Below are 72,089 nucleotides of genomic sequence, written 5' to 3'. Positions count from 1 at the left end.
GTAGTGACAGACGCAAAAGGATGGTAAATCCTATTCCGGTACGACTGAGAACCTGCAGATGATTAGCCGTGCGGTGACAGCGCACCTGGACCCTTTTCACTGGAAGGATGGATGGTAGCCATTGACAACGGTGATCCACCTACACACAGCTTGCCATAGGAGGACGTGCATGCGTGAATCAGAAACAGAGGAAAGTAGAATTTCAGAAGACAAAGCATCTCCAAAACTCCAACATACTCTCCATTACTGCATAACAAGTAACTTTTAATTTATGCTCCCTTGTTCATTTGCAAGTCAATTGATGATAACCACCAATCAATATCCTGACTGAGAATTGCAAGATAACCATAGCTTGCTTCAAACCGACAATCTCCGTGGGATCGACCCTTACTCACGTAAGGTATTACTTGGACGACCCAGTGCACTTGCTGGTTAGTGGTACGAGTTGTGAAACGTGTTATTCATAATTCGTGCACCAAGTTTTTGGCGCCGTTGCCGGGGGTTGTTCGTGTTTGAACAACTGACGGTTTATTTTGTTGCTTAGATTAGGAAAAATTTTTCTTTTTGGTTTAGAGTCTCTTATTATTGTTTTTGGTTAAAATTTTAGAATCCTTATTTTCTCTTTCAAAAATTTATACTTCTTCAAAACAAGTGTTACATTTACTGCCCAATTGGCTAGAGCGTTGGTCTAAGTCCGTGGCAGTTTGGTATACTCTTTTTTTTTTAAAATCTTTTTCAAAAAAATAATAATTTCTCTATTAAATTTTGTGCCAAACTTTAAGTTTGGTGTTTTCTTGTTGATTTCCCTTTGGTTTTCAAAAATTTTAAGTTTGGTGTTCTTTCTTCATGTTCTTGTGTTCTTGTGAGTCTTCAAAGTGTTCTTGAGTTTTCCTTGTGTCTTGATCTTAAAATTTTTAAGTTTGGTGTTCCTTGGTGTTTTCCCTCCAAAATTTTCAAAAACAAGGAGCATTAGATCTAAAAATTTTAAATCTTATGCTATCTTATTGTTTTTCTCTCTCCTCTTTAAATTCAAAAATATCTTTTCTCTCTATTTTAAAGCAAATTTTCGAAACTTACCTTTAAAATTCAGATTTTTTTTTAATTTAAAACTTTTTTTCAAAGAATCATCATATCCTTTTCAAAACTTCCTAACCACTTTCTCTCTCCTCATTTTTTTGAAAATTTTCAACCATTTTTGTTTATTTTATTTTAATTTATTTCATTTTCGAAATAAATAAATAAATAAATAAATAAATAAATAAAAATAAATTTTTTATTTGACATCATCTCCCTTTCTCCATCATGGAGCTAAGTGGAAATGAACAGTCCAGGAGGACTCTGGGGTCATATGCTAACCCCTCTACTGCTTCATATGGGAGTAGTATCTGCATACCCTCCATTGGAGTCAGTAGCTTCGAGTTGAATCCTCAGCTCATTATCATGGTACAGCAAAGTTGCCAGTATTCCGGTCTTCCACAGGAAGAACCTACAGAGTTTTTGGCACAATTTTTACAAATTGCTGACACAGTACATGATAAGGAAATAGATCAGGATGTCTACAGACTATTACTGTTTCCATTTGCTGTAAAAGATCAAGCTAAGAGGTGGTTAAATAACCAACCTAAGGCCAGCATAAGGACATGGAAACAGCTGACAGAAAAATTTCTGAATCAATACTTTCCCCCAAAACGGATGACACAGCTAAGGCTGGACATCCAAGGCTCTAAACAAGGAGATAAGGAATCTCTTTATGATGCCTGGGAGAGATACAGAGAGATGCTACGAAAATGCCCCTCTGAAATGTTTTCAGAGTGGGTTCAGTTAGACATCTTCTATTATGGGCTTACAGAAGGAGCTCAGATGTCTCTAGATTACTCAGCTGGTGGATCTATCCACATGAGAAAGACAATTGAAGAGGCTCAAGAGCTCATTGATACAGTTGCCAGGAATCAGCATCTGTACCTAAGCAGTGACCCTTCCATGAAAGAAGAGGTTAAAACAGTAACTGCTGAACTCAGCCCTGTAAAATAAGCTGCTGAATTCAATCAGCAATTGGACTTTCTAACAAAGCAGTTAGCCGAATTCAAGGATAAACAACAAGAAACAAGGATGGCTAATATAAATATGGAAGAACAATTGAAGCAAACAAAACAGCAGCTGTCAAGACAAATAACAGAAGAATGCCAAGCAGTTCAATTGAGAAGTGGGAAAACATTAAATACTCCACCTCAAGGCAGCAAAGAGCCAAGAAATGAGCAAACCACCCAAAATTCACCTGAGGACAGTAAGAGCCCAAGGAAAAGTAATTTTGGCGTTAAAACGCCAGAAATCTGGTGGAAGGCTGGCGCTGAACGCCCAGACCATGCCCAAGACTGGCGTTCAACGCCAGTAACAAGCAAGAACTGGCGTTCAACGCCAGAAACAGACAAGAAGTTGGCGTCTAACGTCACTCTAGCTTCTAACTCTGGCACTCAATTGCCAGTGAGGGATCAGACACACACAAGTGCTGATGACAACCCCTCTAAAAGGGCTTCTTCAACCACTTCTGTAGGCAATAAACTTACAGCAACTAAGGTTGAGGAATATAAAGCCAAGATACCTTATCCTCAAAAACTCCGGAAAGAGGAGCAGGATAAGCAATTTGCTCGCTTTGCAGATTATCTCAGGACTCTTGAAATAAAGATTCCATTTGCAGAGGCACTTGAGCAAATACCTTCTTATGCCAAGTTCATGAAAGAGATATTGAGTCATAAAAAGGATTGGAGAGAAACAGAAAGAGTTCTCCTCACTGAAGAATGCAGTGCAGTCATTCTAAAAAGCTTTCCTGAAAAGCTTAAAGACCCTGGGAGTTTTCTAATACCATGCATATTAGGAGGTAATTGCACCAAGACAGCTTTATGCGATCTTGGGGCAAGCATCAACCTAATACCTGTATCCACTATCAGAAAGCTTGGCTTAACTGAAGAAGTTAAACCAACCCGGATCTGTCTCCAATTTGCTGATGGCTCCATTAAATACCCATCAGGCGTGATTGAAGACATGATTGTCAGAGTTGGGCCATTCGCCTTTCCCACTGACTTTGTAGTGCTGGAAATGGAGGAGCACAAGAGTGCTACTCTCATTCTAGGAAGACCCTTCCTAGCAACTGGACGAACCCTCATTGATGTCCAACAAGGGGAAATAACCCTGAGAGTCAATGATGATGAGTTTAAGTTGAATGCTGTCAAAGCCATGCAGCATCCAGACACACCAAAAGACTGCATGAAAGTTGATCTTATCGACTCTTTGGTAGAAGAGATCAACATGGCTGAGAGTCTCGAATCAGAGTTGGAAGACATCTTTAAAGATGTTCAGCATGATTTGGAGGATTCAGAGGAGATTAAAGAGCCTCTGAAATTTTCTCTGGAAGAGGAAAAACCTCCTAAACCCGAGCTCAAACCATTACCACCATCCCTGAAATATGTATTTCTGGGAGAAGGTGACACTTTTCTAGTGATCATAAGCTCTGCTTTAAACCCACAGGAAGAGGAAGCACTTATTCAAGTGCTAAGGACACACAAGACAGCTCTTGGGTGGTCCATAGGTGACCTTAAGGGCATAAGCCCAGCTAGATGCATGCACAAAATCTTATTGGAGGATAATGCTAAACCAGTGGTTCAACCACAGAGGCGGCTAAATCCAGCCATGAAGGAAGTGGTGCAGAAAGAGGTCACCAAATTACTAGAGGCTGGGATTATTTATCCTATTTCTGACAGTCCCTGGGTGAGCCCTGTCCAAGTCGTCCCAAAAAAGGGAGGCATGACAGTGATTCATAATGAAAAAAATGAACTGGTCCCTACAAGAACAGTTACAGGGTGACGCATGTGTATTGACTACAGAAGGCTCAATACAGCCACCAGAAATGATCATTTTCCTTTACCATTCATAGACCAGATGCTAGAAAGACTGGCAGGTCATGATTATTACTGCTTTCTGGATGGCTACTCAGGCTATAACCAGATTGCAGTAGATCCCCAGGATCAAGAGAAAACAACATTCACATGTCCATCTGGAGTGTTTGCTTATAGAAGGATGCCATTTGGGCTGTGTAATGCGCCTGCAACCTTCCAGAGATGCATGCTCTCTATTTTCTCTGATATGGTGGAAAAATTTCTGGAAGTCTTCATGGATGACTTCTCAGTATATGGAGACTCATTTAGCTCCTTTCTTGATCACCTGAAACTTGTTCTGAAGAGATGCCAAGAGGCCAACCTAGTTTTAAACTGGAAAAAATGTCACTTCATGGTGACTGAAGGGATTGTCCTTGGGCATAAAATCTCAAACAAGGGGATAGAGGTGGATCAAGCAAAAATAGAGGTAATTGAAAAATTACCACCACCTACCAATGTTAAGGCAATCAGAAGCTTTCTGGGGCATGCAGGATTCTATAGGAGGTTTATAAAGGATTTTTCAAAAATCGCAAAACCTCTAAGCAATCTGCTAGCTGTTGACACGCCATTTATGTTTGACACAGAGTGTCTGTAGGCGTTTGAAACGCTGAAAGCTAAGCTGGTCACAGCACCAGTTATTTCTGTACCAGACTGGACATTACCATTTGAGCTAATGTGTGATGCCAGTGATCACGCCATTGGTGCAGTATTGGGACAGAGGCATGACAAGCTTCTGCACGTCATTTATTATGCTAGTCGCGTTTTAAATGATGCCCAGAAAAATTACACAACCACAGAAAAAAGAATTACTTGCAGTGGTTTATGCCATTGACAAGTTCAGATCATACTTAGTAGGATCAAAAGTGATTGTGTATACTGACCATGCTGCTCTTAAATATCTACTCACAAAGCAGGATTCAAAACCCAGGCTCATCAGATGGGTGTTGCTTCTGCAAGAGTTTGATATAGAAATAAGAGACAGAAAAGGGATAGAGAACCAAGTGGCTGATCAACTGTCCCGGATAGAGCCAGTAGAAGGGACGTCCCTCCCCTTTCTTGAGATCTCTGAGACTTTTCCGAATGAGCATTTATTTGCCATTCAGGAAACACCATGGTTTGCCGATATTGCAAACTATAAAACTGCAAGGTTTATACCCAAAGAGTACAACAGGAAAAAAAAGAAAAAATTAATCACTGATGCAAAGTACTACCTGTGGGATGAACCCTATCTCTTTAAGAGATGTCAGACGGAATAATCCGTAGATGTGTTCCTAGAGAAGAAGCACAGAGGATCCTATGGCATTGCCATGGATCTCAATATGGAGGCCATTTCGGAGGTGAGCGAACAGCCACCAAGGTCCTCCAATGTGGCTTCTATTGGCCCACACTCTATAAAGATTCCCGAGAGTTTGTACGTAACTGTGACAGTTGCCAAAGAGCTGGTAATCTGCCTCATGGTTACGCCATGCCTCAACAAGGAATCTTGGAGATTGAGTTGTTTGACGTATGGGAAATTGACTTCATGGGACCTTTCCCACCATCATTCTCAAACACTTATATTCTGGTGGCAGTTGACTATGTATCAAAATGGGTTGAGGCCATTGCCATACCCACAAATAATACTAAAACAGTGCTGAAGTTCCTCCAGAAATATGTCTTCAGCAGGTTTGGGGTCCCTAGAGTACTAATCAGTGATGGGGGCACTCACTTATGCAACAAACAGCTTTACTCTACCATGGTCCGGTATGGGATTCGCCACAAGGTGGCGACTCCATATCATCCACAGACTAATGGACAAGCTGAAGTCTCTAACAGAGAGCTAAAAAGAATCCTAGAACGGACTGTAAATACCCGTAGAAAGGATTGGGCAAGAAGCTTGGATGATGCTCTGTGGGCATACAGAACAGCATTCAAGACTCCTATAGGGACCTCTCCATACCAACTGGTCTATGGTAAGGCATGTCACCTGCCCGTGGAACTGGAACATAAAGCCTACTGGGCAACCAGATTCCTGAACTTTGATGCCAAATTAGCTGGAGAAAAAAGATTGCTCCAGCTAAATGAGCTAGAGGAATTCAGATTCACTGCTTTCGAAAATGCCAAGCTTTATAAAGAAAAATAAAAAAAGTGGCATGATAGAAAGCTGTCATCTAGAATCTTTGAACCAGGACAAAAGGTTCTGTTGTTCAACTCCAGGCTCAGGCTATTCCCTGGGAAACTGAAGTCCCGGTGGAGGGGACCATATGTGATTACAAGTGTATCACCATATGGTTATGTGGAGCTTCAAGATATTGATTCTGATAAGAAGTTTATTGTCAATGGACAGAGAATCAAGCACTATCTTGAAGGCAATGTTGAGCAAGAGTACTCAAGGCTGAAGCTAGACTAAAAGCTCAGCAAGGTCCAGCTAAAGACAATAAAGAAGCGCTTGTTGGGAGGCAACCCAACCATGAGGCATCAATCCTCTAAGCATTTTGTCCTATTTTTATTTTTATTTGTTTATATAAAGTTCACTGATCCTAAGGTAAAGAGTCAATTGTATATGTTCACAGGATTACAGAAGGATTCTGCACACAAAACAGAGAAAAAGAGCTCACTCGCAAGAAAACGCCAGTAAAAGTCTATTTTGGGCATTCAACGCCCAACAGAAGCATCCACTGGGCGTTGAACGCCAGTGAGGATAGCCATCTGGGCGTTAAATGCCAGAAAGAAGCTCTTTCTAGGCGTTTAACGCCAGATTTACAGCATTCTGGGCGTTCAGAAAAATGCCCCGTAACAAAGGACTTCCTGGCGTTCAACGCCAGAAAGAAGCAGCAGCTGGGCGTTGAACGCCCAGGAGAGGCAGCATTTGGGCGTTGAACGCCCAAAACATGCAGCATTTGGGCGTTCAATCGCCAGGATGGTGGGGAGGAGGTAAATTCATTTTTTCTTCATATTTTTCATTTTAATCTTAATTTTCATGCTTCAATTCATGATTTCTTGCATAAACATGTTAAGAACCCTGATTTCTAAAATCCCTAATTTCTAAAAACCCTACCTTAAAAAAAATATCAAATGTATCTTAATCCATAAGCACAAACCCTCTTTTTCATTTCAATTCAACTCTTTTTCAAATTTTCAAAACAAATCTATCTTTTCAACTAATATCTTTTTCAAATCTCCACATTATCTTTTTCAAAATCTAGATTTATCTTTTTCAAAAAATTTTTTCATATCTTTTCAATTTTAAACTATATCCTCTCTTATCATATCTTCTATCTTATCTTTTCCAAATCAATCTTTTTTATCATATCTTTTCAAAATTTTCGAACCCACCCCCCTCCCTTTAAATATGGGTTCGGCCTCCACCCTCCTCCATCAACAATTGCACCTAGCTCTCCTTCTATCCCTCTCCTTTCTTTTCTTTTGCTTGAGGACAAGCAAACCTCTAAGTTTGGTGTGTTTATCCGTGATCACTAAGATCATGGCCCCTAAGGGAAAACAACCCACTTCAAGAGGCAAGAAAGAGAGCATTCCAAAACCACTTTGGAATCAAGGGAAGTTCTTATCTAAAGAACATTCAGACCATTATTACAAAATAATGGGTCTAAGATCAGTGATCCCGGAAGTTAGATTCGATCTGAAAGAAGACGAATATCCGGATATCCTGGAGTAAATTCGAATCAGGAACTGGGAGGTCCTAGCTAATCCTGAGACGAAAGTGGGAAGGAATATGGTCCAGGAGTTCTATGCTAATATGTGGCAGACAGACAAGCAAAAACTATCTGGAACTGCTTTCTATGAATATCGGACCGTGGTCAGAGGAAAGATTGTTCATACCATCCCTGACAAGATTAGAGAGATCTTAAAGCTACCTCAGCTGAAAGATGATCCAAACTCTTTCAACAGGAGAATGATGAAAACAGACAAGGGCCTGGATAAGATTCTAGAGGATATATGTATCCCTGGAGCAAGGTGGACCACTAGCACGAAGGGTGTCCCAAATCAACTCAAAAGGGAAGATCTCAAACCAGTCGCCAGAGGATGGCTGGACTTCATTGGGCATTCTCTGCTGCCCACTAGCAACCGTTCTGAAGTCACTGTTAAAAGAGCAGTGATGATCCATTGCATCATGATGGGAAAAGAAGTGGAAGTTCATCAACTAATTTCAACTGAATTCTACAAAATTGCTAATAAAAATTCTAAAGAGGCCAGGTTGTCTTACCCAAGCTTGATTTCTCTGCTCTGCAAGGACGCTGGAGTAAGGATGGGAATAACTGAGTATATTTCAATTGAGAAACCAATTACCAAAGCATCAATGGAAAAACAACAAGCACAGGATGACCCCATCAAGAAGAAAACACAGGAATTTCTCCCAGAAATCCCTCAATCTGAATACTGGGAGTATCTTGAAACATCAGTTACCAAGATGCAAGAAGCTATGGAACAAATAATAAAGGAACAGAAGGAACAAAATCAAATTCTTTGCTATTTGATTAAAGAACAGGAAGAGCAAGGGCGTGACTTGAGGGAATTGAAGCACCAGAAGTTATCTCTTGAAGGACCAAGCACCCCACAGATCCGAGGAACATCCACTTCCTAGAACAAAGGTTGTTAAATTCAAATTTTTGCTTTAACTCTGTGATATTTGTCGTTATAGGAGTTTACCTTAGGAGTCATATAGTAGTAATTAGTGTTTATTTTGATTTTACCTCCAATTAAGTTATAGTCTATTTTTCTCATCATCAGCAAACATGAATAAAATAGTAGATCTTTTGAATAAGAGGCAATAAAATTCGAGTTCTTAATAAGAAAAATTCTAATTAGTAACATGTGGTTGCAATGCTTTCTATCTTCTGAATGAATGCTTGAACAATGCATATGTCTTTTGAATTTGTTGTTTAAGACTGTTAAATATGTTGGCTCTTGAAAGAATGATGAACACGAGACATGTTATTGATAATCTGAAAAATCATAAAAATGATTCTTGAAGCAAGAAAAAGCAGCAAAGAACAAAGCTTGCAGAAAAAAAAGAGAAAAAAAAAGAGAGAGAAAGAAAAAGCAAGCAGAAAAAGCCAAAGCTCTTAAAACCAAAAGGCAAGGGTAATAGAAAGGATCCCAAGGCTTTGAGCATCATTGGATAGGAGGGCCTAAAGGAATAAAATCCTGGCCTAAGCGGCTAAACCAAGCTGTCCCTAGCCATGTGCTTGTGGCGTGAAGGTGTCAAGTGAAAACTTGAGACTGAGCGGTTAAAGTCAAGGTCCAAAGCAAAAAGAAGAGTGTGCTTAAGAACCCTGGACACCTCTAATTGGGGACTTTAGCAAAGCTGAGTCACAATCTAAAAGGGTTCACCCAATTATGTGTCTGTGGCATTTATGTATCCGGTGGTAATACTGGAAAACAAAGTGCTTAGGGCCACGGCCAAGACTCATAAAGTAGCTGTGTTCAAGAATCATCATACTAAAATAGGAGAATCAATAACACTATCTGAATTCTAAGTTCCTATAGATGCCAATCACTCTGAGCTTCAATGGATAAAGTGAGATGCCAAAATTGTTCGGAAGCAAAAAGCTACTAGTCCCGCTCATCTAATTAGAATCTGAGCTTCACTCAAAAACTCTGAGATATTATTGCTTCTTGACTTATTAGTCTTCTATTTTATTTGTCTAGTTGCTTGAGGACAAGCAACAGTTCAAGTTTGGTGTTGTGATGAGCGGATATTTTATACGCCTTTTGGGGTTAATTTCATATAGATTTTAGTATGTTTTAGTTGGTTTTTAGTTTATTTTCATTAGTTTCTAGGCAAAATCCACATTTCTAGACTTTACTATGAGTTTGTGTGTTTTTCTGTAATTTCAGGTATTTTCTGGCTGAAATTGAGGGAGCTGAGCAAAAATCTGATTCAGGCTGAAAAGGGACTGCTGATGCTGTTGGATTCTGACCTCCCTGCACTCAAAATGGATTTTCTGGAGTTACAAAACTCCCAATGGCGTGCTTCCAATTGCGTTGGAAAGTAGACATCCAGGGCTTTCCAGTAATATATAATAGTCCATATTTTGCTCAAGGATAGATGATGTAATCTGGCGTTCAACGCCAGCTCTCTGCCCAATTCTGGCATCCAGCGCCAGAAACAAGTTGCAAGTTGGTGTTCAACGCCAGAAAAGGATCCAAAGCTGGTGTTGAACGCCCAAAATAGCCCCAGGCACGTGAGAAGCTTTAGTCTCAGCCCCAGCACACACCAAGTGGGCCCCAAAAGTGGATTTCTGCACTATCTGTTATAGTTTACTCATTTTCTGTAACCTAGGCTACTAGTTTAGTATTTAAACAACTTTTAGAGATTCATTTTGGATCTCATGACATTTTAGATCTGAATTTTGTAACTTTTAACGGCATGAGTCTCTAAACTCCATTGTTGGAGGTGAGGAGCTCTGCTGTATCTCGATGAATTAATGCAAGTATTTCTGTTTTCCATTCAACATGCGTGTTCCTATCTAAGATATCCATTCGCGCTTAACTATGGAGAAGGTGATGATCAGTGACATTCATCACCTTCCTCAATCCATGAACGTGTGTCTGACAATCACCTCCGTTCTACATCAGTTTGAATGAATATCTCTTAGATTCCCTAATCAGAATCTCCGTGGTATAAGCTAGATTGATGGCGGCATTCATGAGAATCCGGAAAGTCTAAATCTTGTCTGTGGTATTCCGAGTAGGATTCTGGGATTGGATGGCTGTGACAAACTTCAAACTCGCGAGTGCTGGGCGTAGTGACAGACGCAAAAGGATGGTAAATCCTATTCCGGTACGACTGAGAACCTGCAGATGATTAGCCGTGCGGTGACAGCGCACCTGGACCCTTTTCACTGGAAGGATGGATGGTAGCCATTGACAACGGTGATCCACCTACACACAGCTTGCCATAGGAGGACGTGCATGCGTGAATCAGAAACAGAGGAAAGCAGAATTTCAGAAGACAAAGCATCTCCAAAACTCTAACATACTCTCCATTACTGCATAACAAGTAACTTTTAATTTATGCTCCCTTGTTCATTTGCAAGTCAATTGATAACCACCAATCAATATCCTGACTGAGAATTGCAAGATAACCATAGCTTGCTTCAAACCGACAATCTCCGTGGGATCGACCCTTACTCACGTAAGGTATTACTTGGATGACCCAGTGCACTTGCTGGTTAGTGGTACGAGTTGTGAAACGTGTTATTCATAATTCGTGCACCACTCACTAAGCTTGAAAAAAAAATTACAGGAGTGATATAGGGCAAGAAAAAGGGGGTCTATATTGAAGAATAGTCTTATTTACTTAAATGTGGTGGTATTTCCTGTGATTATGAATGCATGACATGAACAGTGCATATTTTTTATAGTGAAGTTTATGAATGTTAAAATTGTTGGTTCTTGAAAGAATGATGAAAAAGAGAAATGTTATTGATAATCTGAAAAATCATAAAATGGATTCTTGAAGCAAGAAAAAGCAGTGAAAAACACAAAGCTTGCGAAAAAAAAAAGAAAAAAAAAAGCAAGCAGAAAAAGCCAATAACCCTTTAAACTAAAAGGCAAACGGTAAAAAGGATCCAAGGCTTTGAGCATTAATGGATAGGAGGGCCTAAAGGAATAAAATTCTGGCTTAAGCGGCTAAATCAAGCTGTCCCTAACCATGTGCTTGTGGCGTAAAGGTGTCAAGTGAAAATCTTAAGACTGAGCGGTTAAAGTCGTGATCCAAAGCAAAAAGAGTGCGCTTAAGAATTATGGGCACCTCTAACTGGGGACTCTAGCAAAGATGAGTCATAATCTGAAAAGGTTCACCCAGTTATGTGTCTGTCGCATTTATCTATCCGGTGGTAATAATGGAAAACAAAATGCTTAGGGTCACAGCCAAGACTAATAAAGTAGCTGTGTTCAAGAATCAACATACTGAACTAGGAGAATCAATAACACTATCTCAATTCTGAGTTCCTATGGATACCAATCATTCTGAACTTCAAAGTATAAAGTGAGATGCCAAAACTATTCAGGATTGCAGTTGTAAACCCCACTATAAGAGAAGACATGGGCTTAATCGAACTCTCATTCTCAGGTAAATTCACATCCTAAGCTTATATTAGTTTTGGTTGCTTGAGGACAAGCAACAGTTTAAGTTTGGTGTTGTGATGCGTGAGCATCTTTCCTATCTTTTTCTAGTGAATTTGCATCTAATTTGTTGAGTTTAATTAAGAATTAATTATATTTTAGCCACTATGGATGCTATTTTGAGTTTTATGCAATTTTATTTAATTTAGGTAGCATTCGGATGGATTTGATGAAGTTTCTGCAGAGAAAGAGAAGAAGCCAAGGAGATGACCAACGAATACCGACGCGGACGCATGGCTCACGCGACCACGCGGAATGGAGGAAATCGCAATGACACGATCGCGTACCTGACGCGAATGCGTTGACTGGAATCTGCACAAATGACGTGAACACGTGGACGACATGGACGCGTCACATGAGCGATCTGCAGAATTGACAGAAAATGCTGGGGCAATTTTTGGGCTGTTTTTACTCAGTTTTCAGCTCAGAAAACACAGATTAGAAGCTGCAGAATGGACAAATCAAGTGGTCCCCACCCATCAGTTGAAGACTTGTTAATTAATTCGAATTTAAATTCAAATCTTAAATTAGGAAAAGATATTATTTTAAGTTTAATTTTAAATATTAGATTTTAAATTTATTAGGATTAGTTATAAAAAGGGATCTGATGCTATCAGATTGGAACTCGGTACATTTTACCAGAATCCTAGTTTTCTTCTCTGAGCTATGGATTAATTTTATTGCTTTTTCTATTTTAATTTATGTATGGATTTATAATTTATGAATTATTTTCGCTCTTTATTTTATGAATTTGGGTGGAACGGAAGTATGACCCTCTTTCTATTTGAGTTCTTGTAAAACTTGGAAAAGCTCTTTACTTGAACAACAGCTTGAAAACAATTTCTCCTAAATTTTAATTATCTGAATTTAACGGGATACGTGATATATAATCCTTTTATTTTTAGGTAATTAGAGTTTTTGTGGCATATAAACTGGAATTTAATCATCACCCTCTAATTGGAATTAATTGACCAAGGAATTGGCTGTTGATAAATTTTAGAGGAGACTAGAAAGGTCTAAGGAATTAGGGTTTAGTCACATATAGTTTGCCATAAATTAAATCCTACATGATTAAAATAGTTAGTAAGGAAAGTTAATCCGGAAAAATAGATAACTCTGAAACCTTAACTGTTTTCTCCCATATTTTATTTTCAATTTATTTACGTGCCTGCCTTTGATATTCTGAGTTACTGTTTAATGCTTTTTGAACATCAACACTCTTTTCTGTTTGTCTAACTAATCCTATCAAACGCTATTGTTGCTTAATCCATCAATCCTCGTGGGATCGACCCTTACTCATGTAAGGTATTACTTGGTACAACCCGGTGCACTTGTCGGTTAGTTTGTGGGTTATAAATTCCGCATCACTGGCGTTAGTGGCAAAGTTAGCCCACTAACGCCAGCAATAACGCTAGCTCAATGAAGAAGGTGCTGGCGTTAGTGGGCTAACTTTGGCCACTAACGCCAGTGCTAACGTTGCCAAGGAAGAAGAAGAAGCTGTCGTTAATGGCAAAGTTAGCTCACTAACGCCAGTACCAACGTGACTCAAGAAGAAGGCAACGTTAGTGGCCAAAGTTAGCTCACCAACACCATTACACAAGGAAGAAGCTGCTAACGTTAGTGTGCTAATGCCACCAACGTTAGCACACTAACATCTTCGATCAAGGCACGAGTTGGGACTGGAAGATTTGGCTAGTGTGCGTACACACGGAGCAGTGTGCGTACGCACCAGAGGAAAATTAGTCAGTGTGCGTACGCACAAGAGGCAAAATTTACATGGATATGCACGCACGAGTCAACATGCGTACGCACAACAGGCACTGGCATTAGTGGCAGCGTTAGCACCCTAACACCAGTATTAACGCCAGCTTGGAAGAGAATTGTGGTGTTAGCAATGCTGTTAATGCTAGTACCAATGCCAGTTCCAGGGGCACTCATGCAAGTATGAAAGCATTAAGGAGCTAACGCCAGTGTTAACGTCAGAAAGGGCCTGAGTAACTCCTAACTTGCTTCAACTAAGACCAAGGGCCCACATCCAAGTACTTGAAGACTCATTTGAAGATCAGAAAAGTAGTATATATAGGAGGAGTTTTGAACTTAGAAAAAAAAGAGGACGGACTCTTACACGAGAGGATCCGAATCGGGAAACTCTGACTACTTTTCTTTCTTCTTTGTACTTAGTTTTACTTTTCATGTACTTTATTTTTTCTTTCTGAGTTTTCCAGAGCAATGATCAACTAAACCCCACATCATTAGGGGGAAGAGCTTTATTGTAATTCAAATGAATTAATGCAATTCTCCTTCTTCTTCTCAATCCGCTTGTTATAGCTAAGGGAAAGCTTTTGTGCTTCATAGATCCATTCACTACCGGAAGGGGGTTTAGATCTATTTGAATCCCTATGTGAGCCTTGGAAAAGGGATCATAGGATTCAGTTTGAAGCTTCTCCCTCATAACTCTTTTGATCAACACATTCTTAGTTGGTACGTGACATATAACCTCTTTAAATTGAGATCCTAAGGGTTGTGTGGCTTATGGATTAGAAATTTGAACTTAACATCTTCTCATGAATAATTAGATCAAGGAATTGGCAATTGATTGTATTAAGAGAAATTGGGTTGCCAAGGAATTGGAACTCAATTATTTACAATCCGCCATAGATCTACTTCATATGATTGAGAATGAAGTTAAGCCCATTGATTCATGAAGGATTATAATATCTCCAATCCCTAATGAATCTCACCCATTATTGTTCTTCATTTCAATTTACCTTTCATTGCTATTTATATTCTTACTTTTACTTTCTTATCATTTAAGTTTCAGCTCTTTAATTTCTTGTCATTTAAGCTTCCGTCATTTACCTTTCACAATTTACTTTTAGCTCTTTATTCTTCAGCAATTTAAATTCAGTATAGTTACTTTCTTTGTCAATTACATTCTGTTCGTTCAATTATACCAAAATCATCAAATATCAGCTTGACTAGATAGATCACCTAACTAAAGTTGCTTAATTCATCAATCCCTGTGGGATCGACCTCACTCAACAGTGAGTTATTACTTGGCGATTCGGTACACTTGCCGAAGAAATTTGTGTTGTGCAAATTTCTAGTCATCAAAATCACACTCTTACACTTACCCAGGAAGCTTAAACCATCTCGATCTGGAGCAAGTGAGGCAAACCACACCCTTGCATCTACCCGAGGATCCTCAACTAACCAAGCTGGAGCAAGTGGGACGAACCACAACCCTTGCATCTACCCAGGAGGTACATTCTCATATGTCTAGGAGGAACAAAAGAGGGGATTCTAACCTCCCACCATCTTGCTGAAGGCGATTTTACAATATCAGGAGGAACAAAGAAGGGAATCCTCACCTTCCACCATCTCACTGGGGTCGCACTTTTGAGAAAGAGTGCTCAAGATTGAACAGTCACATTTATAATCAAATCACGGCCAACATTGTGTTTATAATTAGCATATAGTTCTTCAAACTTATCCCCACTATATTCCGATATCTCCTTTTTAATAAACTCAAACACTTCACGAAACTACATTAGTTAACCTACCCACGGCACTCTATAACCCTAAGTTTTTTGCTCTAAATACAAAATAAAAACTACCTCTTTTATCTTATCAGTACACTCTCGCTCACCCCAATACCCTAAACACTAGCTATTATACCTTTAACAGGTGTTACAGAGGTTTGGAAAGCTTGAGGAATGGTTAAAAACTAAAAAAAAATTGCAAATTTCAGGAAAACAGGGGTCATGCGTACGCGAACCACCTGCCGCAGACGCGAGAATTTGGAAAATACCATGCCGCGTATGTGAGACCATGTCCTCGTACGTGAGTTCATAAAACAGGGAACTGTCCTCACGTCACGTGGCACTGTCGCGTACGTGAGATTTCAGTTTTGACAGTGTTGCGTACGTGAGCATGTGTCTGCGTACGAAAGATATCTGGTAGAGATCAATTCTTGAGACGCATGGAGCATTCCGCATATGCATGCTGATGCATGCCAGAACGTTGGTTAGGAATTCTTTCACCTAATTGAAAAGAGTAGAATCCGTTGTGAGTATATTTCCAACCGATAAAATGGCACAGATCAAAGTTTAGAAGAAGAATATTACAATTCAAATCAATAAAACCTAGGAGTTTTAGTTTCCGGGTAATTTTCCCTCGGACTAGCAATCAAGTGTGCAAGTTTGGTTTTGAATTCGAGGTTTTCACGCATAAAATAGAAATTAAAGGAATTAAAAATTAAATGGACTAAAGCAATGAAATAACAAAGAGCCAAAAGTAGAAAACAAGCAAGACACTGAACTAAACAAGCATGAATAAGAACAATTACTAAGCTATTATTAGATCAAAAGACAATTAATGCAAATTAAAGAGGATTGGAGCAATAAGTCTAATTCAATGAATGAAAGAGCCTTGACTTGGAGTGAAAATCTACTCCATATTCATAATGGACATTTTCACAAACACTTGGTGGGTATAATAACAAAACATAGTAAATTGCAAAAGATATTTGAAACTATGACCAATCAGTGTAAACAATCAACAATAGCAACTCAATCAAGCATATATAAACTTTAAAACATCAAATTCATCAACAAAAAACTTAAAAATTCAAAAATAATTAAACTAACAAGGTAATTTCAATTATAAGAAATAATGAGTAAATATAGTATAATTGAAGGGAAAATTAAAGATTACTTACAATAGAAACAAGTTAGAATCCAAGATTAAAATGTAAATTAAAAAATTCTACTAAGAACCCTAATAAAATCCTCATGAGAATTGAGAGTGTTTTCCTAAGAAAAACTAACTAAAAACCTGATAAAAACTTTTTAATATGATCTATGTGTGTATTGGTATATTGTCCCCCTTTGATAGAGCTTCAATACTTCAGATTTGGGGCAAAGAGGCCTCTAAAAATGCGAGGCACGTGGCATTTTAATTGAGGCATGTATTCGTACTTGTGTATACCACAGGCATGTGTGATTACGCACACTTGCTGAAACTCCTCTTGTGCGTACGCATAGGAAGGTGTGCGTACGCACACACCAGTGTGTTCTTCTCCTTTGTTTCTTCATGAAATCTCCCACTTTGCATGCTTTCCTTTCACTTCTCCATAGCCATCCTTGCCTATTGGTCCTAAAATCACTCAACAAAACATATCACGGTATTGAATGGAATAAAAGTGGAATTAAATTCACTATTTAAAACACAAAAAGCATATTTTCAACAATTAGATGTAATTTAGAGAGAATTCACAAAAGCATGCTATTCAAGTGAATAAATGCAAGTTTTTGTAACAAAATCTACACAATTCAAGCAAAAAATTATCATAAAATGTAGACTCATCAATTTCTCCACATTTAAACAATAGCATGTCCTCGTGCTAATCACAAAGGAGAAGGATCAAAGAAAAACAACTTATTGAATGAACCTACTTATATGCATGCAACTATTCTAATTGATACTATCTACCTCTATCTATTCTATAGGTTTCCAATGACTTGGTCAAAACAAACAAACAAATTCCCAATCAATACTATAGATATATAGGGCTAAAACAAAGTAATAATTTGATGCAATCACAATCCCATGAATAAATTTGAGTTTTCAAAAGAATGTAGTAACTTGCAGGATGATGCATAATAATAGATGAAAACATAGAATTGAGCAATCGAATCCCTCACAGGATGTGTATACACTCTAATCGCTCAGGTATATAGGGTTGATTCACTCAATTCTCCTCTAATCATGCTTTCTAAAATTTGTTCTTAATCTAACAATCAACAAAAAGTTGATACATGTATGCAAGTATCATGAGGACTTCTGAAGGTTGTAATGGGATTAGGGTCAAGGTAAGATGTTTATGGTTAAGTGGACTAAGAATTTGAATCTTTGGTTAGCCTAAACATCCACCTAATTTATAACAACCTAATCACTATAATGCAATCTAACTACCCATTATTTACTTTTCCACACATTTATGCATTCTTTCCCATTCACACCACATATGCATTCATTATTCACATTTTTTTTTCTTTTCTTTGGGGTAACCTTTGTCCCCTTTCTATTGTTTTTCTCCTTTTTTTTTATTTTTATTTCTTTTTTTTCTTTTTCTTTTCTTTTTGAAATATAATATATACAAAAATTTCCAAAATGCATATGGTTTAAGCAATTAACACATGAATATGTATCCATTTTTTAAAATTTCCAATGAACACCTAAAATACTTTTCTCCTCTATCGATGTTTTCCAAAACTCTTCCATACTTAAATGATACACACTCATTATCCTAGGCTAATCAAAGATGCAAATCAAGGACATTCATAATTTTTTACTTAGGATTATAATGTACTAATATCAAGAATAAGAGGGGTTGATAAGGCTCAAAAGTGGTTAACAACGGTATATACAAGGGTGAAGCTATATGGGTATGTGAGCTTTAATTGCAACAATGGCCTCAATCATTCTAAATCCATTCAAACATCAAAGATTGGACATAAAGAATTGAACAAAACCAATATTATAATCATAAAAGAGAATAGCACACAAGAATGAAAATTACGGTTAAAATGATGCAGCCACACATTAAAAGCTCAACAACTCACAAGATTGTTTGTTCTAGCTCTCTTCTATGTCTCACAAAATAGTTCAAGCAAGTTCAAAAAGAAATTTCAACTCAAATCAATGGGACACCCTAAAAAGAGATTTTTTTGAAAATTTTTCTTGTTTTCACCAAGTTTATTATCTATGTATGTATGATGTGTTAGATGAAATTCAAAAATCCTAGTTCCTTTTCCTGATTTTCACTATCTAAGAATCATCATGAACATTTACGAGAAAATGAACTAGGTACTATCTACTATTCACGTCATCCAATTACATCTAGAATATAAACAGACCAAAATGAAAATACAATAGCTAGAAATAAAACTAGGAATAAGCTAATATATATATATATATATATATAACCAAAATAGGAAAGTGCAAGTGCAATAGTTAAGAGTTACTAATAGATATCTACCAAAAAACATAATAATAGAAATCAAAATAGAGTGCAAGTGTTCAGAAAAAGGGATTTTACAGTGCAAAAATTTGAGAATCCTCCTCCACACTTAAGTTTTGCACGGTCTTCCGTACATGCATCCTAATCCAAATAGAGATAGGCTCTATGCATCGCCACCTTCAGCTGGTGGATGCGGGGGCTCGGGCTGCTGGTAGACCACCATATCCAGTGTCAGCTCAATATCTCCATCATCTGCATCATCCTCCTTCACTAGCTTAGGTGAATCTGCCGGGGCTAGTCTAGGATCTCCTCCCTCTAGCATTGCTGCTATCCAGTGGAATCGTCGTGCATTGCGACATTCATTTCGGCAGACCTCTTGAAGGAGCTATTGAACCATCCCAAATAGATGCCGTTTAGGAGGCACTGGTGCTGATGATGGTGGTGGTGTTGAGGATGATGGTGGGGCTGATGATGATGATGGCTCTGACTTTCTCCTCTTAGTTTTCCTCTTCGCTGACTCATCCTACTCACCAAAAGGAAGGAACCGGTGACTGCTTGGTATCTGAAACATAATGTCATTCGGCCTTCTTTCTACTCCGGCCGCTATGGCCAACCTCATAACAAGGGATGGAAAGAGAATATTGAATTTCTACTTTTAATTCACCTTTCACATAGATTCCCTGATGAATGGTAAGATGGCCATCTTCTTCCCCTAAAGAATAGCCGAAATCAGAACAGCAACACGCATGCAGATGTGGGTAGCGTGGGTGCTAGGCAACAAATAATCAGAAATTATTTGTTGCCATATCTTTACCTCGGGAGTCAAGTATGAGCATGCTATACTAATTGGGCCAGAATTCTCCACCGGACTATATTCCCACTGAGCATGAGGACGGCCAATCTTTTTCAGAACCGGATCCAATGGGAGCTAGCCTTTAATGATATCCGCCTTTATCTTCTTATAAGCATCTCGGCTTGGCGGTATGTGTGGAAGTTGCAGGAGAGCATCGAGTGCCGTAGTGGAAGTATCCACTTGCTTGCCTCGAAGGAACACCGTGTCCGCTTCCTAACTAAGGAAGTTCCCATAGAATTCCTTCACAGATTCATTGATCTCTACTGGATCAAGATCTAGAAACCCCCACTGGAAAAAGGCTATGCGGTTATAGATAGCCAAACCAACTTCTCTAGTATATTCAGTTTTTACTCCCAATGAGTAGCTCTTTTCTCAAGGCGCCGATGTTCAAGTTCGGCCTTTTCATTAGCAAAGGTATCTGGTTCACTGCTCTGGCAAAAGGAAGGACTGGATGGAACGGCTACAGGAGCAGATGATGATGTAGCCGGCTCCTTTCCTTTGCGGCGCATCCTGAAATAGGGTAAAAGGAAAGAATTCAGAAACTAAAGGCAAGTGTAGCAAAGAAGATATAAGAGAATGTAAACAACAATGTAAACATAGATGCGATAGAAAACAAATAAACACTAAATTGATGAAGAGTTTATAGTAATGTGGTATGATAAAAGACAATGTGTTCATTCTAAATGTGTGCGTGGTTACAACATACACATTGGCCGGTTAAAATGGCAAACCACACAATCAAGAATTAAGCATGAGTTCCTCAATTAAGCAGCCTTAGATGCAAGTCAAGAATAAGTAAAGATTAAGGCACAAGCAATTTCAGGCAAACACAACACAAGTGAATTAAATTTTGAAAGAAGGAATATTAAGTGATTGTGCAAGTGCAAGAAAGTTCAAGGTGATATTAAATCACACAACAAACAATATCCAATTCAATAGTGACTAAACTACTTATTCATCCCAAAACAATGAAATAAACACAAGAACGAAGTATCTATTACAAAGAAGGACAAGCTTGATGAGAATCAAGTGAAGTCAACTTAAACGATTCAAAACAATCAAGAACAAGTACCTTGTTATGTGATTATATTGGTTTAAAACCATGATGAATAAGCAATCCAACTCAATTCACTAACTTTAATGCACTTACTAAATAAAATTCACCCAATATGTCATAAAATGTGAATGTTCAAACCAATCAGGTGCTTGTGAAGCAAAACTTTGAACAAGTGCATTGAAGAATTACCACTTTAACTAGCACCTAAATTATCCAAAAGTGCACAATTTATGAATAATTTGTGAAACAAGAATGTAGTTTAATGCATATGGTAACTACAACACATGAATTAAACTCAAATTTTATTCAGGCATTTAATCGAACAGTTGGTGTGCAGTGCACACATTTAACAAATTCAAGCCAATTTTTAGCAATAATCAACCCAATCATCAACAACAAACACTTGAAAACCAAATAACAATCCAACAACTAATCCAAACCTAATAAAATTACTAAAATTAAAGACTAAAAATGCAATTAAAACTAATTAAAGGAACTAGGAAATATGGTGAAAAGAAAAGAACCTAAGTATAGAGAGATGAAGAATGGAGAAAGAGGTTGCAGTGGCACTATAAAGTTGCCACTGTCGGAGTCACGGCGGCAATGTGGTGTCGCCGGAAGAAGAGAAACACGATCTTGGCGCCGGCGCAGAGAATATAGTGCACAAAGCTAATGGTGGAAGAGAGAAGGGAAGAGAAAGAAGAAGAAGAAGAAGAAGAAAAAGAAGAAGAAGATGAAGAAGAAGAAGAAGAAAGAGAAAGAGTGGCGGTATTGGTGGTGAGCCAGCGGCAATGGGGTCGCCGAAAGAAGAGACGAAAAGTGGTGGGTGGTTTGGGTGGTGAGGTGTGGTGCGACGACGAAGAAATGAGAGAAGGGGGGAATGGCGTGTGTTAAGTGTTCTTTTTCAAATTCACACACTAAAAGGGACTTGTGCGTACACATACAGGTCCGTTGCATACGCACACAAGGAGAAAAAGAAGGGTGTGCAGACGCATAGTGGCGTGCGTGGGCACACGACAAAGGGTTCAGAAGTTGTGTTGCATACGCACATCTGGGTACATACACACACTAAGAGATTTTTTTTCAACATTTTCGCATCATGTGTGCATGCGCACTAATGGGTGCGTACGCACGCAACAGAGTAATGAAAAAGGGAGTTGCGTATCCAACTATGCATGCGTACACATAATTCAAGGGAAATGGGGGAAGTGTGCGTATGCTGTACGCACACACCAGGAGACTCAAAACTATCTGTGCACACGCACAGAACCCTAAAATTTTAAGACTCTAAAGTCGGCAAACATAATATTCAACATGGTTTTCAACCCCTAAAACCTATCCTACCATATAAACACAAGATATATACTAAAATTCTACCAAACTAAGATAACCAAAAAGGGCAAAAAACTCAATAAACAAATGCTAAAATAAGATAGGTGACGAACGGATGTAATATAGGTAAAGAATTTTTATAAAACTAATTGCGTTGTAAGTATAGTTTCTAAACCAACAGAGAATCCTTTCGTACAAAAACTTTGGTTGTCACAAGTAACAAAACCCAATAAATTTATAACCGAAGTATTTAAACCTCGGGTCGTCTCTCAAGGAATTGCAGGGAGGTATGATTTATTATTGGTTATGGAAAGGTATATCTTTTTGGGGTTTTTAATGTATAAGATAAAAAGCAACAATAGTAAATGGCAATGGAAACAAACTAATTATAAAAACTCTTGGCGAGGTATGAGAACTGGAAATCCTATCCCAGTTATCCTTATCAAGTGTGATGAGGAATGTTATTGCTCCCACTTAGTTAACCCTTACTAAATAAAGAAAAGTCAAGTGGACTAATCAATCTGATTCCTCAAATCCTAGTCAACTCCTATGGAAAGACTAGCTTTAGAGGGATCCAAATTAATCAACAATTTCCAATAATCAATCAACAGCTGAGTTTGATAACTCAAGTGTTACCAATTACTCAACCAAAGCCAAAAGGGGAAAATCTACTCAAATAAAAATGCCTTGAAGATAACAAAAGGGAACATGGTAATTAAAATTCAATTGGAAACAATTAAGAAAATAATAGATTTAAATGGAAAAGTACTATAGAATAAATGAAAATATAAGAATCATAAATTAAAGGAATATTGAACCTGGAACTTGAGAAGCAATCCTAAATTTAAGAGAAATCCTAATCCTAAAACCTAAGAGAGAGGAGAGAGCCTCTCTCTCTCTAAAACTACATCTAAAACCTAATAATTATGAATTATGAATGTTGTATGAGTTCACTCTCTATTGTTTGGATGTATTCCCCCACTTTATAGCCTCTAATCTGTATTTTTTGGGTCGAGAACTGGGCCAAAAACAGCCCAGAATTCGCTGGTTGCGAATTTAAACACGCTGATTTTCGTCACTGCGACGCATCCGCGTGGAGCACGCATTCGCGTCACCTAAATGTATGGCCACTATAAAATATTATATATCATTTCGAAGCCCCAGACGTTAGCTTTCCAACGCAATTAGAACCGCATCATTTGGACCTTTATAGCTCAAGTTATGATCGATTTAGTGCGAGAGGGTTAGGCTGACAGTTTTGCAGTTCCTTCAATTTCTTGTATTCCTTTCACTTTTGCATGCTTCCTTTCCATCCTCTAAGCCATTCCTGTCCTGTAACCTCTGAAAACACTTAACACACATATCACGGCATCGAATGGTAATAAGAGAGAATTAATATTAACAATTTAAAGGTCCAGGAAACATGTTTTCAATCATAGCACAAGATTAGGAAAGAAAATGTAAAACCATGCAATTCAATGAATAAGTGTGTAAAGAGTTGATAAAAACCACTCAATTGAGCACAAGATAAACCATAAAATAGTGGTTTATCAACCTCCCCACACTTAAACATTAGCATGTCCTCATGCAAAGCTCAAGAGAAGCTATAAGAGAGTGAAGAGGAATGGTAGAATGTATGAAACGCAACCTATCTATATGAATGCAACTACATGCAGAATGCTTTTTCCTACTTGGTTAAAAGTAAACAAATTCTCCAAGACAAACATAAATCAGATTCCAATAATTTAAATCATACAATAAAGTACAAGTAAACTTGTAAAAGAAAATAGCTCGTGAAAGCCGGGAACAAGGAATTGAGCATCGAACCCTCACTAGAAGTGTATGCACTCTAATTGCTCAGGTGTTTAAGGTTTGATCTCTCAATTCTCTACTAACCTTGCTTTCTAAGGCTTGCTCTTCATCTAACAATCAATAAAAATTTAATGCACAAATACACATATCAAGAGGTCTTTTAAGGGTTGTAATGGGGTTAGGTTCAAGGTAGGATTGTATTTGGCCAAGTGGACCAAAATCTGAATCCTTAATTAACTTAAACTTTCCACCTAACTTTAGAAAATCCATGTAATCATAATACCACATCTAACTATCCATTAACCATGTTTTCCACATATTCATGCATTCTAATTTCAAGTACAGGACATATGCATTGCTTTCACCACTTACTTTGGGGCATTTTGTCCCCTTTTATTTATTTGCTCTTTTTCTTTTCTTTTTCTCCTTTATTTTTCTTTTTTTTCATCATTTTTTTTAAATCATAATTTTTCTTTCTTTTGCTTTTCTCAAGGCATATGATTAAGGTATTGAATGCATGAACATATTCTCAACATTCTTTCACATTTTCAGAAAATTCTAACATACTCAATTCTCAAACCAAATGTTTCAAAATCCAACTTCCCCACACTTAATTCATGAGCACTCTCACTAGTCTAAGCTAACCAAGGATTCAAATTAAGGACATTATTATTTTTCACTTAGAGTTAGTGATGAGCTAAAGTAAAGAACAAAGGGGTATAATAGGCTCAAAATTGGTTTGCAAGGGATAATGAAGGGGTAAGGCCATATGGGTATGTAAGCTCAGTGAAACAAAGCCTCAATCACATAAGTGCATGCATACATCAAACAATGGAAATATAGAATTAAGCAAGACAAAGATCACAATTTTAGAGAGAACAACACACACCAAAAATAAAATATTGGTTGATAAAATGCAACCAATCAAGTAGGCTCAAAATCTCACTGGTTTTGTGTGTTCGAGCTCTAAATCATGTTCCAGTATAATATTTCCTCAAACAAGTTCAATAAAAATTTTAATTCAAATGAGTGAAATGCTATAAAAAAGTTTCTTGAAAAAGAAAATATTACTTTAACCAAGTGGTGGTAAAATATGCACAAAATCAAATAAATATGCAATCAAACATGCAAATGCAACAACTAACAAATTAAGAAAATAAAATATTGGTGTTGAGAAGGAAATAACTAACCCACGGAAGTCGGTATCGACCTCCCCACACTTAAAGATTGCACCGTCCTCGGTGCATGCTGAGATGTGCAAGTGGATGGGTGGTTCCAACTGATGCTTTTCTCTAAAGATTGTGCAGATGGACTTGTCTGTTGCCCCATATAGAAGTTTCTCTTTTTCTTTCTCGGTGGCCAGCCTGAAAGAAGAGGAAAAAGAAAAAAATGTAACCCAGAAATAAAGATAAGAAAATAAATAAAGTCTGGGTGGGTTAATGCCAAATAATAGGGGTCTCAATTACATGGTAGCTACAACATGCAAGTGAGAAAACAAAAGAAGCACATGGCATACCAGTGGTGCAAAAGTTGCAACAATGGGGAAGAGAGTGTGGGTAATGCAAGATAGTGTAAGTTCATGTCAATGTAAGTGGAATACAAGTATCATAAAAGAATAGCATTGACTTATGAATAATAATAGCCAATCAGAATAAAACAAGTCATGATGCACCAGAATAATTCAAGAAAAGATGTAACAGTTGAATAAGACAATTTAACACCAATGAAAAAATAATAAATTTAGAAAAGAAAATAAAAATATGCACAAAATTAAAATGCAATGAATGAAAGTATGCAAATAAATTAAGTAAAATAGAATGAAAAAGAATAGGGATGAGAAGTTGAAGAGATGAAGAAGTAGAAAGTGAGAAAGGATAAAGAAGGAAGAAGAGAGAAGAAAGAAATAAGAAGGGAAAAGAAAAATTATGATTTGGGGAAGAAAAGATAAGATATTTTGGCTGATGTGGATAATCTGTGCGCCGCATGTGACGCAGATGCGTGGGTCACGCTGACGCGTGGTGTGTGATTTTTGTCAAGCGACGCGGATGCGTGGGTCACACGGTCGCGTGACTTGATTTATGCAAATGGCGCGAGGGCAGCCATGCGTTCACGCAACTCTCTGTTTAAAACCCATTTTGCCAAATTTTTAGGGTGACGCGATCGTGTGGTCGACGCGATCGCGTGAATGGCCATGTTTTGAGGACGACGCAGATGCGTGGGGCACGCGTTCGCGTGATAGGGCTTGGGCTTCTAGTATCATTCCAGCCCCACTCCATCATAACTCTCTGCCATACACCTCTTTACGTCGATTTTGCAGGGGCACGCGTTCGCGTGGGTGACGCGGACGCGTGGGCATATTTGTGCCTAAGACACGCCTCCAGCGATGCTTTCGCGTGACTTTCTGTTCAATTCTCTTTTCTTCTTAATGCACCTATGACGCAAACGCGTCGCGTGCGGTTTTTTTTATATGCAGTATGCAAATGCAAATGCAGGATATATGCAGCTATATGCAGAGATTATGAGAAGAGTCATTAACAAAAATAAAAATAGAATAAAGTAAAATAAAACTAAGACTGAAACTGAATGATTATACCATGGTGGGTCGTCTCCCACCTAGCAGTTTTAGTTATAGTCCTTAAGTTGGACATTCGGTGAGCTCCTTGTCGTGGTAGCTTGTGTTTGAACTCGTCTTGAAACTTCCACCAATGCTTGGACTTCCAATAAGCTCTATCAATAACAAGTAAATTTCTCAAGCTTTGATGGAGTTCTTCACAAGCTTTGAGCTCCCAAATTTGATGCTCATCTATTCTTGGATCCCAAATCTTGATTCTACACCTGTCTTCAAGTTGATCATCATGATTCCATCCGGGTGGTAAGCAATCTGAATTCTCACTAAGGCATCCAAACAGCCTTCTAGACCCATTCAGTTGAGCTTTACACCAACCATGATAATTCAGCCGTGAGCTTCCTACCATAATGAACTTAGGATTGTGTTGCCAACCACTGACCATCTCCCTATTATCTTATAGCCACAAAGAGCTCTAAGTTGACCATCTGTCTCAAGTAGCCCATATTCAAGTGGGAAGGTAAAGGTTAAGGATAAGTGTTTTACCCACTTGAATGTTGTATTGGATGGTAATGGCTTTGGGAGAGGTATTTCTAATGATCTTGCAAGTTCCACTCCCTTGTGCTCTTCTTTGAATTCTTCCACCTCCTTGTAAGCTTTTTCAATTTCAACCTCTTTCTCTTGGTAGCTTTCTTCCAATTCAATCTCTTCTTCATTACTCACCAAGGGCATGGGAAGTTGTGCGTCTTCTTCTTTAATCTCCATCTCTTGATCAACCCCTTCAAAGTCTTTAGCCATGATATGCCTTGGAGGTTGTACACCCTCCTCAACATCAAATTTAAACTCTTTAGAAGGGGGCTCTATGACTGGGCTTTCCCATGGAGGTTCAACATCTCCTAAGTCTTCAACCACTTCTTCCTCTTCAATAATTACTGCTTTGTCCAGTTGTTTTAGTATAAAATCGTACTCATCCTTGATGATTTTCTTTCTATGATAACTCCTTTCAACTATTCCTTCATCTTCAAGGGTTTCTCCTATCTCCATATTTTGGGCCTTCTCTTGCTCTGAGACAAAATTAGACTCCTCCTTGATGTCTTCCTTCACTAATTCTTCAACCACTCCTTCGACTTCAAGGGTCTCCACTACCTTCATCTGTAGGGCCTCCTCTAGCTTCTTATGAAGTATGGATTCGCGAAGGTGATTCCTTCTTTTTTGTTCCATATCAATAGCATAACTGGTATCATCTTGCTCTTGGATTGATGGATATGGATGCTCTTCCATAGAGGGTGGTGATGGGATGGGAAGATTATTATATGGTTGAAAAGGAAGCGCACTGAAGCTTGATGGTTGAATATTGGAGGTAGATGGTTGGTCCGTGCGGGATATAAGATTTTGGAGTGTAGAGGTGAGACCAATGATATTAGAGATGAGTGTGTTGTTATCCAATGGAGGTTGGGGTGGATAGGAGGGTTCATTTGTTGAGAGAAAGGGCTCATAATACGGAGGTGGTTCTTTTTGATTAGGATATGGAGATGGTGGATATTGAGGTGGTAGTTCTGGGTGTGGTTCATGTGATGGTTGGTGTGGTGGATGTGGGTTAGGGTCATATGGGGGTGTTTGATGGTAAGGTGCTTGTGAATATGGTGGTTCAAAGGTATGTTGCGAAGGCAGTTTATAAGCATATGGCGGAGCTTGTTGGTAACTACAACGGGGTCCACCATATTCATCATCTTGGTACGCTCCCTGAAATGGCTCTTGACCATAGTAATTTGGTGGAGGTTGTTTGTCACGAAAGGGTCCACCATAACTATTGTCTTGGTATGCATCGCAGAATGGTTGTTGGTTATAGCGCACTGGAGGGGGTTGTTGCCAAGAGGGTTGATCAAATCCTTGTGACTCTTCCCATCTTTGATTCTTTCAACCTTGATGCCTATTTTCATTATAGTTTCCATTCTTTACAACAACATTAGAACCAAACTTAAAGCGACGGGGGTGAGAACTCATAGTAATTAATAAAAATTAAAAACAAAAACAAATAACAAGCAAAGGAAAATAAAATAAAATAAAATATATAAGAGAAAAGGTTTTAAAAAGATTTGATTTTAAGATTAGAAAAGATAAGATAAGTTAGGTAAGAGAAGAGAAGTTTTTAAATTAAAAGGTTTTGAAATTTAAATTTTTGAAATTTGAATTTTGAAAAAAGTCGACAATATAAAATAAAGATTTGAAGAAGATTGAAATTTTGAAAAGGTTTGATTTTTAAAATTTTAAATTTAAATTTTGAATTTTAAATTTCTAATTTTGAAATTCAATTGAAATTTGAAATTTGAATTTGAAATAAGATAAGATAAGATTTTGAAAAAGATATGATTTTTGAAAAATATTTGAATTTTGAAATTTAAAACTAACATAAGATAAGATAAAAATTTTAAAATAAAAATCAGAATTTTTTTTTTTCGAAACAATCAATTTAAAAGTATTATTTACAATAACCAATAATAAGGCACACGTTTGTAATTTCCCGGCAACGGCGCCATTTTGACGAACGGATTTAATGTCGGTAAAGAATTTTTATAAAACTAATCGCGTTGTAAGTATAGTTTCTAAACCAACAGAGAATCCTTTCGTACAAAAACATTGGTTGTCACAAGTAACAAAATCCAATAAATTTATAACCGAAGTATTTAAACCTCGGGTCGTCTCTCAAGAAATTGCAGGGAGGTATGATTTATTATTGGTTATGGAAAGGTATATTTTTTTGAGATTTTTAATGTATAAGATAAAAAGCAACAATAGTAAATGGCAATGGAAACAAACTAATTATAAAAACTCTTGGCAAGGTATGAGAACTGGAAATCCTATCCCAGTTATCCTTATCAAGTGTGATGAGGAATGTTATTGCTCCTACTTAGTTAACCCTTACTAAATAAAGAAAAGTCAAGTGGACTAATCAATCTGATTCCTCAAGTCCTAGTCAACTCCTATGGAAAGACTAGCTTTAGAGGGATCCAAATTAATCAGCAATTTCCAATAATCAATCAACAGCTGAGTTTGACAACTCAAGTGTTATCAATTACTCAACCAAAGCCAAAAGGGGAAAATCTACTCGAATAAAATGCCTTGAAGATAATAAAAGGGAACATGGTAATTAAAATTCAATTGGAAACAATTAAGCAAATAATAGATTTAAATAGAAAAGTACTATGGAATAAATGAAAATATAAGAATCATAAATTAAAGGAACATTGAACCTAGAACTTGAGAAGCAATCCTAAATTTAAGAGAAATCCTAATCCTAAAACCTAAGAGAGAGGAGAGAGCCTCTCTCTCTCTAAAACTACATCTAAAATCTAATAATTATGAATTATGAATGTTGTATGAGTTCACTCTCTGTTGTTTGGATGTATTTCCCCACTTTATAGCCTCTAATATGTGTTTTCTGGGTCGAGAACTGGGCCGAAAATAGCCCAGAATTTGCTGGTTGCGAATTTAAACACGCTGATTTTTGTCACTGCGACGCGAACGCATGCAGATGTACGGCCACTTTAAAATATTATATATCATTTCGAAGCCCCAGACGTTAGCTTTCCAACGCAATTAGAACCGCATCATTTGGACCTTTATAGCTCAAGTTATGATCGATTTAGTGCGAGATGGTCAGGCTGACAGCTTTGCAGTTCCTTCAATTTCTTGTATTCCTTCCACTTTTGTATGCTTCCTTTCCATCCTCTAAGCTATTCCTACCATGTAACCTCTGAAAATACTTAACACACATATCACGGCATCGAATGGTAATAAGAGAGGATTAAAATTAACAATTTAAAGGTCCAGGATACATGTTTTCAATCATAACACAAGATTAGGAAGGAAAATGTAAAACCATGCAATTCAATGAATAAGTGTGTAAAAAGTTGATAAAAACTACTCAATTGAGCACAAGATAAACCATAAAATAGTGGTTTATCAATAGGGTTAGAAGGATGTTACCATGGTGGGGTGTCTCCCACTTAGCACTTTTCTTTAACGTCTTTAAGTTGGACGGGCATGACTTCATTGGTTGTCTTTTGGGGCATCCCCAAGGAGGAACACCTCTAGCTCCTTGTTGTGCTTAACATGAGTGTCCTTCAATGGAAGAGTGGTATCCTTGTCTTTTTTATGGTTTGGAAATGGTGGAGTGCCTTCATCTTCCTTGCTAACTCCTTCCATGCTCAAGCTCTTGTTGACACTTGCCCCCTCATCATTTCCGGGATGAACTTCAACTATATCCTCCTCAATGATATTACATCCAAAAATGGAATACAACTCGGGTGAATGTCTCATGGTTCCCTCCAATTTGAACCTTACTACCTTTCCTTCGGCTTTAAAAGAATAGGCTCCAGAAAATGCATCTAGTTTGAACCGGGATGTCTTCAAGAATGGTCTTCCAAGTAGGATAGAAGACGGCCTATCAGAGTCAATTGAAAGTGTCTCTAAGATGTGAAAGTCCACCGAAAAAGTTAAATCTTGAATGTTTGCCAACACATTCTTGGTAATACCCACAATCAAAACTATGCTTTTATCGGCCAACATAAAGCTAGCTCCAGACCACTTCAACGGTAACAAATTCAACTTCTCCTAAATTGAGAGTGGCATGATGCTCACACACGCTCCCAAATCACACATACAATCTATAATTTGCATCCTATCAATCACACAAGGTACCAAAGAAGGACCAAGATCACTATATTTTTCTGGAATACCTTCTATGATAGAAGAAATAGAACTACCTGACATACTCATCCTTAGCTCACTAATTTTCTCCTTGTGAGTGCACACATCCTTAAGGAATTTAGCATATTTTTAAACTTGTTGGATGGTATCAAAAACTGGAACAGTTACATCAACCTTCTTGAAGATTTGCACCACATTGAGATCAAGCTCTTCATGCATCTTAGCCTTCTTGGCTACCGTTGGAAAAGGTATAGGGATGGGCTCTTCTAGGGGATTCTTCCATTGTGGTTCCTTAGACTTCAATTGATCCTCCTCTCCTCTTGCAATATCTCCCTTTTTGTTCTCTTCCATGTCCACCTCCTCATCAACTTCTTTATCATGGACATCCTCCGTCACAATTGTAGACTTAGGGTCAATCTCCTCAAGTGTTATACCATTCCTTAGGGTGATTGCATTGATGCTACCTTTGGGGTTTGGTTGAGGTTGAGAAGGTAGACCACTAGAGGTAGATAGTTGGGAGGTATTGTGATTATTGTTAGATGGTGGCAATGTCAAACGGGACAAGGACTCGGCTATGGTTGCTGACGTGAAGGCAAAAGTCGGCCAATTAAGAATTCAATATAGAGAATGCGTTGAGAGTATAGTTCTTAACCAGCTAAGATCCACCTTGTTAATTTAGAAAAGTTGTCACAAAATTTAGAAATAATAATACTGGGAGTATAAGTCCCAGGTCGTCTCCCAACGAGTTGCAGGAAAGGGTGCTAACTTATTAATCAGGAATTCTAAAGAGAGTTTGAGTTTGGATAATGAGCAATTAAATAATTATAAATTAAAGCAATAAAACTAAGAATGATTATTAATATTCTAATAAAAAGCCTTGACTGGGGGAATGATTAATTGGAAGTCCTATCCTTGTTGGGATCTCTTAAGTGTAGTATCAAAAAGGTTGTTGTTTTCACTTAGTTAACCCTTACTAAATAAAGGAAAGTCAAGTGATTGAGCTAATCCTTATTCGCAAATCCTAGTCCTCTCCCTTGGGAAGGTCTAGTGTTAGTAAATACAGAACTAGCCAACAACTTCCAGTTTAATCAGCACTTAAGCCTTCCAACTCAAGTGTCTCCTCTTAATCAATCCCCATGTCAAGTTTGGGAATTCTACTCCATTGACATGAATATAATACTCGGAAAATATAAGAAGAAGATATAATAAATTAATTAAAGATAAAATAATCCTTTTCACTAATAATCTATGAAAATAATCCAATTACCACTTTAAACAAGAATTAAGAATATGGAATAAATAAAAGAGTAAGTAAGAAAACAAACTAGAATAATGTCTTCAACGGAGGTAATGACTCTTCGATATCCAAAAGCAAAAGCAATAACTAGGAACGTAAAGAGAAACTAGAGGAAGAGTAATTCTCTCTCTAGATTCAGATCTAAAACTAAAAGTAATCCTAATATGAATGAATGTGTATCTCTCTCTATCTGTGTGTGTCGAGTCTCTGCTTGTTCCCTGGCTTTATTTTGTGTTTCTGGGCCGAAAATTGGGTTAAAACGCGGCCCAAAATTGCCCCCAGCATTTTCTGTTAATTTTGCCTGGCATAAGCCTCAGTCTGGAGATATATAGAAGAACTAACTCTCCTGGTCTGAATTCTCTCCTTTTTATGTGCTTGTCATGGACAGCCTTCATCTTTTCTTTGTATCGCCTGGAATTGTCATATGCTTCTAGGCGAAGATTCTCCAATTCTGCTAGTTGCAGCTTCCTTTCAGCACCAACTTCTTCAAAATTCATATTGCACTCCCTCACAGCCCAAAAAGCCTTGTGTTCCACTTTCACTGGAAGGTGGCAAGCCTTTCCATATACTAAGCGGAAGGGGCTCATCCCAATGGGTGTCTTGTACGCTGTTCTATATGCCCAGAGTGCATCTTGTAGCCTGGCACTCCAGTCCTTCCTATGAGGTTTTACTATCTTCTCCAGAATGCGTTTAATCTCCCTATTAGACACTTCTGCTTGTCCATTGGTTTGGGGATGATAAGGCTACTTTATGAACAATCCCATGCTTTTTCAGTAATCCTGTCAGTCTCCTGTTACAAAAGTGAGTGCCTTGATCACTCACGATTGCTCGTGGTGACCCAAAGCGACAAATAATATGGTTTCTAACAAAGGAAAAAACAGTGTTAGCATCATCAGTATGGGTAGGAATTGCTTCCACCCATTTAGAAACATAATCTACAGCTAACAGTATATAAAGGTGACCATTAGAGTTTGGAAAGGGTCCCATGAAGTCAATGCCCCAAACATAAAAAATTTCACAGAAAAGCATAATCTGTTGAGGCATCTCATCCCTCTTGGATATATTACCAAACCTTTGGCATGGGGAACACGATTTACAAAATTCAGAAGCATCTTTAAAAAGAGTAGGCCACCAGAATCCACAGTCTAGAATTTTTTTAGTTGTTCTTTGAGGGCCAAAATGTCCTCCACTCTTAGATGAGTGGCAGGCCTCTAAAATAGACTGAAATTTTGATTGTGGTACACATCGTCTAATTACCTGGTTAGCACCACACCTCCATAAATATGGATCATCCCATATATAATATTTAGACTCGCTTTTCAGCTTGTCCCTTTGATGCTTAGTGAAATTTGGAGGTAAAGTGTGGCTAACTAGATAATTAGCTACAGGTGCATACCAAGAAACTACTTCAGATACTGCATGCAAACTATCAAATGGGAAAGCATCATTTATAGGGGTGGAGTCATGCTTAATGTGCTCAAGGCGACTCAAGTGGTCTGCCACTAAATTCTGGTTACCACTCCTATCCTTAATTTTTAAATCAAATTCTTGCAGTAACAGTATCCAACGTATTAGCCTTGGTTTGGACTCCTTTTTAGCTAATAAATATTTTAGAGCTGCCTGGTCTGAGTACACTACCACCTTAGTACCAAGTAAATAGGCTCGGAATTTATCCAGAGTAAAAACAATAGCTAGAAGTTCTTTTTCAGTAGTAGTGTAATTAGACTGAGCAGCGTCTAAAGTCTTAGATGCATAAGCAATTACAAAAGAGCCTTTACCTTCGCGCTGATCCAGCGCCGCTCCTACTGCATGGTTGGAGGCATCACACATAATTTTAAATGGCTGGCTCCAGTCTGGTCCTCTCACAATCTAAGCTTGAGTTAGGGCGATCTTTAGCTTATCAAATGCTTGCATGCAATTTTCACTGAACTCGAACTCAATATCTTTCTGCAACAGTTTGGATAAAGGCAATGCTACCTTACTGAAGTCCTTAATGAATCTCCTATAAAAATCTGCGTGGCCAAGGAACGAATGGACTTCCTTCACAGAGGAGGGGTAAGGTAAACTAGAAATAACATCTACCTTTGCTGGATCTACAGAAATACCAGTATTAGACACAACATGTCCTAGTACAATTCCTTGTTTTACTATAAAGTGACATTTTTTAAAATTTAATACAAGGTTTGTACTAACACACCTGTCTAATACTCTAGACAAACTATCCAAGCAAAGGCTAAATGAATCACCATATACGCTAAAATCATCCATAAAAACTTCCATACAATTCTCAATAAGATCTGAAAAGATGCTCATCATGCATCTTTAGAAAGTAGCCGGTGCATTACATAAGCCAAAGGGCATCCTTTTGTATGCATACGTTCCAAAGGGACATGTAAAAGTAGTCTTCTCCTGATCTTTAGGAGCTATATGAACTTGAAAGTAGCCTGTATAGCCATCTAAAAAGCAGTAATGGGATTTACCTAACAGGCGATCAAGCATCTGATCAATAAATGGCAAGGAGTAATGATCCTTGCGAGTAGCTTGGTTGAGACGCCTATAGTCAATACAGACCCTCCATGAATTATGCACTCTAGTTGTTAGGAGCTCTCCATGCTCATTCTTGACTGTTGTGACTCCAGACTTTTTGGGCACCACTTGTACTGGACTGACCCATTCACTGTCTGAGATGGGGAAAATGATATCTACTTCAAGTAGCCTGGTCACTTCTTTCTTGACAACTTCTAAGATGGTTGGATTCAATCTTCTTTGAGGCTGACAGACAGGCTTTGCTCCCTCTTCTAAGAATATTCTGTTTTCAGAAACTTGAGGGCTGATGCCTACTATATCCGCCAAGCTCCATCCAATTACTTTCTTATGTTTTCTCAGCACACTGAACAGTTGCTCTTCTTGTTGAGAAGTGAGTTCCCTTGCAATGATAACTGGGAACATCTGATTATCCTCAAGGTAAGCATACTTGAGGTGTGGAGGAAGGGGCTTTAATTCCAATTTCTGCTCATGGCTAGGCTCTGGATCATTCGGGGCTAGTGATAATGGCAAAGTGTCCGCATTATGTTCAGAGGGTGTCCCCACACTTGGACCTTGCTCCATGTGCTTCTCTTCTATTTCTTCTTGGTGAACTTCAGCTACAGTTTCATCAATGATGTCGCACTGGAAGATAGAATGATCTTCCGAAGGGTGCTTTATAGCTTCATTTAAACTGAAACTCACTGCTCTGCCATCTATCTCAAAGGAGTAAGTTCCTGAGAATGCATCCATCTTGAACTTTGAAGTCTTCAGGAATGGTCTTCCAAGTAGGATTGATGATGGTCTGCTTGAGTCATTAGGAGGCATTTCTAGGATATAGAAGTCAATAGGAAACGTGAGCCCCTTAATACTCACTAATACATCTTCAGCAATTCCAACTACTATAATAATGCTCTTATTTGCTAACACAAAATGAGCTGCCGACCTTTTTAAGGGAGGGAGCCTCAAGGTATCATATATAGACAATGACATTATACTAACACACGCTCTTAAGTCACACATGCAATCAGAAAATATTTCACCTCCAATGGTACAGTTAACCATGCATGGACCTGGATCATTACATTTTTCAGGTATACCTCCCATTAAAGCAGATATAAAACTACCTAAAGGAATAGTTGCTAACTCATTAATTTTATCTTTATGAATGCATAAATCCTTTAGAAACTTTGCGTATTTAGGTACCTACTGAATGACATCAAAAAGGGGAATAGTTACCTCAACCTTTTTGAATATTTCTACCATTTTGGGATCAAGTTCCATCTGCTTTCTAGATTTCTTTGCAAGGTGTGGAAATGGGATCGGGATGGCGTCTTGTACAGCTTCGGCTTCCTTTGGTTCTCCGTTCCTTGGTTGAACTGCTTCTTCTTCAACTATGTCTTGTACGTCCTCTTCCTCTTCAGCATCTTCCACGTCCACCACATTCTCAGTTGGGGCGTGTTCTGGTGTACTTGGCTCTTCATGGTTCCTCTCTTGTAGTGTGGTTCCAGACCTCAAGGTGATGGCATTGATGCCACCTTTGGGATTAGGTAGGGGTTGAGAAGGAATTCCACTGGAGCTTGAGGGTGATTGGTGGAATTAGGTAATGAATCTATCCTGGAGGCGAGAGCTTGTAAAGTGGCATTCAGACCATTTAAAGTAGAGTTCAGCTGTGTCTGCATGTCTTGTTGTCCTTGTGCAAGAGAACGAAGCATCTCGTCATTTGATGAGGAATTAGGATAGGTGATCTGAGGAACTTGTTGGTTATGCTGGGATCCTTGAGATTGTCTTAGGTGGGGTGCTCTGTAAGGCTGGTTCTGATTCTGCTGTCTGTTGTTGTTATTCCACCTCTGGTTTCCATTGTTATCTCTGCCTCCTCTGTTATAGTTGTCCCTCTAACCATGGCTGGAATTATCTCTCCAACCCTGGTTGGAGTTGTCCTGCCATCCTTGGTTATAGCTTCCACCTGGGTTGTAATTGCTGCCTTGTTGATTGTATCCTTGATTCGGGCGATCATAGAAGTTATGAGTAGCTGCCACAGTGTTGTCTTCTTATTGGAGCTGTGGACATTCATCAGTATAATGACTATAATCAACACAGATTCCGCATACTCTCTATGGGACTAACTGTTGGCTCTGTTGTGGTGGGTGAGGCTGAGCTTGTTGTTGTTGGTTCAACTGCATTTGCTTCAGTAGGTTAGTCATTTCACATATACTCTGTGTAAGAGCAGTAGTTTCAATGCTAGAGGAAACCTCTGCAATAGCTTTTGAGTGGCTGTGCCTGTGATTCCTAGTGGACTCAGCTAAGTCGCTGATCAGTTGCCATGCTTCATCTGCGGTCTTGTACTTTTTCATAGAACCATTACTAGCACCATCCAGTGTAGTTTTATCCTGAGGCTTCATGCCTTGTGTGAAGTAGCTGATCAACACCAGTCTGTCGATCATGTGATGGGGGCATGCGTCTAGAAGGTTCTTAAAGCGCTCCCAGTACTCATAAAGAGTCTCTGATTCTCCTTAAACAATGCAGGAGATCTCTTTTCTCAGTCTATCTATGACTTCTGCTGGAAAGTATTTTTCCATAAATTCTCTCCTGAGCGTATCCCAATTCGTAACAGTCACTTCAGGTTAGGAGTAGTACCACTCCCTCGCCTTTCCCTCAAGAGAAAACGGGAAGGTGGTTAATAGAATAAAAGTTTCATCTGCACCATTACGCCTAACAGTAGAACAGGTTGTCTGAAAATCCCTTAGGTGCTTGATAGGCTCCTGAGCAGGTAAGCCATGAAACTTGGGCAACAAGTTGATTAGTGCAGTCTTTAGTTCACAATCTGTAGCCAGAGTTGGATGATGCACTTGATATGGCTGCAGTGTAAAATCTGGGGCTCCAGCCTCCTGGAGAGTAATCCTCCTAGGTGCTGCCATGTTACATGCACGAGAATCAACTTAATCAGCAGTAAAGGAGCTTGTTTCGTTCTCAGATGACGGTTCAAATTCGCCCTCAGATGAGACTGGTGAATTGATAACAATCACTTCACCACCCTCAAAGGCTATCCTGCGTCAAGCTCGCCTAATACGTGAAAGATTTCTTTCAATTTCAGGATCAAATGCGGCTAAGCTCGAATTAGGAAGTGAACGCGTCATTCAATGAAAGAAACATATAGCTCATGGTAAAAATAAAAATAAAATATGCAAATAAAATAAAATATGTACACTAATTAATAATTCAGCACACAATTGCAACTCTCCGGCAACGGCGCCAAAAATTGACGTGAAGGCAGAAGTCGGCCAATTAAGAATTCAATATAGAGAATGCGTTGAGAGTATAGTTCTTAACCAGCTAAGATCCACCTTGTAAATTTAGAAAAGTTGTCACAAAATTTAGAAATAATAATATTAGGAGTATGAGTCCCAGGTCGTCTCCCAACGAGTTGCAGGAGAATGTGCTAACTTATTAATCAGGAATTTTCAAGAGAGTTTGAGTTTGGATAATGAGCAATTAAATAATTATAAATTAAAGCAATAAAACTAAGAATGATTATTAATATTCTAATAAAAAGCCTTAACTGGGGGAATGATTAATTGGAAGTCCTATCCTTGTTGGGATCTCTTAAGTGTAGTATCAAAAAGGTTGTTGTTTTCACTTAGTTAACCCTTACTAAATAAAGGAAAGTCAAGTGATTGAGATAATCCTTATTCGCAAATCCTAGTCCTCTTCCTTGGGAAGGTCTAACGTTAGTAAATGCAGAACTAGCCAACAACTTCCAGTTTAATCAGCACTTAAGCCTTCCAACTCAAGTGTCTCCTCTTAATCAATCCCCATGTCAAGTTTGGGAATTTTACTCCATTGACATGAATATAATACTCGGAAAAATATAAGAAGAAGACATAATAAATTAATTAAAGATAAAATAATCCTTTTCACTAATAATCCATGAAAATAATCCAATTACCACTTTAAACAAGAATTAAGAATATGGAATAAATAAGAGTAAGTAAGAAAACAAACTAGAATAATGTCTTCAACGGAGGTAATGACTCTTCGGTATCCAAAAGCAAAAGCAATAACTAGGAATGTAAAGAGAAACTAGAGGAAGAGTAATTCTCTCTCTAGATTCAGATCTAAAACTAAAAGTAATCCTAATATGAATGAATGTGTATCTCTCTCTATCTGTGTGTGTCGAGTCTCTGCTTGTTCCCTGGCTTTATTCTGTGTTTCTGGGCCGAAAACTGGGTTAAAACGCGGCCCAAAATTGCCCCCAACATTTTCTTTTAATTTTGCAGGTCACGCGTACGCGTCGTTCACCCGTGCGCGTCATTCGGCGATTTTTCTTGTCACGCGTACGCGTCATCCACGCGTTCGCGTTATTCGTGCAGAGTCCAATCCATGCGTATGTGTCAGGCACGCGCACGCGTTGCTGCAATTTTCTCCATTCCACGCGCTCGCGTGAGCCATGCGCGCGTGTCGATGTTCGCTGTTCCTCTCCTTAGTTTCTTGTGTTCCTTCCATTTTTGCAAGCTTCGTCTTCATTGTCTAAGCCATTTCTGCCCTATGAAGCCTTAAACACTTAACACACGGATCACGGCATCGAATGATATAAAGGAGAATTAAAATATACTAATTAAAGATCTTTAGGAAGCAAGTTTTCAATCATAAAACAATACTAGGAAGGAGTTATAAAATCATGCAATTAGTATGAATAAGTGGGTGAAGACTTGATGAAACCACTCAATTAAACATAAGATAAAACATAAAATAGTACTTTATCAGTTGCCATATACGTATCTTGCTTTTTTTGAAACTCCTGTTACTCTTGGATGAAGGCACAAAGTGTGTCATCCACTTGGGGTTAGTTAGAGGAAGAGGTTTGGTTGTTTTGGTAGAAGGTTGGTTTAGTGTGTGGTGGTTGGTATCTTAATTGAGGTGGGGATTGATATGGTGGTTGGTGATGTAACTGTTAGTTTGATTGTGAGTGGAGTGGGTTTTGTGGTTGGTATGGTTGTTGGTGGGATTGTGGTGGTTAGTAGAATTGGAGTTATTGATTTTGAGATGATTAATGGTAGTAAGCTTGTTGGGATTGAAAAGGGTGATTTTGAGAGGGTTGTTGCCATCTTTGGTTGGAGTTATCTCTCCACCCTTGACCTTGATTTTCTCTATATTGATATGATCCTTGATTACTTTGATGGAAGGTTGACCTTTGTGGATAAAAGTTAGCTACCGCCAATGTATTATCCTCTTTAATTTGTGGACATTCATCGGTGTAATGGCTACTACAAGTACAAATGCTACATAGTCTAGAAGGTCCTTTAATCCGAGGTGACTGAGGTTGAGTTAAGAGCATTAGTGGAACTTATTGACTTTGATGGATTTGTCTCAACAAAATGGTCATTTCACCAAGTGTCTAAGTTAAGATAGCATCACCGGAAGGAGAAACCTCACTAATAGACTTTGGTTGGGGATTTCTCATCCTCAAGTGTTGTGTTGAATTTGCTAAATCCGAGATGACTTCCCATGCTTCTTCCGTAGTTTTATGCTTAGTTAGAGATCTTCCACTTGAGGTGTCAATTAGAAGCTTGTCTTGTAGAACTAAGCCTTGACAGAAATAACTTATGAGCACCAAATCATCAATGCGGTAGTGAGGGCAAAACTCAAGCAACTTCTTAAAATGTTCCCAATACTCATAAAGTGTCTCTCCATCTCTTTGCATAATACAAGAAATCTCTTTTCTCAAACGGTCTGTCTTTTGAGGTGGAAAGAACTTCTCTAGGAACTTCTTCCTTAACCAATCTCAGTTGGTTATCACTTCATTCCGTTGAGTATAAAACCACTCCTTTGCTTTTTCCTCTAAAGAGAAAGGAAAAGCAAAAACTATCACAGCTATCTCATCCGATCCATGTCTCCTTGCAATTGAGCACGGTATTTGAAAGTTCTTCAAATGTTTAAGCAGATTTTTACCCGGCAACCCATGATACTTAGGAAGTAAGTTGATTAACCTAGTCTTAAGTTCAAAATTTGCATCCAAATCTAGGTAACAAACTTGTAGCGGTTGCAAAGTGATATTCAGAGCTCCCGCTTCCTTAAGAGTGACTCTCCGTGGTGCCGCCATGCTTCCATCACCTAAATCACTCACAGAAACCTCAGAACTTCTAATAGAAGAATTAAAGGTTCCCTCATTAAATGAAGAATGAGAATCACGGTTAAAGGACAACGGTGAATTGGATTGCTCGTTAAGAGAATCCAATTCACTATGCGCAAATGCTAACCGGCATCAAGCTTGCCTAATATGAGTTAAAGTTCTTTCTATCTTAGGATCAAATGGGGCCAAGTTTGGGTCTGGAAGCAATCGTGTCATTCAACTGGGGAATCATAGAAATCATGCAACTATTAAAGACCAAAGCAAAAGTAACTAAAGAAATAAACTAACAACGAACAACTAACAATAACAACCAAAACCAAAAACAATAGCTACCAAGTAGTGTCAACTAACAAGCAAGAAGCAACTATTCATAATATTCACATATTCACAACAACAAAAAATATGACACGCAATTGCATAGTCCCCAGGAACGGTGCCAAAAACTTGATGCTCGCCGGATCGTCAATTAGGAATTCTTTCACCTAATTGAAAAGAGTAGAATGCATTGTGAGTATAGCTCCCAACCAACAAAAGAGCGTGGATCAAAGTTTAGAAGAATAATGTCATAATTCAAATCAATAAAAATTAGGAGTTTTACTTCTCGGGTCATTTTTCCTCGGACTAGCAATCAAGTGTGCAAGTTTAGTTGTGAATTCGGGGTTCTCAAGCATAAAATGGAAATTAAAGGAATTAAAAATTAAATGAACTAAAGCAATGAAATAACAAAGAGTCAAATGTAGCAAACAAGTAAGACAATGAACTAAACAAGCATGAATAAGAACAATTACTAAGTTATTACTAGGTCAAAAGATAATTAATGCAAATTAAGGAGGATTAGAGCAATAAGTCAATGAGGATGTAATTCAAGGCATGAAAGAGCCTTAACTTGGAATTGAGAGTTAAGGAATTCTATCCTTGTGATAACCATAATCATGACAATTGCAATGAGCTAATTGATGCACCACTATTTTATGATATATTTTGGACTGAATTGAGTGGGTTTGTGTCAACTAATCTCACACTTATTCATGAAAATTGCATGTTTTTCATTTCCTTCCTAATTTTGTGATATGGTTGAAAACTTGTTTCCTGGGCCTTTAAATTGTCATTTTTTAATTCTCCTTTATTACCATTCGTTGTCGTGATGTGTTTGTTAAGTGTTTTTAAGTTTACAGGGCATGAATGGCTTAAAGGATGAAGAGGAGGCATGTCAGAGTGGAAGGAACATAAGAAACTAAGGAGCTAAGCAGCGAGGATCGATGCGCACGCATGGCTGACGCGTGCGCGTGAATTGGCGCATCTAACAGCGACGCATACGCGTGAGCGACGCGTACGCATGACAAGCGCAGAAGTCCAGTGATGCATACGCATGACAACCCGCGTACGCGTGACAGAGCGTCACGTGCTGCACGTGATTTGGACCCAGTTTCAAGCCCAAAAACGCAGACTAGAGGTGGGGCTGAGACTGAGGACACTTTACTTTTACTTTCACTTTAGTTTTTGTTTTAGTTTTTGGATTGGATATTGAGAGAGCTGCTACTACCTTCGATTGAAGTCGTCACCTCTATAGTTTGCTTTTCTAATAACTCAATTACTCTTTTCTATTTAGTTGCCCTGTGTTCATATTTGGATATTGTTATTTTTGAACTCTATTAATGCAATGAATTATTTTTATATTTAATTCTATTACTTGTTTAATTTCTTTTAATTAATTATCAGTGCCAAATTTGATTTTATTAAGTTATTTTAATTACCATGTCTCCTATTTACTCCTTTTACATGTCTGTGAAAATGGCATTCATGTTAATAGAGCAGATGATGAGCATATAATTTATACGCTTTTTGGCATTGTTTTTAGTATGTTTTTAGTAGGATCTAGTTACTTTTAGGGATGTTTTTATTAGTTTTTATGTTAAATTCATATTTCTGGACTTTACTATGAGTTTTTGTATTTTTCTGTGATTTCAGGTATTTTCTGGCTAAAATTGAGGGACTTGAGCAAAAATCATATTCAGAAGTTGAAGAAGGACTGCTGATGCTGTTGGATTCTGACCTCCCTGCACTCAAAGTATATTTTCTGGAGCTATAGAATTCAAAATGGCGCGCTTCCAATTGTGTTGGAAAGTAGACATCCAGGGCTTTCTAGCAATATATAATACTCCATACTTTGGCCGAGTTTAGACGATGCAAAAGAGCGTTGAATGCCAGTTCTACGCTGCAGTCTGGAGTTAAACGCCAGAAACACGTCACAAACCAGAGTTGAACGGAAAAAACACGTTACAACTTGGCGTTCAACTCCAGAAGAAGCCTCTGCACGTGTAAACTTCAATCTCAGCCCAAGCACACACCAAGTGGGCCCCAGAAGTGGATTTATGCATCAATTACTTACTTCTGTAAACCCTAGTAACTAGTTTAGTATAAATACGACTTTTTACTATTGTATTAGACATCTTATGATTTTTAGTTCATCTTTGAATCATATTGATCACGTTTAGGGGCTGGCCTCTCGGCCATGCCTGAACCTTCATCACTTATGTATTTTCAATGGTAGAGTTTCTACACTCCATAGATTAAGGTGTGGAGCTCTGCTGTTCCTCATGAATTAATGCAAAGTACTACTGTTTTTTATTCAATTCAACTTATTCCACTTCTAAGATATTCATTCGTACTCCAACATGAATGTGATGAACGTGACAATCATCATCATTCCCCCACAAACGCGTGCCTGACAACCACTTCCGTTCCACCTTAGATTGAATGAATATCTCTTGGATCTCTTAATCAGAATCTTCGTGGTATAAGCTAGATTGAAGGCGGCATTCATGAGAGTCCGGAAAGTCTAAACCATGTCTGTGGTATTCCGAGTAGGATTCAGGGATTGAATGACTGTGACAAACTTCAAACTCACGAGTGCTGGGCGTAGTGACAGACGCAAAAGGAGGGTGAATCCTATTCCAGTATGATCGAGAACCTCAGATGATTAGCCATGCTGTGACAGAGTATTTGGACCTTTTTCACAAGAGGATGGGATGTAACCATTGACAACGGTGATGCCCTTACATAAAGCTTGCTATGGAAAGGAGTAGGACTGATTGGATGAAGACAGCAGGAAAGCAGAAGTTCAGAAGAACGAAAGTATCTCTATACGCTTATCTGAAATTCCCACCAAAGAATTACATAAGTGTTTCTATCTTTATTTTCTATTTATTTATTATTTATTTTCGAAAACTCCATAACCATTTGATATCCGTCTGACTGAGATTTACAAGGTGACCATAGCTTGCTTCATACCGGTAATCTCCGTGGGATCGACCCTTACTCACGTAAGGTTTTATTACTTGGACGACCCAGTGCACTTGCTGGTTAGTTGTATCGAAGTTGTGACAAATCATAAATTAAGATTAGAGCACCAAGTTTTTGGAGCCATTACCAGGGATCACAATTTTCGTGCACCAAGTTTTTGGCGCCGTTGCCGGGGATTGTTCGAGTGACAATTTCGCCCAGGGATCACAATTTCATGCACCAAGTATTTGGCGCCGTTGCCGGGGATTGTTTTGAGTTTGGACAACTGACGGCTCATCTTGTTGCTCAGATTAGGTAATTTTATTTTAATTTTAATCTTTTTGTTTTTATTAGTATAATTTTTGAAAAAAAAAATTTTATTTATGTTCTTCAGAATTTTTAAGAATGAATTCTAGTGTTTCATGAAGCATGTTGAAGCCTGGCTGGCTGTAAAGCCATGTCTAAATTCTTTTGGACTGAGGCTTCCAAACCATCTTCATAGAGGCAAGTTAATTTGATAATTAAGGAGCAGTATATCTGAGTTACATGCTGAAGCTTGGCTGGCCATTGGCCATGTCTAGTGTTTTGGACCGGAGCTTTCACTGAAAGCTTGGCTGGCTAATGAGCCATGTCTAATTCATGGATTGAAGATTTAGACTAAGAATGCAAGATTCCTGGAATTCATATTAAAAATTTTGGAATCCTTATTTTTATTTTTCACATTAATTTTCGAAAAATCTAAAAAAAAATTTAGAAAATCATAAAAATAAAAAATATTTCATGTTTCTTTTTTGAGTCTTGAGTCAAATTTTAAGTTTGGTGTCAATTGCATGTTCATCTTGCATTTTTCAAAATAATCATGCATTCATGGTGTTCTTCATGATCTTCAAGTTGTTCTTGGTAAATCTTCTTGTTTGATCTTAATGTTTTCTTGTTTTGTGCCTTTTCTTGTTTTTCATGTGCATTTTTGCATTCATAGTGTCTGAACATGAAAGATTTCTAAGTTTGGTGTCTTGCATGTTTTCTTTGCATATAAAAATTTTCAAAAATATGTTCTTGATGTTCATCATGATCTTCAAAGTGTTCTTGATGTTCATCATAATATTCATAGCATTCTTGCATGCATTCATTGTTTTGATCCAAAATTTTCATGCATTGAGTCTTTTTCACGTTTTTCTCTTTCATCATTAAAAATTCAAAATTCAAAAAAAAATATCTTTCCCTTTTTCACTCATAAATTTCAAAAATTTGGATTGACTTTTTCAAAAATTTTTAAAATCTAGTTGTTTTTATGAGTCAAATCAAATTTTCAATTTAAAAATCTTATATTTTTCAAATCTTTTTCAAAAATCATATCTTCTCCATTTTTTTTATTTTCGAAAATTTCAAAAATCTTTTCCAAAATATTTTCAAAATCTTTTTCTTAATTTTATATCATATTTTTGAAAATCACATCATCAATTAATGTTTTGATTCAAAAATTTCGAGTTTGTTACTTACTTGTTAAGAAAGATTCAAACTTTAAATTCTAGAATCATATCTTGTGATTTCTTGTGAGTCAAGTCATTAATTATGATTTTAAAAATCAAATCTTTTTTAAAACTAATTCTAATCATATCTTCCTATCATATCTTTTTTTTAAAATCTTATCTTTTTCAAAAATTTGATTTTCAAATATCTTTTCTAACTTCTTATCTTCTTATCTTTTCAAAATTGATTTTCAAATCTTTTTCAACTAACTAATTGACTTTTTGTTTGTTTCTTATCTTTTTCAAAACTACCTAACTAACTCTCTCTCTCTAATCTTCGAAAATCTCTTCCCTCTTTTTCAAAAATTCTTTTTAATTAACTAATTGTTTCAATTTTTAATTTTAATTTGATTTCATTTTCGAAAATCACTAACCCCTTTTCAAAATTTTATTTTCGAAAATCCTCCTTCTCTCTCATCTCCTTCTATTTATTTATTCATCTACTAACACTTCATCTCACCCAAATTCGAACCCCCTCTGCCATCTGTGTTTGAATTTTCTCTTCTTCCCTTCTTTACATTACATTCTTTTCTTCTTCTACTCACACAGGAGAACCTCTATACCTGGGTAAAAAGGATCCCTATTATTATTATTTTTCTGTTCCCTCTTTTTCATATGAGCAGGAGCAAGGACAAGAACATTCTTGTTGAAGCAGACCCTGAACCTGAAAGGACTCTGAAGAGGAAACTAAGAGAAGCTAAAATACAACAATCCAGCGATAACCTTACAGAAATTTTCGAACAGGAAGAGGAGATGGCAGCCGAAAATAATAATAATGCAAGGAGGATGCTTGGTGACTTTACTGCACCTAATTCCAATTTACATGGAAGAAGCATCTCCATCCCTACCATTGGAGCAAACAATTTTGAGCTGAAACCTCAATTAGTTTATCTGATGCAACAAAACTGCAAGTTTCATGGACTTCCATCTGAAGATCCTTTTCAGTTCTTAACTGAATTCTTGTAGATCTGTGATACTGTTAAGAGTAATGGAGTAGATCCTGAAGTCTACAGGCTCATATTTTTCCCATTTGCTGTAAGAGACAGAGCTAGAGTGTGGTTGGACTCTCAACCCAAAGATAGCCTGAACTCTTGGGATAAGCTGGTCACGACTTTCTTAGCCAAGTTCTTTCCTCCTCAAAAGCTGAGTAAGTTTAGAGTGGATGTTCAAACCTTCAGACAGAAGGAAGGTGAATCCCTCTATGAAGCTTGGGAGAGATACAAGCAAATGACCAAAAAGTGTCCTTCTGACATGCTTTCAGAATGGACCATCCTGGATATATTCTATGATGGTCTGTCTGAATTAGCTAAGATGTCATTGGATACTTCTGTAGGTGGATCCATTCACCTAAAGAAAATGCCTGCAGAAGCTCAAGAACTCGTTGACATGGTTGCTAATAACCAGTTCATGTACACTTCTGAGAGGAATCCTGTGAGTAATGGGACGCCTCAGAAGAAGGGAGTTCTTGAAATTGATACTCTAAATGCCATATTGGCCCAGAATAAAATATTGACTCAGCAAGTCAATATGATTTCTCAGAGTCTGAATGGAATGCAAGCTGCATCCAACAGTACTCAAGAGGCATCTTCTGAAGAAGAAGCTTATGATCCTGAAAACCCTGCAATAGTAGAGGTGAATTACATGGGTGAACCATATGGAAACACCTATAATCCCTCATGGAGAAATCACCCAAATCTCTCATGGAAGGATCAACAAAAGCCTCAACAAGGCTTTAATAATGGTGGAAGAAACAGGTTTAGCAATAGCAAGCCTTTTCCATCATTCACTTAGCAACAGATAGAGAACTCTGAACAAAATACCTCTAATTTAGCAAACTTAGTCTCTGATCTATCTAAGGCCACTGTGAGTTTCATGAATGAAACAAGGTCCTCCATTAGAAATTTGGAGGCACAAGTGGGACAGCTGAGTAAGAAAACCACTGAAACCCCTCCTAGTGCTCTCCCAAGCAATACAGAAGAAAATCCAAAAGAAGAGTGCAAGGCCATTGACATAGTCAACACGGCCGAACCTAGAGAGGAAGGGGAGGACGTGAATCCCAAGGAGGAAGACCTCCTCGGACGTCCAATGATCAATAAGGAGTATCCCTTTGAGGAACCAAAGGACTCTGAGGCTCATCTAGAGACCATAGAGATTCCATTAAACCTCCTTATGCCATTCATGAGTTCTGATGAGTATTCTTCTTCTGAAGAGAATGAGGATGTCACTGAAGAACAAGTTGCCAAGTTCCTTGGTGCAATCATGAAGCTGAATGCCAATTTATTTGGTAATGAGACTTGGGGAGATGAACCTCCCCTGTTCACCAATGAACTAAATGCATTGGATCAACTGAAATTGCCTCAGAAGAAACAGGATCCTGGAAAGTTCCTAATACCTTGTATCATAGGCACCATGACCTTTGAGAAGGCTCTATGTGACCTTGGGTCAGGAATAAACCTCATGCCACTCTCTGTAATGGAGAAACTGGGAGTCTTTGAGGTACAAGCTGCTAAAATCTCATTAGAGATGGCAGACAATTCCAGAAAACAGGTTTATGGACAAGTAGAGGACATATTAGTAAAGGTTGAAGGCCTTTACATCCCTGCTGATTTCATAATCTTAGATACTGGGAAGGATGAGGATGAATTCATCATCCTTGGAAGACCCTTCTTAGCCACAGCAAGAGCTGTGATTGATGTTGACAGAGGTGAACTAGTCCTTCAATTAAATGAGGACTCCCTTGTGTTTAAAACTCAAGGTTACCCTTCTATAAACATGGAAAAGAGGCACAGTAAGCTTCTCTCACTGCAGAGTCAACCAGAGCCCCCACAGTCAAACTCTAAGTTTGGTGTTGAACTCCCATATCCAAACTCTAAGTTTGGTGTTGGGGAGTCTCAACAATGCTCTGAACATCTGTGAAACTCCATGAGAGCCCACTGTCAAGCTATTGACATTAAAGAAGCGCTTGTTAGGAGGAAACCCAATTTTTATTTATCTAATTTTTATTTATTTTTATTTGTTATTTCATGTTTTATTAGGTTCATGATCATGTGGAGTCACAAAATAAATCAAAAAATTAAAAACAGAATCAAAAATAGCAGAAGAAAAATCACACCCTGGAGGAGGATCTTACTAGCGTTTAAATGCCAGTAAGGAGCATCTGGCTGGCGTTCAACGCCAGAACAGAGCATGGATCTGGCGTTGAACGCCAGAAACAAGCAGCATCCTGGCGTTCAGACGCCAGAAATGCACAGTGAGGAAAGCTGGCACTGAACGCCAGAAACAAGCATAGAACTGGCGTTCAACGCCAGAAATATGCTGCATCTGGGCGCTAAACGCCCAGAACAAGCATCATTTCAGCGTTTAAACGCCAGAATTGCATGCAAAGGCATTTCACATGCCTAATGGGTGCAGGGATGCAAATTCTTGACACCTCAGGATCTGTGGACCCCACAGGATCAACTCAACATCTGTGGACCCCATAGGATCCCCACCTACCTCCACTCACTCTCTTCCCTCTTCTCAATGTTCATCCTCTCTTCCCAATAAACACTCTTCCCCAAAACTCTTCACCAATCACCTCAATCTCTCTTCCCTATCACTATTTCACCACTCACATCCATCCACTCTCCCCCATAAACCTACCTCATAAACTCCACCTACCTTTAAAATTCAAAATCAATTTCCCACCCAAACCCACCCTATATGGCCGAAACTAAACCCCCTCCTCTCCCTATATAAAGCCTTCCGTTCTTCCTCATTTTCACACAACACAACCCTCTCTTCGCCTTCTTGGCCGAATACACCTCTCCCTCCTCTCCTCCATATTTTCTTCTTCTTCTTCATCTATTCTTTCTTCTCTTGCTCGAGGGCGAGCAATATTCTAAGTTTGGTGTGGTAAAAGCATAAGCTTTTTGTTTTTCCATTACCATTGATGGCACCTAAGACCGGAGAATCCTCTAGAAAAGGGAAAGGGAAGACAAAAGCTTCCACCTCCGAGTCATGGGAGATAGAAAGATTCATCTCCAAATCCCATCAAGACCACTTCTATGATGTTGTGGCCAAGAAGAAGGTGATCCCCGAGGTCCCTTTCAAGCTCAAGAGAAATGAGTATCCGGAGATCCGACATGAAATCCAAAGAAGAGGTTGGGAAGTTCTAACAAACCCCATCCAACAAGTCGGCATCCTAATGGTTCAAGAGTTCTATGCCAATGCATGGATCACTAAGAACCATGATCAAAGTAAGAACCCGAATCCAAAGAATTATATTACAATGGTTCGGGGAAAATACTTAGATTTTAGTCCGGAAAATGTGAGGTTGGCGTTCAACTTGCCTATGATGCAAGGAGATGCACGCCCCTACACTAGAAGGGTCAACTTTGATCAAAGGTTGGACCAAGTCCTCATGGACATATGTGTGGAAGGAGCTCAATGGAAGATTGACTCCAAAGGCAAACCGGTTCAACTGAGAAGACTGGACCTTAAGCCTGTAGCTAGAGGATGGTTGGAGTTCATCCAATGCTCCATCATCCCCACTAGCAACCGATCTGAAGTTACTGTGGATCGGGCCATCATTATCCATAGCATCATGATTGGAGAGGAAGTAGAAGTTCATGAAGTCATCTCCCTTGAACTCTACAAAATAGCCGAAAAGCCCTCCCCCTTGGCAAGGCTAGCTTTCTCTCATTTTATTTGCCATCTATGTTACTCAGCTGGAGCTTTCATAGAAGGAGACATTCCCATTGAGGAAGAGAAGCCCATCACTAAGAAAAGGATGGAGCAAACAAGAGAGCCCACTCATGGAGCTCAAGAAACGCATGAGGAAGCTCACCATCAAGAAATCCCTGAGATACCTCAAGGGATGCACTTTCCTCCACAGAATTTTTGGGAGCAAATCAACACCTCTCTAGGAGAATTAAGTTCCAACATGGGACAATTAAGGGTGGAACATCAAGAGCACTCCATCATCCTTCATGAAATTAGAGAAGATCAAAAAGCAATGAGGGAGGAGCAACAAAGACAAGGAAGAGACATAGAAGAGCTCAAGGACATCATTGGTTCCTCAAGGAGAAAATGCCACCATCACTAAGGTGGATTCATTCCTTGTTCTTACATTCTCTGTTTTTCGTTTTCTTTATGTTAAGTGCTTATCCATGTTTGTGTCTTATTACATGATCATTAGTATTTAGTAACTTTGTCTTAAAGTTATGAATGTCCTATGAATCCATCACCTCTCTTAAATGAAAACTATTTTAATTCAAAAGAACAAGAAGTACATGAGTTTCGAATTCATCCTTGAACTTAGTTTAATTATATTGATGTGGTGACAATGCTTCTTGTTTTCTGAATGAATGCCTGAACAGTGCATATGTCTTTTGAAGTTGTTGTTCATGAATGTTAAATATGTTGGCTCTTGAAAGAATGATGACAAGAAGACATGTTATTTGATAATCTGAAAAATCATAAAAATGATTCTTGAAGCAAGAAAAAGCAGTGAATACAAAAGTTTGCAGAAGAAAAAAAATAGAAAAAAATAGCAAAAAAAAAAGCAAGCAGAAAAAGCCAAAAGCTCTTAAAACCAAAAGGCAAGAGCAAAAAGCCAATAACCCTTAAAACCAAAAGGCAAGGGTAAATAAAAAGGATCCCAAGGCTTTGAGCATCAGTGGATAGGAGGGCCTAAAGGAATAAAATTCTGGCCTAAGCGGCTAAACCAAGCCGTCCCTAACCATGTGCTTGTGGCGTAAAGGTGTCAAGTGAAAACTTGAGACTGAGCGGTTAAAGTCAAGGTCCAAAGCAAAAAAAGAGTGTGCTTAAGAACCCTAGACACCTCTAATTGGGGACTTTAGCAAAACTGAGTCACAATCTGAAAAGGTTCACCCAGTTATGTGTCTGTGGCATTTATGTATCCGGTGGTAATACTGGAAAACAAAGTGCTTAGGGCCACGGCCAAGACTCATAAAGTAGCTGTGTTCAAGAATCAACATACTAAACTAGGAGAATCAAAAAACACTATCTGAACTCTGAGTTCCTATGGATGCCAATCATTCTGAACCTCAATGGATAAAGTGAGATGCCAAAACTATTCAAGAGGCAAAAAGCTACAACTCCCGCTCATCTGATTGGAGCTATGTTTCATTGATAGTTTGGAATTTATAGTATATTCTCTTCTTTTTATCCTATTTGATTTTTAGTTGCTTGGGGACAAGCAACAATTTAAGTTTGGTATTGTGATGAGCGGATAATTTATACGCTTTTTGGCATTGTTTTTAGTATGTTTTTAGTAGGATCTAGTTACTTTTAGGGATGTTTTTATTAGTTTTTATGTTAAATTCACATTTCTGGACTTTACTATGAGTTTGTGTGTTTTTCTGTGATTTCAGGTATTTTCTGGCTGAAATTGAGGGACTTGAGCAAAAATCAGATTCAGAGGTTGAAGAAGGACTGCTGATGCTGTTGGATTCTGACCTCCCTGCACTCAAAGTGGATTTTCTAGAGCTACAAAACTCAAAATGGTGCGCTTCTAATTGCGTTGGAAAGTAGACATCCAGGGCTTTCCATCAACATATAATAGTCCATATTTTGGCCGAGTTTAGACGACGCAAAAGGGCGTTGAATGCCAGTTCTACGCTGCAGTCTGGAGTTAAACGCCAGAAACACGTTACAACTTGGCGTTCAACTTCAGAAGAAGCCTCTGCACGTGTAAACTTCAATCTCAGCCCAAGCACACACCAAGTGGGCCCCAGAAGTGGATTTATGCATCAATTACTTACTTCTGTAAACCCTAGTAACTAGTTTAGTATAAATACGACTTTTTACTATTGTATTAGACATCTTATGATTTTTAGTTCATCTTTGAATCATATTGATCACGTTTGGGGGCTGGCCTCTCAGCCATGCCTGAACCTTCATCACTTATGTATTTTCAACGGTAGAGTTTCTACACTCCATAGATTAAGGTGTGGAGCTCTGCTGTTCCTCATGAATTAATGCAAAGTACTACTGTTTTTTATTCAATTCAACTTATTCCACTTCTAAGATATTCATTCGTACTCCAACATGAATGTGATGAACGTGACAATCATCATCATTCCCCCACAAACGCGTGCCTGACAACCACTTCCGTTCCACCTTAGATTGAATGAATATCTCTTGGATCTCTTAATCAAAATCTTCGTGGTATAAGCTAGATTGATGGCGGCATTCATGAGAGTCCGGAAAGTCTAAAACTTGTCTGTGATATTCCGAGTAGGATTCAGGGATTGAATGACTGTGACGAACTTCAAACTTGCGAGTGCTGGGCGTAGTGACAGACGCAAAAGGAGGGTAAATCCTATTCCAGTATGATCGAGAACCTCAGATGATTAGCCGTGCTGTGACAGAGCATTTGGACCTTTTCACAAGAGGATGGGATGTAACCATTGACAACGATGTTGCCCTTACATAAAGCTTGCCATGGAAAGGAGTAGGACTGATTGGATGAAGACAGTAGGAAAGCAGAAGTTCAGAAGAATGAAAGTATCTCTATTCGCTTATCTGAAATTCCCACCAATGAATTACATAAGTGTTTCTATCTTTATTTTCTATTTATTTATTATTTATTTTCGAAAACTCCATAACCATTTGATATCCGCCTGACTGAGATTTACAAGGTGACCATAGCTTGCTTCATACCGACAATCTCCGTGGAGTCGACCCTTACTCACGTAAGGTTTTATTACTTGGACGACCCAGTGCACTTGCTGGTTAGTTGTATCGAAGTTGTGACAAATCATAAATTAAGATTAGAGCACCAAGTTTTTGGAGCCATTACCAGGGATCACAATTTTTGTGTACCAAGTTTTTGGCGCCGTTGCCGGGGATTGTTCGAGTGATAATTTCGCCCAAGGATCACAATTTCATGCACCAAGTTTTATTTTAATTTTAATCTTGGACAACTGACGGCTCATCTTGTTGCTCAGATTAGGTAATTTTATTTTAATTTTAATCTTTTTGTTTTTATTAGTATAATTTTCTAAAAAAAAATTTTATTTATGTTCTTCAGAATTTTTAAGAATGAATTCTAGTGTTTCATGAAGCATGTTGAAGCCTGGCTGGCTGTAAAGTCATGTCTAAATTCTTTTGGACTGAGGCTTCCAAACCATCTTCTTAGAGGCAAGTTAATTTGATAATTAACGAGTAGTATATCTGAGTTACATGTTGAAGCTTGGCTGGCCATTGGCCATGTCTAGTGTTTTGGACCGGAGCTTTCACTGAAAGCTTGGCTGGCTAGTGAGCCATGTCTAATTCCTAGACTGAAGCTTTAGACTAAGAATGCAAGATTCCTGGAATTCATATTAAAAATTTTGGAAGTACTAGGACTTGTGGATCAGAGTTAGTGCTACCCACTTAACCTTCCTTTATAACTGCAAGAGGATAACTGAGTGGAAGCAATAAACCTTTACTATTGCACTTGGGGAAAGACAACAAGGATAGAAATTCCAATTATCTCTCCTAACCAAGATCTCTTATTTCAAATATATAACATCTCTTGCTATTGTTCGCTGCTTTAATTTCTCGCTATTTATTTTTCCATTCTCCACCTCAAAAATTACTCAGAAAATTACTAACCAATAAATTTCACCTTGTGTCAACTCTTTGGAAAACGACTTGGAAATTCTACTCCTAGTTATTTAATTTTAATTGTGATACAAATTAAATTGATAGTGGGAATTTTGTCGGTTAAGACTATACTGACATCGCTGTTTTTATTAGAAATTCTTAATCGACATTTTTCCACCCATCACTAATCCCACTTAGTTAATCCCTAAACAATGGAAAAAGTCAAGTAAGCATAATTAGAATTAATCCACAAATGCTAACTAACTTACTAATTAAACTTAGTAAAAAACTTGTTAATGAAAACAAGAGCAACTAACAACCCACTTAATGTTGGAAATTAATGACTCTAGGATCCTAGTTACTCAAACCCCAAGCCAAAGAGTGAAAATATACTCCATATTCATAATGAACATTTCTACAAACACTTGGTGGGTATAATAACAAAACATAGTAAATTTCAAAAGATATTTGAAATTATGACAAATCAATGTAAACAATTAACAATAATAACTCAATCAAGCATATATAAATCTCAAAACATCAAATTCATCAATAAAAAACTCAAGAATTCAAAAGTAATTAAACTAACAAGGTAACTTCAATTATAAGAAAGTATGAGTAAATATAGTATAATTGAAGGAAAAATTAAAGACTACTTACAATAGAAACAAGCTAGAATCCAAGATTAAAATGTAAAATAGCAAACTCTACTAAGAACCCTAATAAGAATTGAGAGTGTTTTCCTAAAAAAAACTAACTAAAAACCTAATAGAACTTGCTAATATGATCTATCTGTGTATTGGTATATTGTCCACCTTTGAATGAGTTCAATACTTTAGATTTGGGCCAAAGAGGCCCCCAAAAATGTGAAAAACGTGATGTTTTAATTGAGACACGCATTCGTACTTGTGCATACCCACAGGCATGTGTGCGTACGCACACTTGCTGAAACTCCTCTTGTGCGTATGCATAGGAAGGTGTGCGTACGCACACACCAGTGTGTTCCTTTCCTTTGTTTTTTCATGTAATCTTCCACTTTGCATTCTTTCCTTCCACTTCTCCAAAGTCATCCTTGCCTATTGGTCCTAAAACCACTCAACAAAATATATCACGACATCGAATGAAATACAAGTGGAATTAAATTGACAATTTAAAGCACAAAAAAGCATGTTTTCAACCATTAGGTGTAATTTAGACAATATTCACAAAAGCATGTGATGACTGCGCATCATATCAAAAATTAGTTTATAATGCTTAATTATTGAGTGTTTTTGTGCTTAAGTTGTATATTACTTTGATTTCTTTGAATTGTTTAACTTTGTAGAAAATGGTGAAAAAAGAAGCAAAAAGCACAAAACAAGCAAAGAAAGATGGCGTGTCCTGGGCATGGCACTCTAAGCATTTTGTGTTGGCATGTCCATGGGCGTGCCTGGGCGTGGCACGCCAGGCCTATGAAACAGAGAAGGGTTGCTCAAGACTACACAATGGGCGTCGCACGCCAGTTCTACTGTCCAGAAAGGATGCTAAACACAAAACAATGGGCGTGGCACGCCAAACCCGGGCGTGGCACGCAAAGCCAATTTTTCAGAGAGTGAAATTCCTGCATCTGGGCGTGCCAGTGGGCGTGGCACGCTGGGGTATTTGCCAGCCTGACCTCTTCCCCTTCAAGACCATAACTTATGCTACCAAACTCCAAATGAGATGATTTCAATGCCATTAGAAAGTAGACATCTAGAGCTTTCTAACCGTATATAACACTTTATAGTGAACACTAGATTTGAGGAAGAAATTCACCCCAAAAACACAAATGAGCACAACACGTCCCTGCAGAGATACCAGCTTGACCTCTTCATCTTCAAAGGAACATAACTTGTGTGTAGAGATCTAAATGATGTCATTTTAGTAGCGTTGGAAAGCTGACATTTAGAGCTTTCCAATGATATATAACATTTTATAGTGGACAATAAATCTGGAGGTGAAAAAGACCATTCTTTCAGCGTCACAAGCTGGGCGTGGCACGCCAAACCTGGGTGTGGCACGCCAGCTCGAGGGCGTGCCACGCCAATTCCTTTCCTAAAAAGGGTGTGGCATGCCAGTTCTAATGGCCAGAGAGGAAGATTTAGTGCATCATTGAAGGCGTGGCACGCCAGGCCCATGCCTGGACGTGGCACGCCGGGGTATTTGACAGACTGACCTCTTCACCTTCAACTGGGCATAACTTGGGCTATATAGGTTCAAATAAGGTGATTTCAGTGGCGTTAGAAATCTGACATTTAGGGCTTTCTAGCAATATATAATACTTTATAGTTGACATTTCGTTTTGGGCCCAAACAACTCCATTCTTTTAGCACTGCAACATGGGTCATAATTCCAAGGAACAATTTCCAATGGGCATGGCACGCCAACTTCTCCCTGCAGCCTGCAACCTTCAACCAAGCCCACTCTAACTCTGATTCAAGCCAGAATTGTCAACCAATCAAGGCCACAAGAAGCATCTAGAATAGTTGAATTTTTATTTCATTGTAATTTGCTTTCAATTTCATTTAAGTTTGTAATTTAGGAGAGCCTATATAAAGGCCTTAGTTTCATAGGATCTAGGGGGAATCATCTATCATCTATTGTGGGATACACACTCCACTGGGAGTGGGTCTTCGGACCCCTCCCTTTCCACTCTTCTTCGCCTCCATTTTCTTTCATACTTTGTAAATATTTTAGTTATGAATTACTAACTATTTCCATTGGGAAAGAGAGCTCTATTGCTATTTGATGGATTGATTGTTTTTATTCTTCTTCTTCTATTCATCTCTCTTTGATTTACTAGAAAGAATTTTGTTCTTCATTCTAGAATTTAATCATCTTGGAAAAGATATTGAATGAACTTGGGTTTTATTTGAACCATGGAAGAGGAATCATAAAACCATGCTTGAAATTCTTTCTCACATTGAGTTGATTTGGGTTTTGGGATTAGATAATTGACGCTAAATCTACCCATTACTTGGATCCATGAGGATGTGTGGTATAATTAGGGAACAAGCTTCATCTATCTTCATGAACAATTAGACCAAGAAATTGGCTATTGATCAAGATTGGGGAGATTGAGTTACCAAGGAATTGGGACTCAATCACTCATGATTGCTAAGAGGTCAATGAGTTGCATGATTGAAGATGAGATAAAATCAATTAATTCAGAGAATGCAATATCTCTTGATCCCAATGTTTATTTTATCTTTAGTTCTAATATTTACTTTATGGTCATTTATTTTCCAGCACTTTACTTTCTTGTACTTTACATTTATGCCATTTACTTTCTTGCACTTTATTGCTTTCCTTTACTTTCATGCCGTTTACATTTCTCGTTGATTATCTCTCATTAATCATCGTCTAACAAGAATAATCAATCAACTATTACTTGCTTAATCTATTAATCCTCGTGGGATCGAGCTCACTCTTGTAATTTTTATTACTTGATACGATCCGGTGCACTTGCCAGTAGTTAATTAATGAAGAATTAATGTTTTCGGTCATCATGGACAATAAATCTGGAGGTAAAAAAGACCATTTTTTCAGCGTCACAAGCTGGGCATGGCACGCCAATTCCTTTCCTAAAAAGGGTGTGGCACGCCAGTTCTAATGGCCAGAGAGGAAGACTTAGTGCATCATTGAAGGCGTGGCACACTAGGCTTGGGCGTGGCACGCCGGGGTATTTGATAGACTAACATCTTCACCTTCAACTGAGCATAACTTGAGCTACAGAGATCCAAATGAGTTGATTTTAGTGGCATTAGAAAGCTGACAATCAGAGCTTTCCAAAGATGTATAATACTTTATAGTGGGCATAAAATTGGAGTACACAAATTAAGCATCTTTGAACCCCAAAAATACTAAGTGGGTGCTGGAAGTGGCGCTGCCCAAGTGAGCGCCCAAACTAAATGAACGAGCGCCCAAACCCAAGTGAGCACCCAACTGAGAGCCCATACATACAAGAACCCATGGGGCATCATTTTGGTTCACTTAGAGTTACTAAAAGCCCACTTAAACTTCAAGCAAGCAAGCCTACAATTGTCAACCAATCAAGGCCACAAGAAGCATCTAAAATAGTTCATTTTCATTTGATTGTAATTTGCTTTCAATTTCATTTTAATTTGTAATCTAGGATGGCATATATATAGGCCTTAGTTTTTACATTTGGGGATCTAGGGAGGGGATCTATCATCTATCATTCGAGGGATACACACTCCACTGGGAGTGGGTCTTTGGACCCCTCCCTTTCCACACTTCTCTTTTCCATTTTCTTTCTTACTTGTAAATATTTTGGTTATGAATTACTAACTCTTTCCATTAGGAAAGAGAGCTCTATTTCTATTTGATGGATTTATTGTTTTTATTCTTCTTCTTCTATTCATCTCTCTTTGATTTACTTGAAAGAATTTCGTTCTTCATTCTAGCATTCAATCATCTTGGAAAAGAGATTGAATGAAATAAGGTTTTATGTGAACCTTGGAAGAGGAGTCATAAAACCATGCTTAAAATTTTTTCTCACATTGAGTGGATTTGGGTTTTGGGATTGGATAATTGTGATGCTAGATCTACCCATTACTTGGATCCATAAGGATATGTGGTATAATCAGGGACCAAGCTTCATCTCTTTTCATGAGAAATTAGACCAAGGAATTGGCTATTAATCAAGATTGGGGAGATTGAATTACCAAGGGATTGGATTCAACCACTCATGATTGAAGAAGAGATGAGAATTATTGATCCAGAGAATGCAATATCTCTTGATCCCAATGTTTATTTTATTCTTAGTTCTTGTTATTTATGGTTATTTACATTTTTTGCACTTTACAGTTCCAACACTTTACTTTCTTGTACTTTACATTTATACCATTTATCCCTTTACTTTCATGTCATTTACATTTTCTTGTTGATTATCTCTCCTTAATGTTTGTCTAACTAGAATAATCATTCAACTATTGTTTGCTTAATCCGTTAATCCTCGTGGGATCGACCTCACTCTTGTGAGTTTTATTACTTGATACGACCCGGTGCACTTGCCAGTAGTTAAATTCGGAAGATTAAATTTTTTCCCATATCAAGTTTTTAGCACCGTTGCTGGGGATTAACTGTGATTAACAAACTACCGATTGGTTGATTACCTAGATTAAACATTTTTTATTTTGTTTTTATTACTTTCGTTCCTTTATTTTCTCTTGCCAATCAACTGTTTGTGTTAATGCCTTACTAAAGATTCCTTGGTGACAAAAGAAAATTCTCTATTTCTTGGTGATTGTGTTATTGACACATAACAGTTTCTTTATTTACTTAGTTTTCTTTCAAATAAATCGAGATTAAATTGCGTAAGATAAGTTTGGTGTTGCCTTCCAACAATTTGTTTCCAATTCTTCACTGGATACTTGCATCAATTCTAATTGAAAGTGTCACACTAAGTTTGGTGTGCCACTTAATTTTTTTATGCAATGTATCATGCAACACCACTTATTAGTGCAATCCTCATGCCTCTGTTTCTTGTTCCTTTATTGTATCTTTAATTTTTCTTGCCTAACCACATGCATTATGCACATTTCATTGTTTAAGATATTCATGACCCATCATAAACCCCATCACCACTTTTTATTTGTTGTTTGAGTACAAGCAAACAAGCTAAGTTGGTGTGGGAAGGAGAAGAATAGGAGGAAAAGGACAACAATAACAATGAAGATGAACTATAAAGTGGTAAAGTTTCTTTTCCTCTTATTTGTTCTCTTTACATTCAATTGTATGATTGTCTCTTATTCCTTTGTATACATGTGTGTTGTGAATAAGCATAGCTTGATTGTTGAATTGTAACATGTGCTATGACATTATGACTACCATCTTGAGTTTTGTGAGTTCAAAGTAATTAAGCATCGTGATCATAAACAAACAAGGTAATTAAAGAAGAAGTTAGTATGAGCTTATAAGTATTAGGAAGCTAGTATGACTATATTGCTGGTGCACAAATTTGTGATCATCAACAATGGCGCCAAAGACTTGGAGCTTTCAAACGTGAATCACACTTTGTCACAATTCTACACAACTAACCAGCAAGTGCACTGGGTCGTCCAAGTAATACCTTACGTGAGTAAGGGTCGATCCCACGGAGATTGTCGGCTTGAAGCAAGCCATGGTCATCTTGTAAATCTCAGTCAGGCAGACTCAAATGGTTATGGAGGATTGATAATTAAAATATGAATAAAATATAAAATAAAGATAGAGATAGAGATACTTATGTAATTCATTGGTAGGAATTTCAGATAAGCATATGAAGATGCTTTGTTCCTCTCGAACCTCTGCTTTCCTATTGCCTTCTTCCAATCATTCATACTTCTTTCCATGGCAAGCTTTATGTTGGGCATCACCGTTGTCAATGGCTACTTCCCGTCCTCTCAGTGAAAATATTCTATGCACGCTGTCACCGCACAGCTAATCATCTGTCGGTTCTCGATCATGTTGGAATAGGATCCATTGATCCTTTTGCGTCTGTCACACGCCCAACACTCGCGAGTTTGAAGCTCGTCACAGTCATCCCTTCCCAGATCCTACTCAGAATACCACAAACAAGGTTTAGACGTTCTGGATCTCAGGAATGGCCGCCAATAATTCTAGCCTATACCACGAAGGTTCTAATCTTAGATTAGAAACCCAAGAGATATACATTCAAGCTTGTTTGCATGTAGAACGGAAGTGGTTGTCAATCACGCGTTCATAGGTGAGAATGGTGATGAGTGTCACATAATCATCACATTCATCATGTTCTTGGGTGCGAATGAATATCTTGGAGAAGAAATAGACTTGAGTTGAATAGAAAAATAATAGTACTTGTATTAATTCATGAAGAACAGCAGAGCTCCACACCTTAATCTATGGTGTGTAGAAACTCCACCATTGAAAACACATAAGAACAAGGTTCAGGCATGGCCGTGAGGCCAGCCTCCCAAAACGTGATCAAGTGTATGAAAGTATATAAAAGTGTGTCTAAATACAATAGCAAAAGGTCCTATTTATAGAGAACTAGTAGCCTAGGGTTTACAGAAATAAGTAATTAATGCAGAAATCTTCTTCCGGGACCACTTGGTGTGTGCTTGGGCTGAGCATTGAAGCTTCCATGTGTAGAGACTTTTCTTGGAGTTAAACGCTAGCTTTTGTGCCAGTTTGGGCGTTTAACTCCAGCTTTTATGCCAGTTCTGGCATTTTGACGTCAGAATTTCTATGCTGACTTGGAACGCCCATTTGGGCCATCAAATCTTAAACAAAGTATGGACTATTATATATTTCTGGAAAGCCCAAGATGTCTACTTTCCAACGCAATTGAGAGCGCGTCAATTAGGCTTCTTTATCTCTAGAAAATCTACTTCGAGTGCAGAGAGGTCAGAATCCAACAACATCTGCAGTCCTTTTTCAGCCTCTGAATCAGATTTTTGCTCAGGTCCCTCAATTTCAGCCAGAAAATACCTAAAATCACAGAAAAATACAAAAACTCATAGTAAAGTCCAGAAAAGTGAATTTTAAATAAAAACTAATAAAAATATAATAAAAACTAACTAAAATATACTAAAAATATACTAAAAACAATGCCAAAAAGCGTATAAATTATCCACTCATCAATTGCTCAATTGCATTTAAATTTATTTAGTTGAGGTTTTCATCTAAGATATTTTATGAAATTTTTGAAATCATGAAAACCTTGAAGAAGCAATTGCAAATAAGGCAAGAAAAGAAAAGGAAAAGAATGAGAAAGCTGAAGGCTCTGAGTACCAATGACAATTCATTTGTCAATTACTTGTGGTGTTTATGTATCAAGCAAAAAGCTTGAAAACAAAATACTTAGAGTCAAGGCTAGGCTCAAGTGCAAAGCACTCCCTCAAAGCTCAAGGCTCTGAGCATCAATGATTAGAGAGTAAAGAAAAGAAACAAATAAGCTAAAAGAGTCCTCTAATTAAATGCTTGTGGTGCTTATGTATCAAGTGGTAATACTTGACAACAAAGCATTTAGAGTCATAGCTTTCAACAAATGGTGCAAAGCACCCAAGAAGCTAAGCTAAGAAAAGAAGGAAAAGCCTGTTTCAAGGAAGGAACATAAAGAAAAAGATTTCATAAAATGAGTTAGATAGAAAAATCAATCATTTGAATCTCTTTTGTGATTGTAGCATGCATAAGAAACTAGCTAACCATTGTGATTAGCTAAACCTCTTCCTCTCAGCGTGTTTCATTGTGATTAAAGGGAATGGGTGCTGTTTTTTCTTTATATATGATGGACTTTGGGCTCAATATGAGTCTGGTTCAATCGGTTCGGCCCGTTAACCTAATTTTGGGCCAAAACCTTTAAAATTGGTGTTTTAATTGGTATTTTAATTATTTTTACCTCTTCAACTTAAAAAATTTAATTGGTATTTTAATTTATTAGATAATTATTTATTAATCTACCAGGTTTTACAATTTTCTCCCAGGTCTGTCATGGTCCTGCCTCAACTGCCCTGCTCGTCACTACTGTAGGAGGAGGAGGTTGTCGGAAAGGCCGTTTGAACTGTTGTTGTCCACCGTTGCTCCATTTTGTCCTGTTCAGCCTCTTTTCGCTAGAAAAATACGCTGGAGCTTCCAAACTCGCTGGCAACAATGCCTCGCTATTGTTCTGGTCTAGCTTGTTCCCTTAGTCTGTTTCATTTTCATCATATCTTTGTCACCATTTGATTTTCCTGCCTTGTTCTTGTTTTGATTTATTTTTCTGCCTCTGTTCTGTTTTGAATTTTACAAAAATATATCTACATTTGTCTTTTTATTCAATTTAAATTTATTGCTTTTGCTTGATGCTGTGGCCATTATCCCTTCCGTGAGAATTGAAATTGTTGCTACTGCCTCAGTTTAAATTCTGTACTCTTTTGTTCCATTCTATTTCAACCATCCTCACCTTCTAATTTGGCAATCCAAATTCAGTCTTTCCAGTCCTTAGGACTAAATTGTAAATAAGATTTACATTTATAATTACTTTTGGTTTATGCTATTACGATCTTCTAAATATATTTATGAAATTATAATTGAAGAATTTCAGTTTAATTAAAATAATAGATTTATTAGAGTTAAATAATTTATTTATGTGAAGCTTACACTTTAAGAACTTTATATGAGACTATATACATGTTTGATGAAGTTTTGCATTATTTTAGAATATTAATTTTATTTAAATATGTATTTTTGAAACATTGAAGTATTATTGATACTCACTTATATACTCTGAGATTGTAAAATATATTTGACATTTCTTACGATTGAAAAGAATTTCTGATGAGAAAAGGACTATCCTTTGAAACATTGAAGTATTTTTTATACTCACACATTGGATCTGTTATTCCGCATGGACACACGAGAGAAAAGGGCTATCCTTAGAGGTGGAGCCGCTCAAGTGTGGACTACTTGATTTGATTTATGTATTGAGAACTCCCTTATTGATTCACTTATTTGTATAAATTACTATTCTTTAAATAGAATATATTTTTAATAATATTGTTTATATAGTCTCATGTGAATTATAGATGTATTGTCTGGTCATTGAGTTGCAAAACTCACTTCATTTTCTTAAAAATTTTTCAAGAATAGATACTCGAATATGTGAGTATTTCTATTTAAAGGTAATTGCCTACACTAAATACATATTCCTTGTTGAGTTCTTAAATATTATATACTTCATATGTCACAGGAAGGATTCAACCATATTTATTTATTTTATCTTTTTATTAAAAATATATAATTATTCATTCTAAAATTTGTAAATTTATTAAAAATATTTATAACCTTTTTTATTTAATTTATATTCGAATTTCTTTGCCTAGTTTTAGGAATTCTTTATGTTTTAGAAACGTTTAGCCTTGTGTTTTCCTTTTCAAAACCTTTATTTATGAATCGATTTCTACATGTTTCATTCTTGAAAACATTTCTAGTGTGTGCGAAAAAGAAGATATATTGGAGTTAGTTTTCTTATTTCCATATTGTTTTCATCGTTCTCACGTATATTCTCAAATCCTATTATCGTCAATCATAAAGAACCAAATACTTTGAACTTATATATAAACTTTTTGTTACATTTAGTTGCCAGGTTTCCACATTAATCGTGGATAAGAACCACGACTTTGAGACGCACCAAACCTCACTTATAGTGACAATCGGTGTTTTGACTGAGGGTAAAATCCTAAAACATCACCACTAATAAGAAAGGGTTAGTGTTACGGATTCGGCTCGCGACTTCCACATCAGGAACCGTCTCCAAATCCGGTTATTGATGAGTGGATAATTTATAACTTTTTTGGCATTATTTTTACATAGTTTTTAGAATGTTTCAATTACTTTTTATTATATTTTTATTAGTTTTTATGCAAAAATAACATTTCTGGACTTTACTATGAGTTTGTGTATTTTCTGTGATTTCAGGTATTTTCTGGCTAAAATTGAGGGACCTGAGCAAAAATCTAATTCAGAGGTTGAAAAAGGACTGCAGATGCTGTTGGATTCTGACCCTCCTGCACTCAAACTGGATTTTCTGGAGCTACAGAAGTCCAATTGGCGCGCTCTCAATTGCGTTGAAAAGTAGATATCCTGAGCTTTCTAGCAATATATAATAGTTTATATTTTTCTTGAGATTTGATGGCCCAAACTGGCATCCAAAGCCAGCCTAAAACTTTCCGGCGTAAAACGCCCAAACTGGCACCCAAGCTGGCGTTTAACTCCAAGAACAGCCTATGCATGAAAAAGCTTCAATGCTCAGCCCAAGCACACACCAAGTGGACCTCAGAAGTGGATTTCTGTACTATCTGCACTTAGTTACTTATTTTCTGTAATCCCTAGTAACTAGTTTAGTATAAATAGCACTTTTTACTATTGTATTCACATCTTTCGACGTTTAAATTTTAGAGCTTTTGCCATATTTCACATTTGGAGAGGCTGACCTGACGGCCATGCCTAGACTATTTTCACTTATGTATTTTCTACGGTGGAGTTTCTACACCCCATAGATTAAGGTGTGGAGCTCTGCTGTTCTTCATGAATTAATACAATTACTACTCTTTTTCTATTCAATCACGCTTGATTCTATTCCAAGATACTCACTCGAACTTCAATCTGGAGAATGATATGATCCGTGACACTCATCATTATTCTCAATTCTATGAACGCGTGCCTGACAACCACTTCCGTTCTATCTGAGCTCAACATAGTCATTGGGCGACAGCTTGAGTGCATATCTCTTGGATATCTAATACACGGACCGAGTCCGTGAGATTAGTATCTTCGTGGTATAGGCTAGAATCGTTGGCAGCATTCCTGGGATCCGGAAAGTCTAAACCTTGTCTGTGAGTTTTATTACTTGATACGACCCGGTGCACTTGCCAGTAGTTAAATTCGGAAGATTAAATTTTTTTCCATATCAAGTTTTTAGCGCCGTTGCTGGGGATTAACTGTGATTAACAAACTACCGATTGGTTGATTACCTAGATTAAATATTTTTTATTTTGTTTTTATTACTTTCGTTCCTTTATTTTCTCTTGCCAATCAACTGTTTGTGTTAATGCCTTACTAAAGATTCCTTGGTGACAAAAGAAAATTCTCTGTTTCTTGGTGATTGTGTTATTGACACATAACAGTTTCTTTATTTACTTAGTTTTCTTTCAAATAAATTGAGATTAAATTGCGTAAGATAAGTTTGGTGTTGCCTTGCAACAATTTGTTTCCAATTCTTCACTGGATACTTGCATCAATTCTAATTGAAAGTGTCACACTAAGTTTGGTGTGCCACTTAATTTTTTTATGCAATGTATCATGCAACACCACTTATTAGTGCAATCCTCATGTCTCTGTTTCTTGTTCCTTTATTGTATCTTTAATTTTTCTTGCCTAACCACATGCATTATGCACATTTCATTGTTTAAGATATTCATGACCCATCATAAACCCCATCACCACTATTTTATTTGTTGTTTGAGTACAAGCAAACAAGCTAAGTTGGTGTGGGTAGGAGAAGAATAGGAGGAAAAGGACAACAATAACAATGAAGATGAACTATAAAGTGGTAAAGTTTCTTTTCCTCTTATTTGTTCTCTTTACATTCAATTGTATGATTGTCTCTTATTCCTTTGTATACATGTGTGTTGTGAATAAGCATAGCTTGATTGTTGAATTGTAACATGTGCTATGACATTATGACTACCATCTTGAGTTTTGTGAGTTCAAAGTAATTAAGCATTGTGATCATAAACAAACAAGGTAAATAAAGAAGAAGTTAATATGAGCTTATAAGTATTAGGAAGCTAGTATGACTATATTGCTGGTGCACGAAATTGTGATCATCAACAATGGTGCCAAAGACTTGGAGCTCTCAAACGTGAATCACACTTTGTCACAATTCCGCACAACTAACCAGCAAGTGCACTGGGTCGTCCAAGTAATACCTTACGTGAGTAAGGGTCGATCCCACGGAGATTGTCGGCTTGAAGCAAGCTATGGTCATCTTGTAAATTTCAGTCAGGAAGATTCAAATGGTTATGGAGGATTGATAATTAAAATATGAATAAAATATAAAATACAGATAGAGATAGAGATACTTATGTAATTCATTGGTAGGAATTTCAGATAAGCGTATGAAGATGCTTTGTTCTTCTCGAACCTCTGCTTTCCTATTGCCTTCTTCCAATCATTCATACTTCTTTCCATGGCAAGCTTTATGTTGGGCATCACCGTTATTAATGGTTACTTCCTGTCCTCTCAGTGAAAATGTTCTACGCACGCTGTCACCGCATGGCTAATCATCTGTCGGTTCTCGATCATGTTGGAATAGGATCCATTAATCCTTTTGCGTCTGTCACACGCCCAACACTCGCGAGTTTGAAGCTCGTCACAGTCATCCCTTCCCAGATCCTACTCAAAATACTACAAACAAGGTTTAGACGTTCCGGATCTCAGGAATGGCCGCCAATAATTCTAGCCTATACCACGAAGGTTCTAGTCTTAGATTAGAAACCCAAGAGATACACATTCAAGCTTGTTTGCATGTAGAACGGAAGTGGTTGTCAGTCACGCGTTCATAGGTGAGAATGGTGATGAGTGTCACATAATCATCACATTCATCATGTTCTTGGGTGCGAATGAATATCTTGGAGAAGAAATAGACTTGAGTTGAATAGAAAAACAATAGTACTTGTATTAATTCATGAAGAACAGCAGAGCTCCACACCTTAATCTATGGTGTGTAGAAACTCCACCGTTGAAAACACATAGGAACAAGGTTCAGGCATGGCCGTGAGGCCAGCCTCCCAAAACGTGATCAAGTGTATGAAAGTATATAAAAGTGTGTCTAAATACAATAGCAAAAGGTCCTATTTATAGAGAACTAGTAGCCTAGGGTTTACAGAAATAAGTAATTAATGCAGAAATCTTCTTCTGGGCCCACTTGGTGTGTGCTTGGACTGAGCATTGAAGCTTCCATGTGTAGAGACTTTTCTTGGAGTTAAATGCCAGCTTTTGTGCCAGTTTGGGCATTTAACTCCAGCTTTTATGCCAGTTCTGGCGTTTTGACGCCAGAATTTCTATGCTGACTTGGAACGCCCATTTGAGCCATCAAATCTTGGGCAAAGTATGGACTATTATATATTTCTGGAAAGCCCATGATGTCTACTTTCCAACGCAATTGAGATCTTGCCAATTGAGCTTCTATAGCTCTAGAAAATTTACTTCGAGTGCAGGGAGGTCAGAATCCAACAACATCTGCAATCCTTTTTCAGCCTCTGAATCAGATTTTTGCTCAGGTCCCTCAATTTCAGGCAGAAAATACCTGAAATCACAGAAAAATACAAAAACTCATAGTAAAGTCCAGAAAAGTGAATTTTAAATAAAAACTAATAAAAATATAATAAAAACTAACTAAAATATACTAAAAACATACTAAAAACAATGCCAAAAAGCGTATAAATTATCCGCTCATCAATTGCTCAATTGCATTTAAATTTATTTAGTTGAAGTTTTCATCTAAGATATTTTATGAAATTTTTAAAATCATGAAAACCTTGAAGAAGCAATTGCAAATAAGGTAAGAAAAGAAAAGGAAAAGAATGAGAAAGCTGAAGGCTCTGAGTACCAATGACAATTCATTTGTCAATTACTTGTGGTGTTTATGTATCAAGCGAAAAGCTTGAAAACAAAATATTTAGAGTCAAGACTAGGCTCAAGTGCAAAGCACTCCCTCAAAGCTCAAGGCTCTGAGCATCAATGATTAGAGAGTAAAGAAAAGAAACAAATAAGCTAAAAGAGTCCTCTTATTAAATGCTTGTGGTGCTTATGTATCAAGTGGTAATACTTGACAACAAAGCATTTAGAGTCATAGCTTTCAACAAATGGTGCAAAGCACCCAAGAAGCTAAGCTAAGAAAAGAAGGAAAAGCCTGTTTCAAGGAAGGAACATAAAGAAAAAGATTTCATAAAATGAGCTAGATAGAAGCATCAATCATTTGAATCTCTTTTGTGATTGTAGCATGCATAAGAAACTAGCTAACCATTGTGATTAGCTAAACCTCTTCCTCTCAGCGTGTTTCATTGTGATTAAAGGGAATGGGTGCTGTTTTTTTCTTTATATATGATGGACTTTGGGCTCAATATGAGTCTGGTTCAATCGGTTCGGCCCGTTAACCTAATTTTGAGCCAAAACCTTTAAAATTGGTGTTTTAATTGGTATTTTAATTATTTTTACCTCTTCAACTTAAAAAATTTAATTGGTATTTTAATTTATTAGATAATTATTTATTAATCTACCAGGTTTTACAATTTTCTCCCAGGTCTGTCATGGTCCTGCCTCAACTGCCCTGCTCGTCACTACTGTAGGAGGAGGAGGTTGTCGGAAAGGCCGTTTGAACTGTTGTTGTCCACCGTTGCTCCATTTTGTCCTGTTCAGCCTCTTTTCGCTAGAAAAACACGCTGGAGCTTCCAAACTCGCTAGCAACAATGCCTCGCTATTGTTTTGGTCTAGCTTGTTCCCTTAGTCTGTTTCATTTTCATCATATCTTTGTCACCATTTGATTTTCCTGCCTTGTTCTTGTTTTGATTTATTTTTCTGCCTCTGTTCTGTTTTGAATTTTACAAAAATATATCTACATTTGTCTTTTTATTCAATTTAAATTTATTGCTTTTGCTTGGTGCTGTAGCCATTATCACTTCCGTGAGAATTGAAATTGTTGCTACTGCCTCAGTCTAAATTCTGTACTCTTTTGTTCCATTCTATTTCAACCTTCCTCACCTTCTAATTTGGCACTCCAAATTCAGTCTTTCCAGTCCTTAGGACTAAATTGTAAATAAGATTTACATTTATAATTACTTTTGGTTTATGCTATTACGATCTTCTAAATATATTTATGAAATTATAATTGAAGAATTTCAGTTTAATTAAAATAATAGATTTATTAGAGTTAAATAATTTATTTATGTGAAGCTTACACTTTAAGAACTTTATATGAGACTATATACATGTTTGATGAAGTTTTGCATTATTTTAGAATATTAATTTTATTTAAATATGTATTTTTGAAACATTGAAGTATTGTTGATACTCACTTATATACTCTGAGATTGTAAAATATAATTGACATTTCTTACGATTGAAAAGAATTTCTGATGAGAAAAGGACTATCCTTTGAAACATTGAAGTATTTTTTATACTCACACATTGGATCTGTTATTCCGCATGGACACACGAGAGAAAAGGGCTATCCTTAGAGGTGGAGCCGCTCAAGTGTGGACTACTTGATTTGATTTATGTACTGAGAACTCCCTTATTGATTCACTTATTTGTATAAATTACTATTCTTTAAATAGAATATATTTTTAATGATATTATTTATATGGTCTCATATGAATTATAGATGTATTGTCTGGTTATTGAGTTGCAAAACTCACTTCATTTTCTTAAAAATTTTTCAAGAATAGATACTCGAATATGTGAGTATTTCTATTTAAAGGTAATTGCCTACACTAAGTACATATTCCTTGTTGAGTTCTTAGATGTTATATACTTCATATGTCACAGGTAGGATTCAACTATATTTATTTATTTTATCTTTTTATTAAAAATATATAATTATTCATTCTAAAATTTGTAAATTTATTAAAAATATTTATAACCTTTTTATTTAATTTATATTCGAATTTCTTTGCCTAGTTTTAGGAATTCTTTATGTTTTAGAAACGTTTAGCCTTGTGTTTTCCTTTTCAAAACCTTTATTTATGAATCGATTTCTACATGTTTCATTCTTGAAAACATTTCTAGTGTGTGCGAAAAAGAAGATATATTGGAGTTAGTTTTCTTATTTCTATATTGTTTTCATCGTTCTCACGTATATTCTCAAATCCTATTATCGTCAATCATAAAGAACCAAATACTTTGAACTTATATATAAACCTTTTGTTACATTTAGTTGCCAGGTTTCCACATTAATCGTGGATAAGAACCACGACTTTGAGACGCACCAAACCACGCTTATAGTGACAATCGGTGTTTTGACTGAGGGTAAAATCGTAAAACATCACCACTAATAAGAAAGGGTTAGTGTTACGGATCCTGCTCTCGCGACTTCCACATCCGGAACCGTCTCCAAATCCGGTTATTGATGAGCGGATAATTTATACCTTTTTTGGCATTGTTTTTACATAGTTTTTAGAATGTTTTAATTACTTTTTATTATATTTTTATTAGTTTTTATGCAAAAATAACATTTCTGGACTTTACTATGAGTTTGTGTGTTTTCTGTGATTTCAGGTATTTTCTGGCTGAAATTGAGGGACCTGAGCAAAAATCTAATTCAGAGGCTGAAAAAGGACTGCAGATGCTGTTGGATTCTGACCCTCCTGCACTCAAACTAGATTTTCTGGAGCTACAGAAGTCCAATTGGCGCGCTCTCAATTGCGTTGAAAAGTAGACATCCTGGGCTTTCTAGCAATATATAATAGTTTATACTTTTCTTGAGATTTGATGGCCCAAACTGGCATCCAAAGCCAGCCTAAAACTTTCCGGCGTAAAACGCCCAAACTGGCACCAGAATTGGAGTTAAACGCCCAAACTGGCACCCAAGCTGGCGTTTAACTCCAAGAACAGCCTATGCATGAAAAAGCTTCAATGCTCAGCCCAAGCACACACCATGTGGACCCCGGAAGTGGATTTCTGCACTATCTGCACTTAGTTACTTATTTCCTGTAATCCCTAGTAACTAGTTTAGTATAAATAGCACTTTTTACTATTGTATTCACATCTTTGGACGTTT

At 37.5% G+C, this 72,089-nt stretch overlaps 2 non-coding genes across 2 annotated transcripts; one reads left to right on the top strand and one right to left on the bottom strand.

Annotated features, from left to right (window-relative positions):
• The first annotated feature begins 40,854 nt into the window (after nucleotides 1–40,854).
• Nucleotides 40,855–40,965, top strand: LOC148568428 (small nucleolar RNA R71). Its single transcript, XR_015882421.1, has one exon. It is a non-coding gene; the product is annotated as a small nucleolar RNA R71 (small nucleolar RNA).
• Nucleotides 40,966–47,323: 6,358 nt separating this feature from the next.
• On the bottom strand, nucleotides 47,324–47,427 carry LOC148568427 (small nucleolar RNA R71). Its single transcript, XR_015881527.1, has one exon. It is a non-coding gene; the product is annotated as a small nucleolar RNA R71 (small nucleolar RNA).
• Between the last annotated feature and the right edge of the window lie 24,662 nt (nucleotides 47,428–72,089).

This window comes from Arachis ipaensis, chromosome B4, assembly GCF_059453495.1.
Source record: "Arachis ipaensis isolate K30076 ecotype BB chromosome B4, ASM5945349v1, whole genome shotgun sequence".
Taxonomy (NCBI): Eukaryota; Viridiplantae; Streptophyta; class Magnoliopsida; order Fabales; family Fabaceae; genus Arachis; species Arachis ipaensis.
This window is presented reverse-complemented; position numbering and strand designations above follow the sequence as displayed.